The 72089-nt window shown below is 37.6% G+C and overlaps 1 protein-coding gene across 1 annotated transcript; it reads right to left on the bottom strand.

Moving 5' to 3' along the window:
- Window positions 1-34406: 34406 nt before the first annotated feature.
- TMEM212 (transmembrane protein 212) lies at window positions 34407-68231 on the bottom strand. The gene is made up of 4 exons (XM_051983181.1): window positions 68031-68231; window positions 56038-56097; window positions 52179-52502; window positions 34407-34757 (listed from the first exon to the last, which is right to left on the bottom strand). The coding sequence occupies exons 1-4, from the start codon at window positions 68187-68189 to the stop codon at window positions 34737-34739; spliced, it is 564 nt and encodes a 187-aa protein (XP_051839141.1). The 5' UTR covers window positions 68190-68231; the 3' UTR covers window positions 34407-34736.
- Window positions 68232-72089: the final 3858 nt, after the last annotated feature.

Genomic DNA, 72089 nt, shown 5'->3' with positions numbered 1-72089 from the left:
ACTGAGGACACAGAAGAGTAATGGCATAGTTATAGCAAAGTACTTTTTTCACTTTTTTATTTTCAAAATATATGCATAGTTTTCAATATTCACCCTTGTAAAATTTTGTATTCCAATTTTTTTCTTTCTCCCTTTCCCCCGCCTCCTTATACAGCAAGGAATCCAATATATGTTAAACATATGCAATTCTTCTATGCATATGTCCACAGTTACACCTCTCAAGAAAAACAAAGACAAAAATGAGAAAGAAAACAAAAAGCAAGCAAACAACAAAAAGGTGAAAATATTATGTTGTGATACACACTCAGTTCCCATTGTCCTCTCTCTGCATCTAGATGGCTCTCTCCATCACAAGACCTTTGGAACTGCCCTGAATCACCTCATTGTTGAAAAGAGTCACATCAGAATCGATCATCACATAATCTTCTTCTTGCCATGTACAATGTTTTCTTGGTTCTGCTCACTTCACTCAGTATCAATTCAAGCAAATCTCTTCAGGCCTTTCTGAAATTATCCTGCTGATCATTTCTTATAGAACAATAATATTCCATAACATTTTTATACCATAACTTATTTAATCATTTTCCAACTGATGGGCATCAATTCAGTTGCCAGTAAGGTTCAAAGAAGTGGAGCTTCCAGTGGCAATTTCCTACTGGAAAATTTTGAGGGTAGCATTGAAATGCTGATGTGAGGGTTCTTGCTCAGTTGTGATTAATATAAATAATGGATTTCCTGAAATATCCACATGTATTCAAATTCACAGGATTTGGAATTTTAATCATGGAAAATAAAATCATTGGTTCTAGCCTAATGGAAAAATGCAGCAAATATAAATAATGCTGTCATCTTAGGAGATTCTTTATTCACAATAGGGATCTAGCTATATTAAAAGATAGAGTATGCCTATGATTATTTAGGAAATCACCTCTGAGAGGTTACCCATCTCTTGTTCTTTGGTAGATTTTGGAGTCATTGTAAAGAACAGGCAAGTTTTGACCTTGACAGTATTTTCTTCATTCACTCCAGCTACTTTCAAGAGATAACCAAAAGCCATTTATATACAATAGTAAACAGAGGTCTATGGACTTGCAGATGGGTATCCCTAACCTCAATGACCCCATAGGATGTCTCAGTTGCTGGGACTGTGCTATGAGTCCAGAAAGGCTTGGAATTCCATTCCACACATTCAGTTGCAAGATTTGCTGCAGTTTTTCAGTGTTGCCCTAAGATAACTGAGAATGACCTACACTCCAGTTCCTGAGTAGAGACTATAGGTTTTATTTTTTCCTTTTAAAATCGAAAACAGTGACTTGAGGATATAACTATTTTTAAAGGCTCTTGGATACATTTTGCCAGCTCATGCTTAGGATGTTTGATGTCTTCACAACCATTTTTATTTTCTATTTATACATATACTCTCTCTATCTCTGCCTCTGTCTCTATTTGTGTGTTTTTGTCTCTCTGTCTCTCTGTCTGTGTATATGTCTAAATGTAATATTAGGGCTCAGCATTGAAAAGATCATCTAATCATATCTTACACCTTAAAAAAGCCCAGCTTGCTATGCTTATGGACCTCTCCACTTTCCCATCTTCGATTTGGAAGACTTTCAAATTGTAATGAAGGCATGGAATGGAGTATGAAGCGGGACAATAATGTCTCTCTCTATGCAGAAACTGAGAGGCTGCTTCAAGGAGAATCATGAAAAAGTACATTGGAGAGACAATTCTATGGAATATGTATAAATATTCTGTAACTGGCTTTGGTCAGCTAATCATTCATTGAAGATGAGATATTTTGATTGGTTGTAGAGACATTAAAAAAAAATCCCTACTAACCTCATTTGACTTTAGAGAGACTTGAAGATTTTTTTGTATAAGGAGCTTGGTGAAATGGGGTTTCTGATCTTGGGAGTTTCATAAGATCAAGACAGTAAACCCTGAGAAGATAGGAGTTGAAATCTAGTCCAAATGTTATAACCAGTCCAGCACTAAATCCCTGGGGAGCAAGCAGGTATCTTCAGGAAATCCTTCAGGTGCCCAGTGAAAGCTGAACCAAAGAGCTATTGAGTAGAAATACCATCTTTGGATGTGGACTTGGTAGGACCAATGCTCTATAGAAATTGAGTTCAGCTGAGCTTTCTTTTCTTCACTTCCCCGGAGAATGAAGAGAATATTCCATGGTAGTTGATGCTGGAGAAAATGTTTGTAGTTTTAATATTAATATCCTTTTGTAAAAGTTCATCGGTAAAATGACTAATATGGAAGTGTTTTACACAATTGCTCATGTATAACCTATGTCAGAGAGCGGGGAGGAAGAGTAGAATATGAAATTCAAAGCTTAAAAACAACAAGAACAAATGTTAAAATTGTTTTAACATGTTATTTGGAAGAAATAAAACATTATCTAAAAAGTTAATTAATGTTAAATGTTTGAAAGGAGTACTAGTACCCCTAATAATGGGGCTGATACCATTGGTGGGAGCTTGAACTTAACATGAAAGAAAAAGCCCCTCAAAGCCCTTGGAACTGTGAGGGAGATGTAGCTTGTCTGCCCTTGAGAAAATGAGCAAGTCTACATTTTATACTATTATCATGGTTTTAGGGTTGTAAGGAATCTCAGAAATATTCTCTTCAAACTTCCTGTTTCTATAGATGTGAGCTGAAATGACTCCCTGAGAACAGAAATTTCTCTGTTCCTTGCATTTGCATCTCAATGTCCAGGTCAGAGCCTTCATACAGTAAGGGCTTAATAGATGCTTGTGGATTGATTGCTCAAAGTCACTCAGGTAGTATAAGAGCTAAGATTTGAACCTAGATCTTTGGGCCCCAGATCCATCATTTTCATGACTGCACCAGGCTTCTTCTACTTCTACTAAGAGGTAGTTTCTTTCTTTCTTTCTTTTTCTTAAGTTTTGCCTTTTGTGAAGTCTTCTTCCCCCCAGTTCTTTTAGCTTTAAAGGGAATCTCTTTTAGGGACCTTGTGGAGATGATATTCTATACCCATCATCCTCCACGTTTGCCAAGAAGAGAGAGAGGTATATTTCTTCCTCTTGACCTCCTCTGAACTCTCTATCTCTCTCTCTCTCTCTCTCTCTCTCTCTCTCTCTCTCTCTCTCTATATATATATATATATATATATACATATATACATATATATGTATATATATATATATATATATTTCCATAATATTCAGTTCCATACTTGCGTATTTTTCTTATACAAATTTTATTTATTCTATTGTCTATTATGTATATGGTTTTCCTTGAATTTCTTGTCTAGTCTGCATCAGTTCATCTCTCTTTCTTAATTCCTTTATAGTTTTCATATTTATTGTTTCTTAGTGCATAATGATACTTCATTATAAAGGCAATGAAGTTCCATTTTGTAATGACCACATTTTGTTTCATTCCTCAGTTAATGTCCAGTTCTTTGCCACTATAAAAAGTATCCTTACAAATTTGTTTGTCTTTCTTTAGGTCTCAAATGGGCTCTCTACTTAGCTTACACTATTATCTCTGGATAAAACCATTTGATTAATCATTTTTAATGGAAAAATTCCAAATTGAGGAGAGCCTTTTTAATTTCTAACTAATACTAATGATGGCAATTCAAAGTGGGTCTCACTTTGGACTCTGGGTAATTTTACCTTAGGATGTGGGAACCTGTTGTTTCAAAGTATTATTCAAACATCTAAGAATGGAAAAAAAAAAGCATTTAGCCAAATTCCATTTTCTACTTCAGTAAATTGTATTTTTAATGATAGAGTATTCTTGAGTAGGTTTAGATTGAAATGTTCAGACAAGAAGAAAGGAAATAAGTCATTCCCGTTTTTGCCTTCCCCATCAACATGTTAACAACTGGTCCTTCAGATTTCTTCAATAAAGCTCAAGGCTCTTGAGACCACCTTCAATTGCTGCTGCATTTTTGTCCAAATAACATTATTTTACTTAGATTAGAAGTCAAAGGATGTATTTTTGGGATCCTGCATGAGAGTGAATACAGAGTTGGTAATTATGGAGTCCTTAATAACTGTAAAGTGCTTTCTAATCTCTTAGGAGTCTATCTTTGAAATAGTACGGGTGAGCTAGGCCACTTATCTGCTGAATTTACACATGGAGAAAGACAGAGAGGTTAAGTAGCTTCCCTGTAATCTAATGGTATGTTGCCTATGGAGCTCCAGTGATCAACTTCCAGGGGTCCTGCATGAAAAGTGTCAGCCAGGTTTCCTTTCTAACTAGGAAGGTAAATATATTCCTAAAACCATCCATTAACTGCTGAATTATGGGACAGTATAAGCATTTCATCTGTTTTTTTTTCTTCCTTAAGAGATTAAAAGGTGCATTTTTTAAAGGACCTAGTATAAAAAAAGGTTTAAAAATAACTCACTGAATAAAGAAAATTATTTTGTGGAGGAGAGGCTTATGGGAGATTTCATAATGACCTTTCATCACAATGGCCATATATTCAAACCTCAATTTCAAGAACAAAGACCTCTACCATGAAAAAAAATTCTCTTTCTTCATTGTTTTTGGTAATAGGCTTTTTCTTTGACTTGGGTTGATTTAGCACATTTGGAAAATAGCCCTCTCTAAAAAAGAAACATGTGCATACCAAATCTTAATCTGGCTTCGACCCAGTGTTCCACCCACAGCTCTTGAGATAATCCTCTGGACATCTTCTGTTTGACCTGGGACTGTCCTAGAAAGGTCTTGCTGATGAATAGACCCAGCTCAATGAGGACAGGTTTGAGATAAAAAAGAGGGGGACTCTTAGGGAACATCTGAGGGATGGAGGGGAGAAGTTAGCTGTCTTTCCAAAAGGTTTCTCAATCTCAACTACTAAGCCCTAAAACCCAGTTGCAGCCTTTGCTTTACTGAGGGACAGATTATGATTTATCTTGTGATCCTAATTCATGTTCTCAGCTTCATTCTGGGAGAAGAACAGATGCTTTCTTAAGTCCTAATTCTGGTGAACCCATTTCTAGACCCAGCCTCACCCTGGGAGGAGAGGATTATTGCTATTATTGTTTATCCTTTGTTCCAGCAGTGGTGTCCTGACTTGCAAGTGAATGGGATTTCAGTGAGGAGGACTGTGCAAAATCAACAGTCTCATTCTTTCCTCCAGAATCATCTGGAAGGGAGGGAGGGAGGAAGGAAGGAAGGAAGGAAGGAAGGAAGGAAGGAAGGAAGGAAGGAAGGAAAGAAGGAAGGAAGGAAGGAAGGAAGGAAGGAAGGAAGGAAGGAAGGAAGGAAGGAAGGAAGGAAGGAAGGAAGGAAGGAAGGAAGGAAGGAAGGAAAGAAGAAAGAAAGAATCTATGTTGCCTAAATGGAACAAGCCAAGCTCCCAATGGAGCAGCTGCTACTACTCACAGTTTGTTGATTGGTCCTTTTGTTCTCCATGGGGCCTATGACATGAGGAAGGTGACATCATCTCTTGCAAGTGAATTACATTTAAGTGAGACAGGACTGCAGGACAGCTTCAGAAAGGAACACGGGGAAGGGACTGGGTTGAAATGATATAAATTAGACTGCTACCATAGTTAACTCCTCACCATAGCACAAACTAAAGTCTGTTAATGTCCACTTACGCCTCATCATTTATGTTCCCATGAAGGAAGGTAATGAGAAGTAATATGGTAGGATGGATTAAGAGCTGGTCTCATGAGTCACAAAGAGTCATGGTTCAAATCTTGTCTTTGACACTTAGTAATTAAATTGCTTGGTAGGTGGAGTTTCCTCTCTTGGAAGATCCCTACTCCCATAAGATCATAAGATCCCAATTCTTTTTCCTGTAGAATAGTTATCTATCTACTTCTAACTTTAAAGACAATATAAGTTAGAAGGAAGATCATTCTTTGGTTACCCATCATCTCTAGAGATGAGGCCTTTGGATTCCCAAGCAAAAATATCACCAAAAAAAATTCCTTTGAGGAGTTCTCTTTCTTGGTAAAACTTGGTAGCACATTCTAAAGGCATTTTCCTTTTACTGGTAGGCAGGAAAGTGATTTGGGTTGCTGGTAGGAAACAGGGTAAAGGACAGAGACCATTTCGAATACTCTCCTTATGGCTCAGATACTGTATTTTACAAGGAACAAATGGGGCATGATGAGAGATGGAGGAACTTTTTGAGAAGGTCCATGACCCCCATAGTATCACCCGATTTCTTTGAAGTTTTCTTAAATGGAACTCCTAGAAATGTTTTACCCATACCAGGAATATAATAGGAATTAAAATTTCTGACTATCATTTAAACAAAAGTTGAACTCAAGTCCAAAGTTGAGGGAGGTACATGTAAGGGAGGGAGTCTGAGTTTGACTGGTAGAGGGGCTTGTGTCACTAAGAGGATGTTTTTTGGAATTGTAAAGCAAAGCAGGTGGCAGATCCCTTTCTTTGCAATGTAGAAAAAGGTGATATAGTAGCTAATGATCTATGGTGTCAAAGGATCTGAGCTCAGTGGGGAGAGCAGCTCTTCAAGGACACTGCCAGAGGGCAATGGTGGCTCTGTAGCATCAGACTCTTACATTGAGATTATAATTCTAGAGTTGTAGAGGTCATCAAAGACCAATTGCTAGAGTGTCTACTTGACACTAGACAGCTAGGTGGTGCTGCAGTGGATAAGGTGCTCAGCCTGAGTCCAGGAGGACTCATCTTGGTGAATTCAAATGTAGTCTCAGACATTTATTGGTTGTGTGACTTTGATCAAGTCACTTAATGCTGCCTTAGTTTCCTCATCTGTCAAATGAGCTGGAGAAAGAAATAACAAATCACTCCAATATCTTTGATCAGAAAACCCCAAATGGGATCATGAAGAATTGGATATGATTAAAAATTACCTCTTGACACTGATTAAATATGTGACATTGAGCAAATCATTTTCTCTCTTAGGCTACCTTACCCAGAACAAATGGGAAATGGATGAGTTGTTACCAAACTCCTTTCTAGTTTTTTTTTTTTTCCTTTTCTGTGATGTCCTTTTTTCCTATTATTGCAACTCCAAACCACCTATATATTGGCCTCCTATAAAATCAAGAGATTCTCATACTAATTAGATCCTTATTACTATTAACTTTACAATTCTTAATCTGAGTCCATTCCTCAGGCAAATGATCTTTAGATGGCCTAGAATCATAAAAAGAGGATGATCCAATCAGAGCACAGATCCCCTGTAGGCATTGGTTAGTGTGGACCAGTTAAGATGTATTGGCCATTTTCTGAACTCCCCAGTTCTGTTGCAAGAAGACTTCCTGACCACAACCTTCACATGAGTACACAGTTAACAAGCTTACTTAGGAGAACAAAAAAGTAAAATGGATTTATATCATTAGCTTCTATAATAACCACCTTGGAATCTAGTATCTGTGGAAAAAAAGTCATGACTGCAGAAGTATGGCCTTTGTTAATATGTATCAATTATAGCCCAAATGACTTTATAGTCTTAATATTGACTTGTTTTTGATGAGCTATAATTATCTTACTTTCCCAGGACACCATTAAAGGACTATTAAATTAGCAAGTCCTGTCCTGCCTCAGGAAAGATTTAGATTTGAATGAAAAAAATCACCCTGGAAATGACCCCAAAGCAATGTTACTTGGATATTCCAGGAGGGGCTCCATCAGTTGAGTTCAGTTTTATGACTGGGACTGGCATCTTTACAACTTACATATGTCATTTTATATTCATCTTTGACAAAGACCTTGAATTAAAAAAGAGAAGAGGGAGGCAGTACAGAAGGGAAGGAAAGAGGAAGGAAGCATGGAGAAAGGAATAATGGAAAGAGAAAGGAGAGAAAGAAGAGCTAGAAACAGAGAAATGAGTTGAAAATAAAGGAAAATGGAAAGAGAGGAAAATAAAGGAAACAAAGAGAAAGAAAGAAAGGAATGGAAGAAAGAAGTTAGGAAATGAGGAAAGGAAAAAGGAAGGAAGAGATAAGGGTAGGTAAAAAGGTAGAAGGAAGGATAGAAAGAAAAAGGAAAAAGAAGTAGAGAAGGAAGGAGGAAATAGGAGAAAAAGAGAAAAGAGAGCAAGCAAAAGAGAGAAGAATGGAAAAGATAGAAATCAATGATAATGAAAGGAAAGGGGAAAATATAGGCAGGAAAGAAAGAATGGAAGAAAGAAAGTTGGGAGGAAGGAAGGATGAAAGAAGGGAAAGATGAGAAAAAAGGTGAAAAAAGAGACAAAGAAAAGAGATTCTTTTAATAATTGGATGTAATATTGGATTTTTTATCTAGGGGAGGAGTGAGGTAGAAGGAAGGGAAAATTTGGAACACCAGGTTTTGCAAGAGTGGCTGTTGTAAATTATCCATGCATATGTTTTGAAAATAAAAAATCTTTACTAAAACAAAATAATTGGATGTAAAGCCCTTGAGGGCAGGGACTGTTTCCTTTTTATCTCTGAATCCTCAGAACTAAGCTGAGTATACAGTAGATACTTAATAAAAAGAAAAAAAGTAAAGAATTGCATATGTTTAACATATATTGGATTACTATCTAGGTGAAGAGGTGGGGGGAAAGGAGGGAGAAAAAATTTGGAACACAAGATTTTGCAAGGGTGAATGTTGAAAACTATCTTTGCACATATTTTGAAAATAAAAGCAAAAAAAAAAAGAAAAGCTAATTTTTAAGTGAAAAGAGAAAGAATGTAACAAAGAAAGGAAGGAAGGAAAGATAAGAGGGAAAATGTGACTTAGAATTGTTATGGGAGACTATTACAGCTAACTTCAGCTTTGGGGGGATTTGTATAGACTGTAGAATTCAACCCATTTCTTGCCAATTCTCCATTTCTCTTAATATTTGTTGGTAAATGCTTTTCATTTAGGATTCCTTCGTTCTGTTACTGAAGTCATGGAACCAATCACAGACTGTTAAAATATATCCTTTTTTTTTTTTTCAAAAAGGAGAGAGATTTGGTGCCCAAGAAGAAATTAAACATGTTGGGAGTGAGAAATCATGAGTAAAAGTAAACTAATATCCTAGGATCTGAGCTGGAATATGAAAATCAAGAATGATGGGAAATTAATCTTTGAAGCAGGGAGGTAATGATTATTGTAAGTAATCCCCACTAAGTGCCCCTTCCCCTGTCTAGGATGCTCAGTCCAGATCAAGCAGAGTAACCTGGGTTTCTGGACCAGAGTATAATCTGGTCCTCAGGCAGCAAAGCCATGGCACAGTCAGGAGGGAGGACAGGACCTCCAGAGCTTTCCAGAGGAGGATGAGCCTCTGCAGGTGTTTGTGCTATGTGTGTCCTTGGGAATCTTTCCATGCTGTTCAGTGTTGTACACTGAAGGACTTGGGCAGTGCTGATGTTATAGGACAAGGTCAGGCCTGACTTCATGCCTGGAGGGAACGTGGTTTGAGCAAGGCTTGGCTCAATCCCAAGGATGTTAAAGAGAGGGCCCCTCAAAGATACTCACAGAAAACTTTGTTAGCTTTATTTTAATAATATATGATTATTAACACACTATTGCAAAGATGCAGGGGAGACAGGATGGAGGAGGGAAGGACTTAGGGTCCTGGGGCCGGCACGTGGGATTCACCCTACACCAACAGGAAGAGGAGATGACCACAGGAATGCAGAATGAGTAGAAAACAGGTCAAGAGCCAGAGGCTGCCCCAAGTAACGGAAACACAAGTGCGGAACAAATATTCCGAGTCCAACCGAGAGCCTCCTCCAGATGGAGCCGGAATGGAGAATGCATTTCGGCTATGCTAATGCATGACAATTTTATTGTAATGAGAACAAACAACAGCAGAGGATCATGGGAGATTGGTACATTTTAAGAGCATAGAATCCGGGAGCTGGAAGAGACTGTAGAGACCCAGTCCAGTTATTCTCAAACTTTTTAGTCTCAAGACCCCTTTATGCTAAAAATTTAGTTGTATTTTTGTTTAGAATAACTGCTTTATTCTGTCAGTCTGTCTATTGATCTATCTATCTATGTATCTATCTTTCCATTTCCCACTTTAGGCAGATTTTGTTTAGGGGTATACACACATGTGTATATATTCTAAACAAAAAATTTCTATATATATACATATGTATATATATTTGATTGAGAGACAGAGCAGAGAGAGAGAGACAGAAATAGAGACTGAGATATAGGAGAGAGAGAGAGAGAGAAAGAGAGAGAGAGAGAGAGAGAGAGAGAGAGAGAGAGAGAGAGAGAGAGAGAAGGAGTGATAGAGAGGGAGAGAGAGGAGGGGAAGACGGGAGGGAAGGAGAAAGACAGAGAGAGGCAGAGACAGAAACAGATCTAGAGACAGATTCAGACAGATAGACAGGCAGACAGAGACAGAGAGAGGCAGAGACAGAGAAAGAGAAAGACACAGACAAGAGAAAGACAGAGACAGACAGGGAAACAGAGACAGAGAAACAGACAAAAAGAGAGACGAGACAGACAGATGTGCACACACACAGATAGACAAACAGATCATGTATAAGGAGAGGATGTATACATATATTGACAACTATTTACTGAATTAGAAATTAAAAATATAGTATTATTGAGAAAATAGACTATATATTATTTTATTATATTAGTAATTATTTATTATATTAGTAAAGAACATTGGTAAGATTATAAAAATAGTTTTGACCTGACAAGCCCCTTGAAAGGAACCCTAAGGGCATCCAGACCATACTTTCAGAATCACCGTTCTAGTCCTATCACAACATTTTAAAGAAGAAACATGGAAAAGTAAAATGACTTATTTAATGTGGAGAGATAGTAGCAAAAACAAGCTTTGAACACAAGTGTTTGATCCCAAAGCAAGCATTCTCCACTCTGTATCATATTGCCTACAGTATGGAGGTATTGGAGCATCAAGGGAGAAGGTTGTATAGGATGGTGAATATGAAGTCCTGTGTCCAAGTAGAAAATTGATCTCAAGTTATGAATGTCTAGTATTCCTCATACTTTTTAAAAGCCATGATGCTTTTACTTTTATTCAGTCATTTATAAATATATTTCTAGATATGGATCACTGCCATTTCCTCCATTTTCTATATAATGAGCCCTCCTTTGGAACAAAGAACAATCAACAAAACTTAACTGACACCGTAAATGTGACTGACTGTCAGGACTCCACCCCTGTAGCCTCTTACCTCTCTGGAAAATGAGGGGAGGCACTTTTCCTTATTTATTCTCTTGGATGAAAAATTCATTAGAATTATACATCATTCAGCTTCATTGTAAAGGTTTTCCCCTGTACATGATTGAAGTCATTCTGTTCATTGTTCTCCTGGTTCTGCCTGATTCTCTCTATTAGTTCATGCACATTTTCTCATATTCCCCTAAATCCTTCTTCGTTATTTCGTTCAGCACAATAAATATTTCATGATCTGGGTTCAAATTCTTCTCCACTTAAAAAAATTAGGTGACCTTTGGTATTTTCTTTCCTTTTTGTTATAGGAAAGTAGTTCATCATATTTATATGTCACAATTTGTCTATCCAATCTCTAATTGATGTCCACCCATTTTATTTTTACTCTGTGTTATTACTACTACTACTATTACTATTACTACTACTACTACTACCACCACCACCACCACCACCACCATGACTACTACTACTACTACTACTCCTCCTAGATAACATTTATATAACATTTAAGGTATGCAAAGTACTTTTTGAATGTTAACTTATTTAATTTTCACAACAACCCTGGCAGGTATATGCTATGTTTTCAGATGAGTAAACTGAAGCAGGAAGAGAGTAAGTGACTAGCCCAGGTCACACAGTAGGTAAATATCTGGGTCTGGATTTCAGCTCAGGTCTTTCCAATTCCAGGTCTGATTCTCTATCTCTACATCATGCTATGAGTGAGAGAAATACATTTAGGAATATATATAGGCTTATTTTAGCTATATCAGGGAAAAGAGGCAGAACTACTGGTGACATAAGCAGAGAAAGCAGAATTCTTCCAATTCTTTATTAGTTTTTCTCTTTTCTCAAAAAGAGAATGAATTCACTACTGGAAAAGTCAGAATAAAAATGGAGAATTGGATCCAGGCTAAGGTAATAGTAAGAGATTACTCGTCTGTCCTTGATAAGCATAAGTCATCTGACTCAAACAATCCACTTCCTGACATCCTGATGGAAGCAGTAGATGTGACTGAAATTCACCTTCCCCGGGAAGCCTTCCCTGACAATCCCTGTTTATCAACTTCTATTTATTCTGCATAGACCTTACTTTGTATATATTTGTTTGCATGTTATCTCCTGCATTAGATTGTAAGCTTCTTGAGGATAGGGGCTGTCAGGCTAGTGCTTAGCACAGTGCCTGACACATTGTAGACACTTAATTTATTGATTATGTAGGTGATCATGGTGTTTGGAACTAAAAGCCACAGAAATGAAGAACAAAAATCTTCTTGATATTCATTTCTCAATCATAGGGTAGGAAGCTTGGCTTTCATCTCTGGCAAAATTCTCAAGCATCTATTACAGAAATAGAGTAAATATCTACATAAGGAAGCTGTGATCCTAAGGAATCATTAGTTTGACACGAGCAAGTCAAACCAGACTAGGCTCGATTTTCTTTTCTTATTAGATTAGGAAATTGCTTTAGATATTATTTACCTAAATTTTATCAAAGAATTCAATAAAATATCTCTAGCTGTTTTTATGGAAAGGAATGGATATTTGTAGACTAGATCAATTAAAGAGATTCAAGAGGGATTGAATGGATATATCAGAACAATAGAGTGCCCACCCTTAAAGACTCTTTAATCCCCTGAAAGCAACATTGTCTGTATTAACAGAGAAATAAGCAATATATTTGTGTGCATATATGCATATATATTATGTACATTATATATATGTATATGTGTGTATCTATCTATCAGTGTATATGAGTGTGTGTGTGTGGGGGGGGGAGGATACAGTGTCACATTTGGAGTCAGGAAGGCCTGAGTTCAAATCTGACCTCAGACACTTAGTAGTTGTGTGACCCTGGGCAAAGCACTTAATCCTGTTTGCCTCAGTTTTCTCATCTGTAAAATGAACTAGAGAAGGAAATGGCAAAAACCACTCAAGTTGGAATTGCCTTGAATAATCTCATTGTTGAAGGGAGTCAAATGCATCATAGTTGATCATCATGTAATCTTATTGTTTCTGTGTACAATGTTCTCTTAGTACTCACTTCACTTAGCATCCACTTCATGCAAGTCTTTCTAGGCTTTTTGGAAATCACCCTGTTCATCATTTCTTATAGAACAATAAAATTCCATTATATTTATATACCATAAATTATTCAGCCATTCCCCAACCGATGCACAGCCATTTGGTTTCCAATTCCTTGCCACTACAGAAAGAGCTGCTACAAACATTTTTGCACACAACATTCATTTTTGTAAGATCATGAGTTTCATTTTTCCTTCTCCCTTCATTCTTTCTCCTTTTCCCAAAACAGCAAGTAATCTGAGCAGTATAATTTCTTGAGCTAGATGGTGACTTGGCCAGCCTTAGATTATAGAGTTGGAAATATTGTTTTGGAAGCTGTGGGAAGCATGCAGAAGAGAGGAAGCCCTTTTAAGAAGGTTGTCTTAATTATCAGCTACCAATTACTGTTAATCAAGTCAATACTTTTTCTTTGACTAATACTGAAATCTGTCCAGAAATGGATTAGACTTGCTAGTAGGTAATAGACTTTTCCCTTAAAGTCCAAGGCAGAGTAGGCTCAATGGATATGTTGTGGAAAATTTTCTTTCTTTCTTTCTTTTTTTTTATTGAAGCTTTTTATTTACAAAGTATATGCATGGATAATTTTTCCAACATTGACCCTTGCAAAACCTTTTGTTCCAAATTTCCCCCCATTTTTCCCCACTCCCTCCCCTAGCTGGCAGATAGTCCAATACATGTTAGATAAATTGAAATACATATTAAATCTAATATATGTATACATATTTATATAGTTATGTTGCTGCATAAGAAAAAATCAGATCAAGGAGGAAGAAAAAGAAAAACTGAGAAAGAAAACAAAATGCAAGCAAATAACAGAGAAGGTGAGAATGCTATGTTGTGGACTACACTCTGTTCACATGGTCCTCTCTCTGGGTGTAGATGGCTCTCTTCATCACTGAACAAGTGGAACTAGTTAGAATCATCTCATTGTTGAAGAGAGTCACAGATTGATCATTGTGTAGTCTTGTTGCTGTGTATGATTACCTCCTGGGTCTGCTCATTTCACTCAGTATCAGTTCATGTAGGCCTCTCCAAGCCTCTTTGAAATCATTGTTACAGAACAATAGTATTCCATAGCATTCATATACCATAATTTATTCAGCTGTTCTCCAACTGATAGGTATCCATTCAGTTTCCAGTTTCTTGCTGCTACAAAGAGGGCTGCCACAAACATTTTTGCACATATGGGTCCCTTTTCATCCTTTAAGATCTCTTTGGAATATAATCCCAGTAGAAACACTGCTGGATCAAAGGGTATTCACAGTTTGATAACTTTTTGAGCATAGTTCCAAATTGCTCTCCAGAATGGTTGGATCCATCCACAGTTCCACTAACAATGTGTCAGTGTCCTAGTTTTCCCACATCCTCTCCAATATTCATCATTGTCTTTTCCTGTCATCTTAGCCAATCTGACAGGTGTGCAGTGTTATCTCAGAGTTGTCTTAATTTGCATGTCTGATCAATAGTGATTCAGAGCACCTTGTCATGTGACTACAGATAGTTTCAATTTCTTCATCTGAAAATTGTCTATTCATATGCTTTGACTATTCATTATAATGTTCTGGTTAGCTTTTTGGAAGTCTTTGGTCCAGCCTTCATTTCAGCAGAGGAATCACCATGAGAATAGCCAGAGATAAAGTCCAAAAGTCTTTATTTCTCCTTCACAGTCTATCTCCTTGCCTGGGGCCTGGCTAGCATTCTGGAGGCCCTTCAAATGGGCCTTGATCTCAGTGGGGGAAGCAGGAGGACAGGCCAGCCACCACAGTGGCGGCAGATGATGGAGTGAATGTCTCTCATCCAGTTGTTGTTGGCTCTTATATACTATATTATAATTACATCATCATGGGTGTCAATCTTGTATAATAGGTGTCAATCTTGCAGAACTATATTAAGTATTGAGTACATGGACTGAACTAGAGGACTATTGATCATCATGCTAAACTAGATAACCATTGTCTTATCAATTCCTCTGAATTAATACCTTGTTTCAAGTATGTTTCTCCAGAGTTCTGGCTCTCTACTATTTATCAATTGGAGAATGGTTGAACTATTATAAATTTAAGTCAATTCTTTATGTATTTTAGAAATGTGGCCTTTATCAGATCATTTGGATGTAAAAATGTCTTCCCAGTTTATTGCTTCCCTTCTAATCTTGTCTGCATTAGCTTTGTTTGTACAAAAACTTTTTAACTTAATATATTCAAAATTATCTACTTTATGATCAACAATGATGTCTATTTCTTCTTTAATCACAAATTCCTTCTTCCTCCACAAATCTGAGAGGTAAACTATCCTTTCTCTCCTATTTTGCTTATAAAATCATTCTTTATGTCTAGATCATGATCCTATTTCAACCTTATCATGATAAATGGTGTTAGGTGTGGGTCTGTGCCTACTTTCTGCCATACTAATTTCCAATTTTCCTAGCAGTTTTTGTCAAATAGTGAATTCTTATCCCCAAAGCTGAGGTCTTTGGGTTTGAATTCTAGTGCTCAAATTCAATTACAGTGTAGCAAAACACAGTCAGCTTCAGTTGAGTGCCAGACATACACAAGACTGATTTGAACCCACCCTATATCCAAGAATGACACCCCAAATTCAGAGAAGGCAGTGGAAAATGGAAAGTCAGCAGATGGACTGGGAGAAAGCAGGCCTTGAAGCGGGGGAGAGTCTTAGGGGTGACAATCAGGGAAAGGAACTTGAAAATCAATTATCCACAGGGAGAGACTGTTCCCTCCCCGCAGAAGTCCAGGTTGTTCTGCCCTAGCTATGTTTTTGAGTAGAAATACAAGATATAACCATCATGCTCTAAGAACTTGTAATCTAGAAGGGGAAATAATACACCCATGTAAAAATGGGTTTCATATGAAATCTTTTACTTGAATACCCATGTGTGTTCATCATCAACAGGAATTTAGGACCCTGGTATAGGAATACTCTACTTTTGTGTATTGCAGCCAGAAGGCCAGGAAGGTTAAGTGAATTGCCCAGAATCACAGAACTAGTAATTGTCAAAGGCTGGATTTGAATCCAGCTCCTCCTGACTGCCAAGCATTCTATCTATATACCATTCTACAATTTGCATGGTCTAGGTAATCAGTCTTATAAGAATAAATGAAGAGAAATCTGAAAGCCTGCAATAATCTGGACATACTTCATGGTAGAGAAGGGGCTTTAAAACTGGGGCAAAATTTAGATAAGGGAGTGACAATAGCACAGCTTATGATTAAGACTGGGAATCAAATCTCATCTCTGAAACATATTGGCTGTGAGATTGTAACTGAGTCTCTTAATCTATCAGAGTCCCCAGGCAATTTTCTGAGACCACAAATTGCATAAGGAGGTGTCCATTTGCATTTGTCAAAGAAGTTCTTGGCTGGAAATCACTATACCAATGAAATCACAAGATGACAGTATGAAGTAAAGAACATTTTGCAATAAAGAAACTGTAAAACTGATATTCCTAAATCATAGGTCTGATGATGTCTCTCTATATAATCTCATACTTAGCAGTGAAAGCCTTTTACCATTTGGCTTTAAATTCTCTACACTCTATATGGAGGGGACATAAAGTAAAATAGGGTGGGGATCTATTTTGGAGAAGGGAATGGCAAACCACTCCAGCATCTTTGACAAGAAAACCCCAAATGTGGTCATAGAGAGTCGGATATGATGAAAACAAATGAATAACAAGATTGAGGGCCAATGCAAGGGTCTGGTTAAAGTAAGCCAAAGGCCAACAGTCAGCTGTCTCCCAAATGCTGGACATCAGTCATAAAAGGGAGGGAAGAGCATAAGAGACCCCGAACCGCAACCTAAAAAAAGAAAGGCTCGAAACATCTGTCCTTCTGATTATTAGTAACATTTCTGCATAAATATTACAGAATTTTGAAATCGTTTTGATTTTTAAAAATTGAATCCAAAAAGCCTTTAAAATCTTGGTCTAGAAATAACACCCTTCATAATTACTTGAGATAATCAGGATGAATTTTATTTAAGGTAACAGGGAGAATGGATTCTTACTGTACAATTTGCATTTTTTAAAAATAACTACTGATGGGCAATGTCCTCAGTTGGCAACCTGCAGAAAGTAGTTCTCTCCCTGAGGTGACCTTCCTTCAGACTCCTGAAATCTTCATGGTAAATTTGAACAGACAGCCTCAGTTTCTTTTGATTATCCAACCCTATAAGACTGCTTACTTGTTCACAATCAGCCTCCTATCTCTGTTCCTGCAACACACTTCCTCTCCATCTCTGACTTAGTGAAGATTCACTTCATAGTCCACATTTCGCAGCACCTCTGGCCCTTTACTCCCTTCCTTCTTGCCAAAGCTAAGCCTTCCACTGCTATCTATTTTGTCTACACCATTTATATAGCTACTTTGTTTACATCATTCATATAACTACTTTGTATCATTTATATGGTTTCTTTGTCTACACCATTTATATAGCTACTTTGTCTACATCATTTATATAACTATTTTGTCTACATTATTTATATAGCTACTTTGTATACATCATTATATGGCTACTTTGTCTATATTATTCATATAGCTACTTTGTCCATCTCAGGTATATATATCCAGTCATTTTCATGTTTCCTCCTCCAGTAGAATGGAAGCTCCTTAAGGGCAAGAACAGTTTTTTTAATTTATCTCTCCTAGTGCTTATTTAGCACACTGATTTTTTTTTTTTTTTGCTTTTGTTTTTGTGAGGCAATTAGAGTTAAGTAATAGTTGTAATTAGTAATGGTTGAGTATCTGCAACTAGATTTAAACTCAGATCCTCCTGACTCCAAGGCTGGTTCTCTGTCCTCTGTACCACCTGGTATTTGTTGACTGGCTGATTGTAAAATGCAGCTAAATCATATCTGGGTAATCACACACACCAGATGGCATCATAGTGCATAGAACACTGAGTCTAGATTTGGGAAGACTATTATCTTCCTGAGTTCAAATCCAGCCTTAGACATTTCCTAGTTGTGTCATCCTTAGCAAGTCACTTCTCCCTGTTTGCCTCATTTCCTCACCATAAAATGAGTTGGAGAAGGAAATGGTAAGCCACTCCAATATTTCTGCTAAGAAAACTCCAAAATAACTGGACATGGCTGAAAGGATTGAGCAACACTCACTCTGGAGGGCTACTCTCAAATTTAAATGAGATAATGTATGTAAAATGTTTGGAAAATCTTAAAATGTGATGTAAGAGTTAGTTATTATTGTTTTTTTTTTCTTGAAGCATTCAGCACCCAGGTGAATGACGGAGGAGAGAAGAATTCCTGCCAACTCTGGGGCCAAGGATGGGCTGGCAACATCTGGTGTACTTTTAAATATATCATAAAATTAAGATAAAATGTATGATATTATGTAACTAAAGAAATCACCAACTCCAGTTAGGGCAAGTGAAAGTTTTGCTGATGGTTAGTGTGGTTCTGAAATTGTTTTAGTTGCATAACGATCCACATAACATAGAGAAAGCTGTGATATGTATTTATGCTGAATTAATTAAATTATGTTTTAGCATGCCATTTTTTTTTTTTTGGTCTGATGTAAGCAACCTTTTTTTCACTTAATCTGTCCTCATATCACTTGCAATCATCTATGTTACTTAGCATGTACCTGAAATAAAGAACTTAATAAAAATGTTTATCGACTACCTTGCCATCTAGCTTGTCCAAAATAATATTGTAACAGAAGTAAGGTGATATGTGTGTATTGCAAAGGGCAGTGAGATGGGCTGCTAAACAGCAGGACTTGTTTGTAGTCACTAAGGACCTGTGTTCAAATTCTGATGTTGAATACCACTATCTGTGGGGCTATGGGCCTTAGAGCTAGAAGGATTTTTGAGATCATTAAAAAATAATAATAATAATCCAAGCAGCTTTTCCCAAACCTCTCAAGAAACCATGTCCCAGAGAAAGAAAGGGACTTGCTAAGGATCACACAGATAGCAATCCACAAAGCTGTGATTTGACCTGGGATCCAGGGCAGCTAGGTAGTGCCATAGTACAGAGCGCCAGGTCTGGAGTCAGAAAGATGAATCTTCCTGAATTCAAATCTGGCCTCAGATACTTATTAGCTATGTGATCCTAAGTAAGTCACTTAACCCTACTTACTTCTGTTTCCTTATTTATAAAATGATCTACAAAAGGAAATGGCAAACCACTCTGGTATCTTTGCCAAGAAAATCCCATCTGGAAGCACAGAGAGTCTAAAAGAATTGAAAAACAATTGAACAACAACCACTGCTTGTCAAGTCATTTTTCAAACTTCAGTTTCCTTATATGAACAAGATTAATAATCATATAATAATAATGTTGTTAATAATAGTACCTCTTTCATAGAATTGTCAATCTGAAACAAAATAGGTAAAATGTGTTTTATAAGTACACAGTAGATGTTTAATAAATGCATATAAGAGGATTAGCATTACATGGTGGATTACATGCTGGCCCCAGAACCAGGAAGTCATGAGGTGGAGTCCCTTCAATGACAGCCATTGGCTGTATAACCCTGGACAACAACATTTGTCAATGCTCTAGGAAATTTTCCAATTCTGTCAGTTGCATTGATCAAGGGAGTTCCTTAAAAAATAAAATCACAGGATTATTCCCTAGTTGTATCCTAAAGCACTTTGCAAGCTTCCAAGTGATAGATCAATGTCCTGCCTTTCTAGTCTTCATACACTTTCCTTGTTTCCATGTCCTTTATAATCCAGTGGAATTTATATTGGTCTGATCAGCCATAGTTGGACACATGGTAACTTCATTCTAACATAGTGATATCATCTTGGCCCTCTTCAAGAATAAAGAATAACCAACCAACTAATCCATTGACATCACCTTCATTGCTTCATCTCCTACCTTTTCACCTTGTTACTAGCTGGTCCCCTCACCAGAAATTCATCTTTTTATTAACTCCTATTTTTCTTGGTTTCCTCCAAGTCTTTATCTAAGAAGCCTTTCCCAATTCTCCTTAACCCTGATGCCTTCCCTCTCTTGATTCTTCCTATTCATTCTGTCTATGGCTTCTTTATCATTTGTATGTTCTTCCCCATAAGATCTGTGAGCTTCTTGAGAACAGGAAGTGTCTTATTAGCTTTGTATCTCCAGCATTTCACCTAGGTGCTTAGTAAATAATAGACTAGATTGACTGATACAAGGAGCCTGAGTCACATTCTGAAGATGTACTTTCCCTTTTCTGGAAAGATTTTGCTCCCCTATCTCCCTGGCCATTAATGCTTTTGGCCTTTTGAACGTTTTTTCTATAGGAATTGTATATATGTTTCTGTGTTTATATAGATTAACACATTTTGAGAGCCATCATTCCTAACTGATAACTCCAAGGCAATATACATAGCCATAGACATGACACAGTTTTCTCTATTCAAGCTGACAATAAGTCCTAATGAGAATCATACTTTGGGAAGCCAAGACAAATGAGTTCGTAAAAGCTCTGTAAGAATTCTTATATGATCAAAACTACTAATAAAAACAAACATTTATCTAGAATATTGGGTAGAGGAGCATTTTTTTTATCTCTTATTTCATTTGATCTCTATAATATTCCCCAAGAGATTGACAATGGGAGATATCTGATTTTTCTCTTACAATCAGTCAACTGAAGCTAGAAGGGTAATATGTCTGGTTTATGGTCACATTGCTAGTGGAGATCTAGACTTGAATTCAGATCCCTGAATCTGAGACAGGTTTTCTTTCCATTCTAGCATACCTGAATGGATCAAAGCCAATAAAAGAAGACAATCCTCTGTTTGCCTTCAGAATTACACCTTCACCTATAAGGCACAAAATACTTTGCTAAGCACTGGAGGTAAAACAAAATAAAACAAAACAAACAAACAAACAAACAAACAAAACAAGAAATAATCCCTAATCTCAAGGAGTTCACAATCTATGCTGTAAATCAGAGGTAAAAAGAAAACAAGAAATAATCCCTGATCTCAAGGAGTTCACAATCTATGCTGTAAATCATTTCTGTAGCTTTTTAGTTCTGTGACCCTGGGCATATCATTTACCCTTTCCAGGTCTTAGTTTGCTCACCCATAAAATGAAGGGTTTGGTTAGATGGTCTCCAAGGTCCTTTGCAATTCTGGTTTTATGATGATATGGAGCCAATATTTTCCTTGTATAGTCACTGCCTATGTCAAGGGCAGAGATACTGAGAGGGGGGAAAAAACCTTGTCTCTGGAAAGTACGCACAAATGCACTATTTATTAGCACATACTGCCTTGTTGGCAACTTTGGGGGAGATTATCTGGCTGACTGTTTCAAAGAGCCTTGAAGCTGTAAGAGTGGGAAAGCCAAAATGTAATTGATTATGGAGAAGTCCATGTTTGCCTTCTTCCTTACTGCTCATGGATCTCATTGCAGGAATTGGGGGGAAGGGGGAATGGGAATGTTGCAATTTACTACAATTGGGAAAATGTCGCAATCAGATAAATATTAACTTTCAAGTCATCAGTGTACATATTTTTAGAGTTACAAAACCATATGTATCCCATATTGTCAGAGGCGGGTCACTGGGTCAGTTGTTTTTGCTTAAGTGTTTTTCTTTTTACTAGGAAGGGTTTCTTTGAATGGGGAGAGGGAGCTATAGCGAGAAATAATTGTGATAGCAATAAAAAGCAAAAGGCACCAATGAAACTTATTTTTAAAAGAAATTAAATATTTTTTAAAAGCTCACATGTATGTGATTATTCTGTTACTGTTTCCTTCAAAGGGAATTAAAAAAAAATAACATTATCATTAACAAAAGGATTCATGCCTTTGATCTTGTCAAAAGAAAACTCTTCGTAGCTGTGCTACCATTGCATTATTCTGCAGTCTGAAAAAAGGTCTTTCTGCAAACATGATATTTTCTTTTTTGTTCCTGGATTAGATCTGAAGTAATGATCATGTGCAGTAACAAAACCTTGTTTTATTAACTCATGTCAACCAGCAACATTTCTCAGGTGTTGTCGATATCTATATCTTTTTCACATAGATAAAGCTTAATTTTAGGTAAGAGATAGAAACAACTATATTCAAAACAACTCTTTTTATGATAGCAAAAAAAAAAAAAAAACAACAACAACTGGTGAAGGGTGGGGTGGAGAGGGAAGGGAAAAAATTGGGCCCCGTTGATTGGGGGCTCAAAAATTATGTAATATAAATATTCTAGAACATTACTGAGTTGTAAGGAATGATGAATACAAGTAATTTAGAGACACATGGGAATATTTCCAAGAACTGCTACAGAATGAAGTAGAACCAAGAAAACAGTATACATGATGATGACAATAATACATATAAAAAGAAGAGTAAAATGAAGATGAATAGTGAGAAATTCCTAAGTCCAGTCAGGTCTTCATAAACAAATGATGAAATAGATCTTCTTTCTTTTCTTTTTTTTTTTTTAAGACAGAGGACAAAGGTGCAAAATGTTACATATGTGGTTAGTTATAGTCACTGTTTTTATTTATTATAAGTTCAGTTTGAATGGAAGTTATATCTAAAAATTACTGCTGAACACAAATGGCATTTCTAAAAAATAGTGCTAAAACATCTTTTGCATAACAATTTATTATTGAAATTGAGCGTGAAGTCATTTGTCCATTGGAAATGATTAGTAGAAGGCAAAGTTTGAAATTCACATCGGTTATGATTTCTCTTTAGTGACAAATGACTTTTAGAAGCTTGGTATTGGCAGTTTTCAAGATTTAGGATCCAAGAAGTACATTTAGAGAACCTTGATGACATTTTATGTGTTTGAAAATGTTCCCTTCTCTAATTGGCAGGTGGTAGAATTTCAGCATCTAACTCATCAACAAAACCTGTGAGCACCCACATCTAGAAACTGCAGTTGTCTTTTTCTCCACAAATGCCAAGAAATGTGTCTGTTCTTGGGTAGGTGAACTATTTTAGGGGAATAAAACTCTTTAACAAAATAGTAACTGTTCTTTCTTTTTTAAATCACATCATTCTACAAACAATTCTATGCCTTAAATACCACCATTAGACAATGTTTAGAGCTATAGAATATATTAGATTGCAGGTTGGTTATAATTTTTAGTGCAATATGAGACAGAGCAAAAAAAAATTAAATGTTTCTGTTTAGTTTTTTTTTTTTTTTTTTTTTTGGGGGGGGAGGTTACATTTTTGTGTGTCTTGGACCTCATTGGCAATCTAGGGAAACCTGAGGAGCCCTTTCCAGAATCATATTTTTGAGCACATAAAATAAAATACATGGGATCACACAAAAAGCAATTAAAAATACAATTATCAAAGAAATTACTTAAAACTAAGTTCATGGACTCCAAGTTAAGAATCTCTTGTTGAGAGCTTCCTCCGGAACTGGAAAATCCAAGCAATGCTTTTTGAAATCCCTGAAATGAAGGTTGAAGCTGTCATGTTGATATGCTCAATAAAAGTGCCAAGGAAGGATTTAAATATCAAGATTAAAGTATTCCCTTTTGTCCTTGAGTCTTCCTCTCTGAGTAGAATTGAGTTGTTCTATAGGAATAGACATGAAGAGAACAGTAGAAAGTGACTTCATCTTTCTCCTTGACTCTTTTCCTTTATGGTCAAGGGATACTCTATTTAGATTTAGTTTTGGGTCAGTCGTTGCCAAGAAGTTTTGCAAATGAGATTGAAAGGTTTTTTTTTATTATTATTTTTGCTTTATAACACTAATATTTTGCTCAGTGGAAATTTAATAAGAGAGATTTGTTGTTTTTCAATGACCTAGTTCAGGCTTATCTTTCTAGGATATCAATAACTCATTCCTCTTGCCCAAGCTGACAAAGCTTTCTACTGATAATTCTATCTGGCTACCAGGATAAAAATTCTAGAGAGTGAAGAATTTATCCTTCTGAGGCAAATACCCTATTCCAAGGTGCCAAGTGGGCATGGAGTTTCCGATTGATAAAAGTAGATTTACTGAGACACAATCTGTTTCTGAAAACAGGAGAGGTGGGAAGTCTTTATTCCCAGAACGAACCAAAAAAAAGTGCCCAGAGGAAGTTTATGAAGCTTTGATCCACCCTTTTTGCCTTGGGGAAAGGCTAAGGGGTCACATCAGACCTGTGTATTAAAGCTCAACTATACTTTCAACATGTAAGGACAAGAAGACTAATAGAACCACACCAAACACAGGCTTGGAATTTAGTAGCTATTTATTTACACTGACCCTATCATACAGTCCTAGCTCTTAGAAGATTAAATGTGAACAAAGGGGAAAAAAATTGATCTTAAAAAAAAAAAGATGCATCTAGATACCTAGCAATGAAGAGCAGCAGTAGCAGCAGCAATGCAGTAGTAAGAATCCTTCCTTTTCTTCTTCTTCTTCTTCCTCCTCCTCCTCTTCTTTCTCTTCCTCCTCTTCCTCTCTCTCCTCCATCCTTCTCCTTATCTTCCTCCTCTACCTCCTCCTCTTTCTCTTTGTCCTCCTCTTCCTCCCCCTCCTCCATCCTTCTTCTCTTCTCCTTATCTTCTTCCTCTATCTCTTCCTCTTTCTCCTCTTCTTTCTCCTCCTCCTCTTCCTCCTTATTCCCATATATGGATGAAGAATCCTCTTTGACTACTTCTGCTTATAGATTGTTTAAAATGCTACATTACAGTCTCTGCTAGCACCTCTTGTCTCACAATCTCTGATCCTTTGATGCATCTTAGACTTAGGGAATGGCTCACTAAAGAAGGCTTGTAACACTGAGGAAGATACCACTTGGCAAGTGTGGAAACAAACTTTCTGCTTCTACTCACCTCCAAGGGAAATTGACATGGGCTTTGGAAAGTTGCTCACTTCCAGAGACACAGACCGATCTTCTTCCCACTGCCCTCGATTCCTTTGTCTTTTCGATTTCAGCAGCTTTAAGAATTCCATCTAGCTAGCAAATGATGGATTGTTGGTGATGGGATTTATTGATCACAGGAAGAATAAATGATTGAGTTAATTAAAAAGCACTTATGTACTTACTATGTGCAAAGTGCTGTGCTAACTGCCAGGGATACGAATAGATTAACAAATAGTCCCTGTTCTTAAGAAGCTCTTCTTTAAGGGAGGAAATATCATATATAAGCTGCAAATCAGGGGTCTTTAGGCTGTGAAGGCAGAACAGTAAATAATAGATTTTAAAAGGTGATTTACTTTATAAAACCATAGGATGAAAGATTTAGAGCTAGAAGATAACTTCTAGGTCATCCAATCCTTCATGTCACATAAGCAGTGAGCCATGGAGACAGAATTTAAACGTGAGGCATCCAGAGCTCTCTGCCAGGATGCCCCTATTATCTTGTCAAACCTCTAATTTTGTAGTGCACAAAAAACAGCAAGAGAGAAATGGTGACAACTCTGAGATCTTACAGGTGGGTGTTCATGGCTAGACGGTGTGGTGCACAGAGCTCTACACATGGAATCAGGAAGACCTAAATTGAAATCTACTTCAGATATTTCATCAATGGGTGGCCAGGGGCCAATCACTGAAATCCTTTTTGATTCCATCTCTTCATCTGTAAAATGGGTATAATAATAGTACCTACTTGCCAATTCTGTTGTGAGGAGCCAGTGAGATTCAAAGCAGATAAAGGCATGAAAAGTCGTTAGAAATTATCGCTATTGTTATTGGGCATTATATTTTGGGTTTGAAAGTAGAAATCATAAAGTAACACAAGCACTTATCAGATAATACAGAGATGCCTAATAACATTGAACACTAATATGAACAAATTGGGTCTTTCTAGTGCCATCATAACCACTGAGTTTTGCAGTGAATAACTCTGACCCCAATAAGCTCCTGCTCCATTCTTCCACAGCCTGTATGGTTTATCTCTTCCTTTTGAAGTCAATGAATGAGCACAATTGTCTTTGGAGAATTTCACTGTTTCAGCCACCTTGATATACTCTGAGGTATCATAAAACCACAGCTCTCTGAATGCAAGTCAGGACATATAGGATGTAAGATTCTCAGAAGGGAGACCAGTTTCTTTCCTGTCTTCCTTTTCCCAGCACCTAAACCTAAACCTGGCACATCATTGCCACTTACTAGATGTTTGTCTATTGATTGATTGTCAGTGAGGTGAGGTAAGATTTGCTCTGGATCTGGACTCAGGTTCTGGGTTTGAATCCTGCTCATACTACTGACTTGTAGTCATCTACCAACACCAGAAAAATATGGGTATTTAAAAGATAGGCCTTTGATCAGGAGTTTTGGGGTCATTCAAAGAACTTTGCCATTTCACAAAGGCAATGCAGTCCATTGTGTTCTTTCTGACTAGTTTTGAGCCTAATTCATTGTACATTTGCTATATTTTCATAATAATTATATATAAAATATCATAACACACCTATAATATATTAATATATACACATATATAAAATGTTACAATATATAATATGATATGCAATATTATAATATATAATAGAGCAGCTAGGTGGCACAGTGAACAGAGCAACAAACCTAGAGTAAGTAGGACCTGAATTCAAATCTGACCTCAGATACTTACTAGCTATGTGATTGTGGGGAAATCACTTAACCCCATTTATCTCAGTTTCCTCTGAAACTCCAAAATGAGCTGAAACAGGTTGTCCATTTAACTGCACTGACATTTTTCATCTACTTGATTTTTACTGCATGGATTGTTAGACTAAATGTTTTCAAGTTATCATGGATCTCCTTTAGAAGGCTTTGTAAAGCTCTGGGACATTGTAAAATCAAGCTCATATCATATACAAGCAGGATCATCTGGGGGGGGCTTCAACATTTATATAGAATTTCTCTTGGCTCAGACGATATTATAATATGTGTTTGAAAAAGGCACCTTGATGATGTTACTAAAAGGTTTTTTTTTAAACAAATAACATTTCACAGAGCAAAGCCTAAGAAAATATGAAATGTCAGTTGCAACTATTGCAGCCCTCACATAAAAAAATCTTTATCTTTTGGAAGAGTGTAATATAGGTGGTAAGTTATGGGTTTTTAAAATGTATTTGTTAATGTGTGCATTGAGTTATTTGTGTTTTAAGTACTTTCTGTGGTAGAGAAAATAAGCATTAATCTATAGCTGATATTTTTTCTAGAATGTTCAGTCAAATTTATATTGAATATTTTTTTTTTCTAAAAAGGACATTGTTGCTCACATTTGGGGGAGATCCTATACTGAGCCATGTATAATCAGGATACTCTACAACTTTCAGTGAATTTTGTTATGGAAAATATAGGTTCTCTTGTCTGAGCAAATTAAAAAGTTAGTATCTCCCAGCTTATAAAGGAGTTCCTCTGGAGGGATGACTTCCCTGGGTTCAAAGTACCCTCAAACTATAGTTCATAAGCCCTCACAGGTATTATGTGCCTTTCAGCAATCAGAGGATATAATTAGTTCAATATAAGGGCATTTAGTGAGATGGTATAGCAAAGTTAGTAGCAATCAAAAAATTTCCCCTTTTTACCTGGGGCATCACTTCCCTGTACATCTGGTAACAATGAGGAGGATGGAACCAAATAGAAACACACAAAAAAATAGGGCACATGTGTTGTCAGGATGTACCCAGAGAGGGTTGTTCGTGAAGAAAACATATATGGACAAGGTATTTATTATTACAATATCTCCTGTGATCAACAGATGATATGGGCATAATGGGAAGTTGACTTATTTATTTATAATAGTCCAACATCAAAATACTAGTTATGGTGAACAGTTTTTTTTTTTCAGTGAATATAACATTATTATGGTGCTAGGCTATAAACGTCTTCACCCAATTCCCAGTGAGTGGTCTTGGCATCAGGCTCCAGCAGATGCTTTTCTCATTTTCTGTTTCTTCAGTGCCATTTCTACTTCATCTCTAACCTTATCTGGGATGGGACAACAATTTAGAGTCTCAATGTAATGGCTCTACTCTCCTTGAAAGTGAAAGAGTTTGTTATGAAAATATTTATAGATTTTCTTCATTTTTTATCTGTTTGTTTTCATTCCATTTTTTATCCTTAAACATCACTTGAAAACATTTTATCTTGTTTGAACTAGACTTTCTTTGGACTGTTTTTTCCTTTATTGTTTCTCTCTCTTTTTTAATGGGGAGATTCTGATCATAAACTTCTACCACACTTCTCCAAAAACTTTTTACAAATGAATTTCTATGCTAAGCCAGCATTGCCCTTGGCAGCCATGTCTCTGCATCCTTTATAAAATAATCCCAAATCATTTCCCATCTAGTAGATAAACAAGATCAGTCTTTCTGTACCTATCTGTGGGTGTTCATTCTCTTTCCTATAATTTCTATACCCAGTAGAAAATGGTAGATTTTATCTCAAAGAAAAGAGGTAGGTGGAATAAACAGCCAGAAATCTGTACTAGCCCACCTGTGGAATCAAATCTTTCCCCAATCATAACAATGACTGACATTTATAGAAACATTTTACATGTATCTCATTTGTACATCATAACAAAAAACTCTGTGATTTGGGCATTATTATGAAACTGCCTCTTTCCTGCCTGCTGGGTTCTGTGTTTACAATTTTCTTACTTGCCCAGCCAGCCAGGGCAGCTTAGGTTTGATGCACAGCATCAACAACCATGCTAGGCCAGGTGTAAGTGACTGGGGGAAACAAGAGAAGGGTAGAGTGAAAACATCCTGATCTAACCTTGAGTTCCACGATTTCACTGAATTAGGAAATTCCCAAACATAGAAACAGTGTTGGACAGACCTCGACCAGCTTAAGAAAAAAGATTAGCATAGGAACACAAATTTGGACTGCAACTTTAAACAAATTAGTATTGTTGGCCCTATAGTATAGTTAACTCAATTATCTACATCAGTGAGGAATATTTTTGGAGGACAAGTTCAGATTGATTAGGTCTATAACTATACTCATCAACTCAACCTTTTATCAGATGCCTAATACCTTTTGTGATTAACAAATGGTGTGGTCATAGTAAAATAAATGACTATTTATAATAGTCCATCACAAAAATACTAATTATGGTAAATAGTTTTTTTGTTTGTTTGTTTTTTAAGAAAGTGAGTATAACATTTGGAACAAATTTTGGCTGAATAGTTACCCAGAACAGTGTTTCTTAAAATGTGATCTGGGGATCACAAACTATGCACTGATGTTCAAGTGCTATAATAAATCATGATTATTTCTTATAGATGAGAAAACTGAGGCTCAGTGCTTTGCCCATGGCCACATAGCTGTCCATGTGGGAGGCAGTATTTGCACCTCAGTCTACTGATCCTTTGTTTAATATCACTTTAATTTTAATTTTAATTAAAATTGCTTCCGTTTATCAGCTTCCCCTTCAAGATATAACCTAAGTGCTACATCCTAAAAGAGAACTCTGATTAGTCTCTCTTTGCCCCAAATATTTGCATTAACAGCAACTATCTAGTTTTTATCCTTGTATATCCAGTATCTCATAAAATGTTTGGCGTACAGTGAGCACTTAATAAGTGCTTGGTGATTAGGATCGAAATGCACTCCTTGGTTTCTCAAACACCAGAGCTCAGGTCCATTGTCGTCTCGGGCGATCTTTACTATATAAGATGACATTATCTGTAGGCAATTCTTGTTTATTTCCAAGCCCTGAACTTGTGGCTCAGCATGCACAGAATCACTCTATCTTCCCTGCAGTGATTACAGATAAAATGAAAAGCAGAACTGAAAGACCAGGGACTCCCATAAAGATCTGTATGTGATTTGGATCCAGTACCTAAGAAAATAAGGAGGTGGGGGGATGGCGCTACACAGGATGTGCTTGCCAACTCCTTGGCAGAAACCCATCCTTTCTGTATCAGGTTTAATCAATAGTGACACTGTTCAATTGAGTTCGGATGCCTTACCTATATTAAAAAAAAAGAAAAACAAAACTAACCCAGTCTTGTATGAAGGATACAGGATGGTTCCCTGTTCTGATTTTTTTTTTTTTTTTTTTTTAGGCTCTGTATTTTTTGTGCAGCCTCTCCCTGAGTTTGGGTATGACTTTGGCCTGAATGACATTAGTAAACTATTTCCTGGAATGTCAAGGGCCTCAATTGCCCTGTCAAGAGATTCTCTTCTTTCAGGGGCTGTGGAGAGAGAGCTCACATTGCATTCCTGCTCTGTTATTATAAGTTGTGCATTGGCAGAAGCTCAGTGCATCTGAGATAATTTGCATATGTCCAATGAGAGTGATCTACAGCTCTAGGGAGGATTTCAAGATCGGATGATGGCACTGTATAAGAATCTCCTTTGGGGTGGGGGGGAGAGGGAAGAGATTTTCTTTCTTTTTTGCTGTTGTTTTCTTCCCTCTTCCCCAGCCTCATTTCTGAGCAGTTTGCCATGTAGGCTAACGTGTCCACACGCTGAGAGCCCAAAACTGACCATTGTGCTTCTGTGGCTGCCGATCTCATTAGTCAAGAGTATCAGCAGTCTGCATTGGTAGAAACAGGTTATTTCAAAGCAAGGTAGGGCCTCAGACCTTCCTGTTGGAAAAAAAGTACACTCCTTTTTCCCCCTCTTGGCTTTACTGAAGGAACAGCCGGGGGGAATCAACTATTTGGCTCTAACTTGTGGTCAAAGGCAGGGCTGAATTTCTGCTTTCTAGTTTGCGAGTGCCAGGGGTGAGAGGCTTTATTTAATTCTCTCTCTGGATGCCTGACTATAGTTTTAGCTGTCCATATCAGACATTTAAAGTTAACCCAATCTATGGACTACTGCTATTGATGTCTCTTGTCCCACCACAGTGGGGCAGACTGGGAAGAATGCTGGGCTCTGAACCAAGATGGAGCTTGGGTGTGAATTCTGGCTCTGCTATTTTGTGGCTGCCTGACTTTGAGCAAGCTCTTTTATTTTTTTGAGAATGAAGATAATGGCATTTATTCCTATTTCCTTACAGAGTTATCAGGAGGAATATGTACCCTGAATCTCAGTGCACTAGATAAATATTTGTTATTAATAATAATAATGATAGTAATTTTACTATAAAATTTACTAACAAGAGTAATTTTACTATTTGATTTTTACTATAAAGTTTACTACTAAAAGTAAGTTTACTGTAAAAATTTACTACCATCAATAGTACTTTAACAATAAAAATTTGCTGAGATCAATTTTATTATACTTACTACTAACAATAATAATTTTGTTACTTAATTTTACAATAAAATGTACTACTAATAATAGTATTTTTACCATTAAGATTTACTATTAAAATAATAATTTTGCCATAACATTTACTAATAATAACAGTAATTTTACTATAAAATTTGCTACTAACAATAGCAAATTTACTATAAAATGTACTATTGATAATAGTAATTTTACTATAAAATTTGCTACTAATAATAATAATTTTGCTGTAGAAAGTTACTACTAATAACAGTCATATTAACATAGCACTTATATGCTGGCACTGTATTAAGTACTTAATATAATGATTTATTACTGTTTACATATATTTATTGTTATTTTATATTGGTATTATTACATACAATAATTTACTATTATTTCATTTCATCCTCCTAGCAATTCTGGAAGATAAGTGCTATTATTATTCCCATTTTACAGATAAGATAACTAAAGCAGAACACAGTTAAGTGACTTGCCCAGGCTCACTCACACAGCTAGGAACCATCTGACTTTATATTTGAGGTCTTCTTGACTTCAGATCTAGTAGCATCCTTTGTATAGTGTCTTATTATCTTACACATCACTGATTTGAAAAAAGAAAAGAGAAAGCTGAGAACTAGTTCAACATTAGTACTATGCCCCATTTTACAGATTAGGGAATCTGAGGCACAAAGCTGAAGTGCATCCCTGAAGTTTCCATAGGAATGAAGTGGCAAAGCTTGGCTTTGGTCCCATTTTCAGGTTCACTTCTAATTCTCTGTTTGAGTTAAGGACTCACATAATTGACACTCCTCTTGGCTGCTTGTATTACCTCTAGTCTCTTTCTTTCTCTTTCTCTTCTTTCTCCATGTGCAAATGTGGAAGTTTCAGGCTCTTTGATTCAGAGCCGGCAGGGATCTTAGAGGCCCGAGGTCCTCTTCTTTCCTTACAGTTTTGCTTAAGAATCTTACCTATTACTGGTGAACACTTAATTATCCTGACACATTAGAACCTGGAATGCGTGAGAAGGTGGGGGGGAGGCAAGTTGGGGGAGACCTTAAATGCTAGGGCAAGGGAATTGATATTTTGTACTGTAGACAAAGAAGAGCTGATAAAGACTTCAAGCAGGGGAAAGAAGGGAAGGGGAGTTGAATAAGTGTTTATATAGCATTCACTATATGTTGGGAAGCTACATGGTTCAATGGATAGAGTGCTGGATCTGGAGTCATGAAGATTCATTTTCCTGAGTTCAAATCCAGTCGCAGACACCTATTATCTATGTGATCCTGGGCTAATCACTTCACCCTGCTTGCCTCAGTTTTTTCATCTATAAAATGAGTTTGAGAAAGAAATGGCAAACCACTACAGTATCCTTGTCAAGGAAACCCCACTACAATGATGAAGAGTCAGACATGACTGAACAACATGTGCTGGGCATTTTTGCTAAACACTTTCAAATATTGTTCCATTTGAGTGGAGAGTGACATGATCAGATGTGTACATTAAGAAGATTATTCTGGTAGGGATGTGAAGGATGCATGGAAAAGGGAGGGAAGGAAGGAGGGATGGAGGGAGAAAAACAGACAGACACAGAGACACAGATATAAACAGACAGAGACAGAGACAGATAGACAGAAAAACAGAGACAAGGTTGAAGAGGAGGAGGAAGAAGAAGAGGAAGAGAAGGAGGAAGAGGAAGAAAAGAAAGAGGAGGAAGAAGAGAAGAAGAAGAGGAGGAGGAGGAGGAGGAAGAAAAGAAAGAGGAGGAAGAGAAGAAGAAGAGGAGGAGGAGGAGGAGGAGGAAGAGGAAGAGAAGGAAGAGGAGGAGGAGGAGGAGGAGGAGAGGAAGAAGAAGAAGAAGAAGAAGAAGAGAAGAAGAAGAAGAAGAAGAAGAAGAAGAGAATGATTTTACAGAATGACCTCAATAAAGGAAAATCTATCTTTCTTCCTTGTTTTCTTTTCCTTTATAGATGCAATGCCCAGTCATAATTTTAAAAGATTTGACATTGAAATATACCTCCTTTTCTTCAGTAGAGAGGTTAATCAGTCAGTCAGTCAATAAGCAGTGATCAAGTACCTACTCTGTGCAGTGATGGAAGATAGGAAACCATAACCTCAGAGGCAGTTCTAAATTTTTAGCTGTGGCCAATGTTTGGTTATTCCATCAGATCACATCTTTGGAGCGGAAAGGAATCCCTATGGCATTTAGTTCAAAGTCCTCATTTTATGAATAATAAAATGAGATTCAGGAAGGTAAGTTCAAGGTCACATAGATGGCTAATATCAGAGGTGAGTTTTGAACCCAAGGCCTCTGGCTCTGAAGTTTACTATGACTTCTTTCTGTTCCTCCCACATGTTATTTTTTGATCCCAACTCCATGATAGACTTTGAACAGGCTGCCTTGCATCCCTAGAATATGATCCTTCTTCATTTTCACCTTTTAGAATTCTTAGTTTCCATGTTAACTATGCACATAAATTTGCTTAATTACACAACCGAATACACACACACACACACAGACACAGAGGCATATTTCAGGGAAGGATTCAAAGGGAGGGGAGGGTAATGTCCTTGGAAAGTGACAAGAATGAATCTCAAAGCATCCTTAAACCCATGTCAACATTTACAGTTTAACATTCCAGCATGAACAATTATACATTTGTTTAAAAATATTTTTTAAAAATATAGCAGGAGAAGGGAGAAGACATGCAAACTAATTAAGAGATTATTGTAACAGTCTAGCAGGCAACAAGTAGGAGTCCTTGAGTTAGGGTAGAAGGTAAGGGAGTGGAGAGAAAGGGATGGATGTGAGGGATGGAGAGAAGGGAAAATCAATCGTTCTTGGGAATTGGCCAGATATGAGCAAAAGGAAAGAATCAAAAAATGAAATATATCAAACTTGAAAAATACATCTAGAAAGTATCTTTTAGCTTTTTGTGATCTATAATTTTATGATGAAACTATCCTGGAACCCTAAGGATCTGACCCCTTAATAACAGGCTAAAAGCAGATGTGACAGAGTGGGTGGGAGCAGTGATAGAGGGCCAGCTGCAGAGTGGAATTCTCCCAGTCAACAGGGTCGAATTAACAAAACCTCAGATTACTACTCTTGTTTGACTTCTGAGATATAATAATGAAAGGAGACGGAGAAAATGTTGCTTTAATTCGATTGCAAGAGGGCACAGGGAACTTGTATTGGTGGTGTGATCATAGGGATGACCCCCACGGTCAATAAAATCTTCCATCACAGAGAGAGAGAGAATCATTTAGGCTGGGGCAGTCCAGATCTCCAATTTCCTGCTGGCAAAGAAATTATGCAAGAATTTCAGCTGTGACATCACATTGACATAGCCCACCGAGGAAGGTTTTTCCAGGCTTGGAAAAAAATTAGCTGGGGATCAAAACACACAAATCACAGATGTTTTCAGATGCCAGGGAATAAGAGGGATTTCCACTGAGCACTATCTCCAGTTCACCATCCATTCCTTTGACCCTAGAAATAAAAGGGAAAAAAATGCTGTTTACATCGAAGCTTTCCACGATCTGTGAAAGGAAACCCCTGTGTCACTCTTGATGTGAAATTCAGCCTTTGTTTAGGTCAGTGGGGAACTAGTGAAGGAGAGAGGATGACTCAGTGTAATGGTATTCTGGTGCCCCTGAAGAATTTAGAAAGCTGGAGAAAAGGGAGAGATGGAGAGAGAGCTCACATTTAAAATGAGGTAGCTACTGCTCTGGCAGCCCCTGTTCTGTGGGGAGAGGATGGGGTTGGGAAGAAGGAGGGAGGGTCAATGTCTGGGAGAGGGAAGAATTCTCCTTCCTGCTGGAGGATCTGTTGTAATGAACAAACTCAGAAATCTTTCCTGGGGAAAATCAGAACTTTAATTTATGGGAGTAACATCTGCCTTGTTGCCTGAACTAACAGTGCCTTGAAAATTATCTTCTGGCAGGGAAAAATGATCCCTTCACGTGATAGCTTTTCAGAGCATTTTATTTTATTTTTCCAACTTTTAAAAATTATCCTCCCCCCAATTTAAAAATATTTGTTTCTGAGTATTTTAGGTCCTACTTTAAGGAGACAAGAGATTTGATTTATGTTTCTGGGGCATTGTGGCTATAAGTCTCATGTCCTGCTTTCCACTTTCAAATTCTCCATCCCCGCATGTTACAGATCTGGATTTCAAGACCAGGATTGTTACAGCACTGGGTTCTAAGCATCAGTCAAATGGACCACCTGGCTATCTCTCGAACATCCTCCCATCCTGTGCCCAGGCCATCCTTCTAGACTACAATACACTCTCTCCTCACCTCTGCATTTTAGAATCCTCCTATATAAGGCCTTTCCCTATATTCCCAGTTACTAGTATTTTCTCCTAATTGGCTATTTATTTTTAATATAGTTATATATATATGGTCATCCACCTTTTCCACCATATAGAATGTAAGCTGAGGTCAGGAATTGGATTATTTTTGTCTAAGGTAAGCCTGGAACAGTGCTTGACTTAAAGTAGATGCTTAATAAATGCTTGTTGGTTTATCATCTGAGGGGAAGGAAAAGAAATAAACATTTATTGAGTGCCTACTATGTGCTAGACACTGTGCTAAGTGCTTTAAATTAATCTCATTTGAGCCTCACAAAATTCCTGGGAAATGGGTCTTGTTGTTATTATCCCTATTTTACAGATAAGGGAACTGAGGCAGAGTTAAGGAACTTGTCCAAGTTTATAGCATTAATGTCTTGAGACAGGATTTGAACTATGCTCTTGATTCTGGGCGCACCCAAGTATTATGTCACTGACTCTCACAACAATCCTGGATGCTATTATTATTCCCGTTTTACAAATGGGGAATGGAGTCAGAAAACACTTAAGTGACCTGCTCAGAATCATTCAGCTAAAAAGTGTCTGAGGCAAGATTCAAATTTCAATTCAAGTATTTTATCTATTGTTCCACCTGCTGATATAATATATGGAAAACATTTTGCATTTCTTAAATGCATATAAATGCTAGTTGCCATTATTATAATCCTCCTTTTAAAATAAAGCAACAGATTCACAAAGAAGTGACTGATAGGTTACAGAGATACTAAATGCAGAGCTAGAATGTAAGCTTCTTGAAGGTAGAAATTTATTTTTGTAACCTTGGCAACTAACTTAAATGCTTATATCATACTAAGGATTTAGTCAATGTTGGTTGATCAGGTAAATAAGGACTAGAAATCAGTGTTTTTTCCCAATTAACTAAACTAGGATGTCCCTTACACTTTTAATAGGGAAGGCTTTCTTTTCCTAATTCAATTTTCCTACAGTGACTCCCATTTTCTTCCCTAAATTCTTTTATTATCTCTTAGAGGTGAAACTGATTATTAAACTGAAATGACAAGATGATAAAACCTGACCTAATCACTTCTCCCTCTCCTCTCTGATTTGGTATACAGCTTGAAATGGCTTCATTATTCCTGACAGGTGACTTTGGGAAAGCCTCCGGTTAAAGACAAATGGATGTGACAGGGAGATCATGCTTTGTTACTCTGGATTATATTAACTAGTGGTTCCTCCCACCCCCACCCCTATCCCACTCCCTGATCTCAAATTCTAGGACTATTTTTACATCACATAAAGTAGGAAAAATTGTGTTGATTCAGCCTTTTAAAATTAGGCAATATGAAATTATCATTTACCTGAGTCTCATGTAAAGGAGATTTTAAAAATTTTAATATAAGATAATTTATTTTTTTAAGAAGACATTCCTAAAATTCAATAAAACCCAGAGGAAATTCATATCTGGACCCCAGTGGGATTCTTAAGTGTGGAAGGGAACCCTAAGACATTTTAGGTTAATAGTGATAATCCCAAAACACATATCTGACCATGTCCCTCCTCTACTTAGAAATCTTCAGTGGTTCTCTATTAGGGTAAAATGTGAAATTATCAGCCTGGCATCTAACGTCCTCCACATTCTGACCTCTAGCTATCTTTCCAGCCTCATTTTGACTTAACTCCCCTTAAGGCCTTCTCCATTCCAGTCAAGTTGACAGCTAGCTTTTCTTGACACCTGAATTTCCATCTCTCATTTCTGTACCTTTATAAAGGTGGTTGCCTTATATTTGGAACCTGCTCCTTCTTCCCCATTGCCTCTCACTCCCTAGACTCCTTAGGGTATTCAAAGCATTGTACAAGGGATCACTTCCTACTTGAAACTTTTCTTAAGATCTTCCATTTATTTTTTTTTCCTTTTATGTACTTATCTGTCTACATGCTGCATTCTCCCACATCTCCTTCCCTATTTGAAGGCAAGCTTCTTGAGGGAAGATACACAATGCTTTGCAAATATTAGATATTTAAAAAAAAAAACATTTGTCCAATGGGATTGAATTGATAGAATATTTATAGCTGTCCAATATAACTGGCTATTTTATTATCCTTGTAAATAGTGTGTAAATAGAAAAGGTAAATACAAAGTCTTCTAGAACTACCTTCCTTTGGATGATATAATAGACTTATTTTTATTTTGTATAAGTTCTGATGTGGACTATGTTAGATGAAGCTTCAATGAAGTCATATGTGTGGCAGCAGGTGACCCTGGGCTGCATTGTTACACATACACTGAGCCAGAGGACTTTTATGAACGTGTTCTGACAACTTGCCTGTTCTACACTGTCCCTCCTTCCTCATCCCATTCCCCCATCCCATTCATGTGAAAGAGCTTCTCTAGAAATTCACTTCTCAAACCTCTTCAGGACCTCAGCTTTCTCTTTCCAAACAACTCACTTTCCCTTCATTCATGGGAACTCGCTTTCATTGAACCCCTAGTGTAAGCAATATGTGATGGCTGCCTATATTTTCCCATCCAAGCCTAGCACTCATTAGTGCTCCCTTGGAGTGTATGATTTTTAATTATTTTCTAGGTTTTAAAAGCATGATATGATCACATGTCTTTACCCTAGCACATTGCAACAATGAAAAGCCTAGTATCTTATTGTCCCCACAGGAGAATTCACTCTTCTCCCCCTATAACATAAACATTAAATGATAGAACTTGGAATTTCTGTTTATTGCCTTCCAAAACCAGAGAAAAGCTGAAGTTTTGAAGTGATTAAATAACCCCAAATACCTTTTGCATATGGAACCCAGCTTTAGGAGATTCAGCAAATGCATAGAGATGTAGCAAGGGGAGGTAGAAGCTCCTGCATATGGACAGTCTTTTTTGGTAGTATCCCTTCCACATCATGTCTTTCCTACTCACAGGATGTGCTATCTTGTGGGTCAGCACAAGAAATTAAATGGGATTGGGGGGTACGTTTTTGAAAGATCATTCCCCTATATTTGGAATCTGCTCTTGCCCCCCAGTCTCCCTAGAGTCTTCAAAGCATTGTTCAGGGCCACTTCCTACTTGAAGCTTTTATTGAGTCCTTCCAATTATTCATTTCTACCTTTTAAATTTACTTTGAACTTACTTATCTATCTACATACCACTACAAGCAATTCAACGACACACAAAGACCAGCAGATGACAAGAAAAAGTTTAGAAACTGAGAAACACATAAAATACATGTATAATATCGCATAATACTTTATCTTTTAATATGATATTAATTCAGATTTTTCAGGTACTATAGAGAGGGTGAAAAAATTTTATATGCATTTTCTAATTCATGGGGGCACCATGCTCCTAACCCCAACAACGTGGAAGAAATAACTTGAATATTCTCTTAGCTTTGGAAGGGATTTTAAACTTTATCTGCAGATTGGCTGCTGGAATTTCAAAGTTCAGGTTCCCTAGGGAATCCTTAAGGGTTTCCTTAGTTAAGTATCAAATATCCTACCCTCTTTATAGAGAGACAAAGGAAAGGGGAGAGAAACACTACTGATTCTTCTCCAGCCTCAGCTGAGGCAGCAATATGAGATTCATTCATCGGGACATAATTTGTGCTTGAAACACCTGCGTCTCCCTGCTTCTGAACTCTCTCAGCCACTCCTGACCACTGAACAATCTCCATAGTGCCATATTTGTATCTCCTGCTGGTAACGCTGCCCTTTGCTCTGTCCTCTTCCTTGCTTTGTATTCTGATTGGTTAGATTCCATCTCTCTTACTCATAAGCCCCATTCCCGAAAGTCAGAGATTGCTCTCTGGGCAATGTGCCTTCACATAAAGTCTTAAATCCCATGAGCTTGTTCAAATCCTCTCTGCTTTGTGACCATATGCAAATCCATTCCCATCTTTAGGCTTCATTTCATTCATGAGTAAAATGGAAAGGTTGACCCACATGATCTCTAAGGTTTCTTCCAGTTCTGATTCTATGGTGTTAAGTCACCTGACAAATGTGTGATTATCAGTGTAATTTTAAAAGCCAACCAATAATTCAACAGGGCAGTAGCATATACTTCTTAACCTGTCATTTACTGTGGCCCTTCAATGTCTTCTTGAGTTCATCAATGTGGATCAAAGGAGCAAATCTTCCTTTGATGATACTTAGCATCATTTCCCCATGCATTCTCAGTTACTCTATATACATCGTCCATTGGGAGCTCTCTCAATATATGGTGGGAGGTTCCTGGAGTTCTTTTGACATTTCTAAGATATCTACCTACCAGTCGAGCTCACAAGTTTTGTATCAGTTATTTTTTTATTCTTGCCCCATTAGCTATTGCCTTTTTTTCCATTCCCTTGAATAATTCTTGGTGGATAATGTGTAGTCATCCACTCACACCCACCATTTCCCTTTCAACTACCCTTGGAGTGTGCTGATGCTTTAATTTTCTTCTTTATTAGGCAACTGATGACATCTAGAGCTAAGCCAAGAAAACAGCTTTGTCCTTTAGACAATAATTTGAGTGAATAATCTAAATACACATTTTAAAATTTTGATTACATTAGGAAAAATAATTCCTTCTCTCTTCTTTGCAAATTCTACCTCTTGGATGTTTCTGATTAAACACAGTTTTTCTTAAATAGGAATTCTAAATTAATCTCTCCTCACATGACTATCATGAGAAATCTCAGGAGGGAAGTGACTCCCATTTTTCCTAGTTAGTTTTCTTATTTCTTTATTCATTCTCTCTGTGTTTCTTGGGAAATAATTTTGAGCGGCAATATGTTCAGAGCTCTGGAATTAGTCAGGAAGGGGATTTCAATCCTGCCTCCAGACTAGCTGGGGGACAATGAGGAAGTTTCTTTATACCAAGATCTTTTTTAACTTAGGTGACAAGTTTTTGTGCTTCTGTGGAAAGGACAATGGATTTGAAATTAGAATATCTAAATATGAAAGGAGGGAGCATTTATGAAATGTCCACTATTGTATCAGGCACGTTGCTAAGAGTTTTATAGATATTATCTCAACAACTCTGGATGGAAGGTGCTATTATGATTCATTGAGGCAGATGCAGTTGTGACTTACTCAAGTTCACACAGATAGTAAGTGTCAGAGAAATTGGATTTAAATTCAGGTTTTCCTGACTTCAGACCCAGCCCTCTGTACACTGTACCACTGTACCCTGTGGCTGTTTCCATAAATCTTGGATTTATTCTTTTATAATCTATCGAACTTTGAAGAAATCATTTTTGCTTCCTCCAGGCCTCAGTTTCTCCTCCTTTAAAATAAAAGATGGGATCAGTTTATCACTAAGGTGAGATCAAAGAGCTCAAACTCTATGATTTTATAATCATGGCACTTTATAAATTCCATACGAATCAGTTGTTATTTCAGAAACGCCCACATTTTTCCAATAGTGTTATTTCAATCATTTTCCACTTTTTAAAATAACTATAGGAAAAAAAATCATTTAGCCAATATTGTGCTATTAAAGCACATTTGGAATATCATTTACTAAGACAAATGAGGGTCCCTGCATAAGTTAATGATGATAACAGAGGAGCTAGATTTCTGGGTTCTATCTAAGACTACCTATCCTCTTAAGTAATTACATTTCAGTTTTAGGATAAAAGTTTTGTTTTCTTTTCAAAACCATTTTAATGTTAACATTTTAGATGAAAATGGGAGTTTTGCCTAATTTGTTGCCAATGGGGATGGGTGTGGTTGGAAGGAGAGAAGTATAAACCCCTTTGAAAATAAAATTAGACTTTCTTGGAAAATGATTTTTTAAAAAAGAAATATTTTCTACCACTAATGAAGTTTGAAAAAATCATTTTCATAAAAATGTACAGCTGGGGAACTGTCAACAATGCCCATTCAACAAAACCTCAACTCACTTCAACACACCGCAACAAATACTTCAGTCTCATTTTTTCCCTCAGAAAGTTACTACCACCTTGAGTTTGTCTCTACTGGATACATGAAATGCAACTACACTTGGAAAGTAGTTGTCCCATTCTGACATCGAAATGTAATATCAATGGGGAAAGAAGAAAGAAGATAGTAAATGAGAAATATGTAATTCTGGGGGCACCTCAAGGTGGGCATGACTCATTCTTCACGGGGTATCTGAACACTCCCTTTGGATCTCAGAAAGCAGACTCATCTAACAGGAATGGGGAAAGCTCTGAACTCTTGATACTTGTGGTTTCTATCACTAATAAACATGGAGGAGTGGGAGTGGGGATGATGAGAGTGGATAAAAGTACTGGCATTGCAGTCAGAGAAACTGGGTTCATATTCTGCCCCTAGTGGTTATTGCATTAGTGAACATAAGCAAGTCATTTACTCAGTTTCCCCACATGTAAAATTCAGAAGTAAAATGGCCTCTGAGGTCTCTTCCAATTTTCTCTCTGTGATGCTAAATCAAATCATATGTAGTATCTGAGGAGGAATTCCAAGATAGCCAGCCTGTAAATCTTTCTGACTCTCTCTGAAGAGAGCCCCACCCCTATTTTGGGATTACACTGATAATTCAAAGATTTCTCCCACATTGAGTATGACTTTGCTTTTGTTCACTCCCTGAATTGTTCTTGATTCTGCCGTAGGGGAGCAATTAGATGACCAATGGATGGAGAGTTGGATTTGAAGTTAGGAAGAGTCCCAATCCTATATCAGACAATAAGTAGTGATGTGACCATGGGAAAGTCAATTAAATTTCTGCTTCAGTTTCCTCATCAGTAAAATGTAAGTAAAAATTATCTCCCAGGGTTTTTGTAAAGCTCAAATGAAATAATATTGACTTATCAATATGAAAAATACTTTTTTATTTTATTAAAGCATAAATGCTACAAATGATAGTGATTATTGTTAGAGGGGAAGGGAATTAGCATTTATATAAAGAGTATATTGTCAGATAGCTTTAACAAATACAATTTCATTTGTTCCTTACAAAAGAGGGAGGTACCATGATTATCCCCATTTTACAATTGAAGAAAATGGAGCAAATAGAGGTTAAATGATTTGCCTACAATAATACAGATAGTCTGAGGACAAATTTGAACTCAGGTTTTTTTTCACTCCAGGCCAACCACATTATCCACTGTACTACCAACTACCTACTGATTATTAAGCAGAATAAATCTGCCCCTTTCCCCCGATGGATCTAGAAATACTTTTGAATGAGATGAGGTGAGATCTTTCAAGACAGTTGTGAAAATCGAGTAAGGCTTCATCTATGTGAGAGTTTGAATAGGCCTGAAGGACTTTAAGCATTGAGTCAAGGGCATACCTAAGTCCCCTTCCTGTTATCCTCCCATGACATCAACGTCTCCCTATTTCTGTCAAATATGGGCAACTATGTACTTATTGGTCAAGTTCAATTTCTTGGGTAGTTCCCGCATTTAGAATGTAAGATCCTCAGCCAATAAGGATGAGGGTCAGTGGTGGGAAGGGGTATTTGCGTTAGGGATTAAAAGTCCTCCCTTTGATTGTCTGCTCCATGAGTGGGACGCCCTTCTCCCAGAATGTATAATAAACTTTGCTTTGCTTCTAGAGATCTCTCCAGCTTTTTTATTAAATGGTGTCTGAACCACACACTTTTAAACCATCTTTTTGTTCCTTCCTAAACCTTCTTTCCTCTAAATTACAAATCTCTATTCCCTTCAAGTGATCCCCAAACCTCATGAATAAGGCTTTCCACCATCTTGGTCCATGATCCCTGCTGGAAAATCAAGTTAAAGTGCACATAGCCCTAATTGAGTAATATGATAAGCACTTTTTGCTCATAATAATCTTGGATGATTGTAGTAAACTCCTAAACAATCTCCCCTCTCTCCTGTTCCAAGTCATCTTCCACATGGCTGTCAAATGAATATTCTTTAAGGCCAGCTTTAACCATATCAGTTTCATAGAATAAAACAGGGTCATAGGTTTAGAGCTAGAAGATATCATAGAGAACATAGAGTTCAACTGCCTTATTTGATATGTGGGTCAATTGAATTTCAAAGAGGTTAAGTGAGGAGCTCAGGGCCATACAGTTAGTAAGTTTCTTGAGATAGAATTTGGAGTCAGGTATTCATTACTCAAAATTCAACACCCTATCCACAGAGTTACACTGCCTTTCATTTTTATAGTTCTCCATAATTTTCTGCCTCTCTTGACAATGTTTTTCCTTATTACTCCCTTTCTAATATACTTTATTCCAAATTATACATGCAATTCAATCTCCCACCTCCAGGCTTTTGCATAGTGAATATTCCCATCTAAACTATCTTTCCTCTTCACTTCCTTAGAATCAGAATTAGAGCTCCTTTGAAACTCATTTTAGAAACTTTCTCATAAACAGAAAAGTTATTTGGGATATCACCTCCCCCTAAATATTAGCACTCTCTCCAACTTGAGATAAATTTTTGCATATTTTCTATTTAACTTTGTTACTGGTTTCCATGCAGTAGAAAATCAATTCATTGAAGGTAGGAATTCCTAATTGTGGTTAGTTTTGTCTTTATATTCTCAGCTAGATGGTACCATAGTGCCTGAAGCCCTGGGTTTGGAATCAGAAATTTATCTTTCTGAGTTCAAATCTGGCTTCACACTTACTAGCTGTTTGAACTTGAGACAATCACTTCACTCTGTTTGCCTCAGTTTCCTCATCTGTTAAAATGAGCTGAAGAAAGAAATGACAAACCACTCTAGCATCTTTACCAAGAAAACCCCAAATGGGGTCATGAAGAATCAAATATTACTGAACCACAGCAACGATTCTGAATACTTTGCACAACAGTGTCATGCATGTATGTAATAGTGCTCCTTAAGTATTTGTTTTGAATTGACTTCTTTGGATCATATAGATCTAGGGATGGTATGATACTTTGTTGAATATTTTTAATGGAAAAATTGAAAGGATTGGTTGAAAGAAGAGAGTAGATTATATAGATGTTGTGGAGGAAGATTTGATAAAACTTGGTAATTGATCACATATGAGCAGGAAAGGAAGGTAGGGAGAGAGAGAGAGAGAGAGAGAGAGAGAGAGAGAGAGAGAGAAGAGAGAGAGAGAGAGAGAGAGAAGAGAGACAGAAACAAAGAGAGAGAGAGAGAAGAGAGACAGAGACAGAGAGAGACAGAGAGAGAGAGAAGAGAGAGACAGAGACAAGAGACAGAGAGAGAGAGAAGAGAGAGACAGACAGAGACAGAGAGACACACACACAGAGAGAGACACAGAGAGAGAGAGAGACAGAGAGAGAGAGAGGAGAGAAGAGACAGAGATGATCTATTATGTCTGTCTTCCTTTTGGTCTCAATCTATGATTTCAATGTGTAGGAAATTCTGGGTAAGAAATCTCTCCTACCAAAGCAGATCAATGATTGTTCTGAAAATTATAGGCTTAGAAAATAGGTTAAAGCACTCCAGCTCATTATATAGATAAAGATACTGAGTCAAATAGGGTTAAGTGACTTTTCCAGAGTCACACGAGTTAGTGTCTGAGACCAGATTTGAACTCAGGAAGATGAGACTTCCTGATTCCAAGCCCTGCGCTCTATCTACTGCACTACCTATAATAGTAGTTACAAAGATAATAATAATAATAATAATAATTTTATAGAAAGAAACATCCGAGACTGGTATATTTCCTTTGACATAACTTGTTTCTTGTTTCTTTTGACGTAACTTTTATATACCTCCAGGCAACTCTCTCTAAAGCTTTAAATTATAGAGAAGTTAAACTGTATCAGTAGAGGGAGTGTTCACACTGTCATTCCCTCTACCAATAAAATCACAAGACTGGAAAAAATCATTTCTGGGCAGAATTCAAAGGTGCTACCTGTATCTTTTATAGAAAGGAAACAGATTTCTCAGCTCATTTAAAAAAAAACAAACCCATATGCCATACTAAGAAAAAATATTTTCTTTCTCCTTTTTCATTAAAAAAAATAACAGTTGCTAATGAAATAAAAATAAATGAAACCATTCTACCTCATACAGGAGGAGGAGGAGGAGGAGGCTTTGTGGAACTATCCAGGACAGCTGCAATTTGTCTAGCACCCCCATCCTTTTTCCTCTGAACTGGTTGTTAATGACTGGTCCAAGAATGAGGACATTTTGTCCTTTTTATTACATTGTATTCCTCATTTTAAGTTGTGTGCTTTTCAAATGGAGGTCCCTTGATATAATGTCCCTATTTTTCTTGTGATGGATAGAGTGCTGGACCTGAATTCAGGAAAACCTGAATTCAGTTCCAGGTTCAGACACTTACTAGCTGTGTGACTCTGGGAAATTTCCTTCACCTCCTGAAAGGGACATGAGTACACTTGTCATATCTCCCTTGAAAATAGGTGGAGTGAGGTTTTACAAACCCAGTCACTGTGTCAAAGGGAAAATTTGAACCCTGGTCTTCTAGCACACTCTTATGTCAAACTGCCCCTCTAAGGCAGGAGATAGTCAATCTGAATGTCTATGTTTCTCTGGCTCTAAATTCTCTTTCCACTACAGCACAGCTGCTTTCAGATGTGTTTCCTTCTGAACCTTGCTTCCTGAGAAGCCATTTGTTACATTTTCATTTTCCATCAAGTTTTTACAAGCAGGTGACTCCCTTGTTTCTTTTAATTGCATCTTCTGTCTTTCCACATCCCAAACATGTTAGCCCATTCCCTAACATTTTCCATGCCTTTCACCCGCACCCCTCCACAGATCTACCCTGGGACCTTGTCAACACTAAAGCACCCTCTCCCTGAATAAAAAGCTTTCAAGTCATTTACTGCTGTGATCCAGTTCATAGTGTCCTCTTCATTGGAGATTTTTCAACTTTTTGAACTTTTCATAGTCCAATTTTGTTTTGGTCCAAATGTGTCTTCATCTTTTGGCTTCAGAAAGGAAACTTCCATTCTGGTACATTGTAAGGACATGGGTGCCCAGAGGACAGGAACCTTTTGGAGATAGGAAAGTGTGAACTACTCCAGAGGAAATCTGTTGGCAATAATTCATCCTCAGCATCTGGAGGAGTTCACATTTTCTTCAGAACAACCCCGCTCTCTTAGGATTTGAGGGAGAAAAATGTACCGATAGCATTCTCCCTCCCTCTCACTTTTCTAAAGCCCTGCCCTGTCATCTCCTTTTCAATCTGCCCACCTCCGTGTTTGTGTGTATGTGTGTATGTGTGTGTGTTTTGTGTACACACAGACAGCTTTCCAAAAATGTGCAGTAAATTAGAGAGGGGAACTTGATGTTCCAGACGTAGAAAGGAAGGGATGTGGTCGAGCTTGATCAGCATTCTGCTTATGCATAGAAGGAGGAAGCATGAAGCAACAGAATGTGGATTACTTTCGAGCATTACTATTTTTAATGCTGTACTCATTTAAGCTATCCCTGTCAGTGAGCTGGGAATAGACCATAACTGGTGTGTATGTGTGTGCATTTTGGGGGGGTGTTGAATGCAGTCAGATTTAGGACAGATTTTACAAGTAACCCAGCTTGCCTTTTGAGGAAATGCCATATTTTCTGAAGTTTTCTGAAGAGGGGAGAAGCAAAACAAACATATGCACTTTTATTTTCCCCTGCCAAGAGAAAAAAGTCATGGGAGTGATGGTGATTAAGAATATAAGTTCCGAGTTTTGCATTCAGTAGGTACCAACTAAATGCTCCATGAGCTGAATTATTTTTTGGCTCAGGAATTACAAAATCTCAGAACTGGAAAAGCTTCCAGAGGGATAAGACCTAATTAAGAATCTCCTCCATGTGATTATAACCTAACAAGTTTTCACTCAATCTTTGCTTACTTTACAAAGAAGACTAGATAGGCTCTGGGGTCCCATTAACTATATTTTTAAGTCCCGTGATCCTAAAATTTACACCTTTTGCCCCTAGTCCTATCCTCTGGGATCCAATCCAATCCTAGTAGATAGTTATGATATCTCCAGGCTAAAAGTCTCCACTTTTTTTTTCAATTCTTTGATCTCATGAACTCAAACTGTTTCCATCATACTATCACCAGCTTTGGGATGTGTTCCAGCTAACCAATGATTTTTCTCAAAGTTGGCTCCAAGAACCAGTCCCATCATTCTAGATATAGTCATATTATTGCCTCCCTAGTTCTGGCCATTATTCTTCTCCCAATGTTTTTATTCTTTTTCTTATATGACATCACACTGTTGACTCATTTTGAACTTGCAGCCCATGATAAATCTGTACTCTTTAGCAGATATGTTGCTATTCAGTCATACTTTTCCCCTCTCCATGACTATTTCCACCTTGGACTTATTTACTTTGGAGGCAGTTTGGTAGCTCAATGGATAGAACACTGATGCTGGGGCCAGGAAAAGTTGAGCTCAAATATAGCCTCAGATAGTTACTAGATAAAGGTAGTGAAAGTTACCTTTGAGAAAGTCAATTCTGTTTGCCTCAATTTCCTCAATGTCAAATAAGATATTTGAAAAGCAATTAGCATAGTGCCTGGTTCAGGATAGGTGCTTATTCTTTCCCTTCCTACCCTACTTTTGTTTGTTTGTTTGTTTTTTGCTGAAGCAATTTGGGTTAAGTGACTTGCCCAGGGTTACATAACTAGGATGTGTAAAGTGTTTGAAGTCACATTTGAACTCAGGTCTTCCTAATTTCAGGGCTGGTGCTCTATCTCCTGCATCACCTAGCTGCCCCCCTCCCACTTTTAAAGCTGATTTTTTTGAACCCAAGTGTAAGATTTTATATTCATCCCTTTTAAATTTCATCTCCTTTGGTTTAGTCCAGTATTCTAGCCTGTCAAAATCTTTTTGGATACTGACTCTGAACATTCTCAGATTCTGCACAGTTGCCCTGGACTCAAAACCTTGCTATCTTTATTAACACAAAATGTCATAATTCATTTCTATCAGCAGCTCAGCTTTGCTAATGTAACATGATGCACTGCCATTATGGATTATTCTGGGCTGTCTCATCCTAAAAATGCACGTACACTGAGGGCATGCTGCTTGCTAAGAGATGCTGAGATTTGTCACCCCAAACTAGGCCTGTGCTAGCTGTCCTTCAGTAGTTCTTAGAGGAGCCTGGGTTAGGAGAAAGCATCATTCCTCCCAAGCAAATGTGCTATCCCAGCATTCCCTCGGGCAGGATCAGCAGAGATACCTGCCTGAGAATCATTCTGAACCTAGTTCTCATCGACCCCAACAGAGAAAGGAAACCTTAAAGCTGTCCCTGAGGAAAAAAATGTCAATTTGCTCAATTTTAATTCATTCTTCTCTATTTCCTCCTCCCTTTAAACATATTTTTATTGATATCTTTTTTGACCTCATCTCAGTTTTTCCTGTATCCCTTTCCCTCTTGCCCTCTAGAAGTAGGTAAATAGGTGCTTCCAGAGTCATTATACCATAGGATTTTTTTCTAATTAAAAAAAATATGTGAAAATAAATTCTGCAAAACCAATCAACACACAGAAAAAATCTGGAATTATGTGCAATACTCCTTACTTGTAGATCCTCCAGCTTCACAAAGAATTGTCCTCTCTTTTCCATCTTTCTCTTTTTTCTAGCTTTCCTCATATCTCACTCCAGGTAACTGACTGGGAACAGGGATAGACTGTGAAAAGGACATCTGTTCTGGAGACAGAGAATAAAGATTCAACTACTACCTCTGATAGACTTTGGTCAAGAAGCAGCATGTGCTGTAGGATCCTAGACTGGCAATCAGAGAACGTGGACTTAAATCCCAGCTCTTTCACTGAGAGCCCATGTGACCTTAGGCAAAGGCAGCTCTGCTCTCTGGCCTCATCTGTAACATGAGGGCTTTAGAGCTAACGATTCCCCTGGCTCCTCTCAGCTTTAGAGCTAAGATCTAGCTGTAAGTTTAGTATTAGGAGCAACCTTGGCAGCAAGGACCATACTTGGAACTGACCAATTAGAGCTTTGCCAAGGATGCAACACACTCAGGAATCTAAAAAATAGTACCTGGTTAGCAAATATAATTGCTTAAAAATAGGAAGTTATCGGTGAACCCACTTCTTCATTTTGGCCATTGAACTCCACATGAACTTTCCTCTCCCTAGGAGGACTCCTGGTGAGATTTTGCCTACTGGTCTACTTGAGCCCAGTTCAAAGGACCTGGATATACTCAGCTTGGAGAAGAAAGAGAAAACTTTGATAGGTGGAAGGAGTATAAATGGTGGTCAAGCCTCAGATCCATTAGCTTTGCTCTGCTTGGAGACAATCCAGAACAACGAATAGATTTTACAGACTGTAAGATTAAGCTCAATTTTACATGACAAAAAAACTCCATGATCAAAAACCATATGGGCAATGTCAAGAGACCTGGATTCTTTTTCTCTTTTGGTCTTCAAGGAAAGGTTGAACTTGTCTTAGATGTTACAGAGAAGAGACTCTTTAAGTGAGAGTGAGCTGCCGGTCCCTTCTAAATTGGATTCTGGGATTCTAAATTAGATTCCTGAGCAAGCATGAATCCCAAATCCCCACAGATTAGGAAGAAAATTTCTGTCAGAACTTTACCTCTCTTTCAAGTATTCTTCCTCCCACAACTCCAATTTCATGGTATTCCCATAAATTAAATGTCAGAATGAATCAAAGGCTCTCCAATCTTTCCTGACTTTGCTTTATGCATTGCCTTATCTGTTTGAAAGGGCTGTTGGGAGAATCAAATGAGATAATGGATTGTCTAGGAGAAGGGGAGGGGTAGGCAGAGAAGGCTGGCCAGAAAGACAGAAATGAGAGTTTTGAATTGTAACCTTCCAAAAGAGTCTAGCGCAACTAAGTAAAGGACAAACCAGATGGATAAGTTCCATCAGTTTGCTCAAAGAGCAAGACTTTTGATTTTCTAAAAGTCAGGACTCAAAGATGGATGGTACAATCACCTATCACTGAATGATATTGACATGCTGTCTGATCAATGGCGGGCATATAAGTAAAAAAGTGAGATGATTCCTACATTCAGGATGCTTACAGTTTAAAGCAATGGGGGATATTGTTTTAGTTCTCTTTGGGAGAGGTTTGAATTTTCTTAGATTAAAATTTCATCATTGTATCTCAAACTTCTTTTTTAATACAAAAATTTTACCATTGCTTCTGAAATTCTGTTCTTTTAGCCTCCCATTACCCCTTCTTTCCATTAGCTAGGGGAGTGAGAAGTCCTCAGAGAAGGGATATGAGTCACAGGATGAGGAAGAAGGTAGTGGGAAAGAAAAGAGGGAGTCATTCTTCCTGTTCCTTTCATACCTCCTTCCATCTCAAAACTTGTTTGAAGTGGGAATATCCAAGCTCCTCTACTATGATTCCTCCCCTCCGACCCACCATGTGTCACATATCGTAGGAGGTCAGGGAATGTTGACTGAATTGCTTGATGGTTTGTGGGGTATTTTGGTGGCTGAGTACCTTTTGTCATCTTCATCATCTATGGAGAGAAAAGTCTGGGAGCATTTCTTTTACTCTTCAGCCAAAAAGCATACACTGTTTATACTCTCCTGAGTTCCAAGGGGGTGGATCTGAATGAAGATGTCTTCATTTGACTAATGTTGGCAATATTTCCATTAGGAAGGCCAAACTTTTGGAGCAATCTGGTGGCAGTCAGCCCACCCATCCTTCTAACTTTTACAGAACTTTGGATTTCCCTTCATTGGTTGGTTTCTGAGACCAACGAGTTTGGACATAATCAGGAATTGAGTCATGATAATTATGGTTGTACCTTTAGCCATCATGTCAACTTATGTCACTGGATGTGTGATCTATTCATAGTGGCCAGGCATTCATTAAAAAAATGAAACAGGAAAGAAAGTCAGGTTACCAAAATGGAAGGAACCTCTGGGTCTAAATTATCCAAATCATATTCTCTAAAGTATCCCAGCAATAGTATGGTTTTCAAGTAGTTATCTCGACTTTTGGAGACCAGTGAAGAGTCATATAATCAGATCAATGTATTAGGGAAATTAACTTATTAGGCAGGAATATGCTCTTTAGAGGACCTCCAGTGAAGAGAGACCCATTCCCAGACTAGCCCATTCCAATGTTAGATAGCTCTAATTTTGAGGAATTTTTTTTTCTTCTGACATAAAATGTATATTTCTCTCTTTGTGACTTCCAGCTTTTCTCTTTGTTTCTCCTTTCTAGGACCAAGCAGAGCAAATCAAATCCCCCTTTCTTTTCTAATTCTTAAAGAGGCCTATTGTGTCCCATTGAGGCTTCTCTCCTCCAGGAAGAACATGCCCAATTCCACCAACATATTTTAATGCCTTCCCCTCTCTCTAAATTATTTATATCTGTTTATTTCTACATGCTTATATATGTCCATTCTTTCTTTCCCCAAAGAAATAAGCTTTCTGAAGCTAGAATCTGTTTTTTTTTGGGGGGGGGGGAGTTGGTCTTTGTATTCCCAATACCTGGACCCAGATAGTTGCTTAATAAATATTTGATTTCTTGGTTGATATAGCATAAACTTGAGATCCTTCACCATTGTTGTTGTACTCCTCTGGATACTGTCCAACTAACTCATCGATATCTTTTCTACTCTGATTCCCAGAACTGACTATGGCCATCTAGTTGGGAACTGACTAGACAGAAGAGAATACGTCTATCATCTCCTTATTCCTAAATAGGATCATTGTTTCTGAGACTTACATTTAAGTCTTCAAATTGGAAGAGCCTGGAAGAAAGCTTGACCAGAATAGCCAGAGATGTGCAGAGCATGACCAAACCAGAAGTTAGGTCAAAGGTTTGTAGAATCAGGTGGTACTCTTCATAGTGGGATGGATCCACACATATTGATGAGTATCTCATATAAGGAAAAGGAAATGTCACTGCATAACCCAGATAATTGGTTCCAGCAAATCCTGAGAATGAGTAGTAGCAATATGGCCCCAAAAGGGCAGATTTTATGGCAATTGTCATTTGAAGTGGACATCCGATGACACTCAAGATGGCAAAGGTGAAACTAGCTTCCCACTGAAAAGAAGAAAAAGGAATTGTTATTTTGGTGGGGATTTTTTCCAAGTTATCCTAGTAACATGAAATAAAACATCCTGCTTTCTCTTCTTCCTCTTAGGTATGGGAGGGCAAGAAATTCATTCTCTTTTCCTAGACTTTTGTATTCTCCCATCTAATTGGATGGCAATTAGACCTCCAGTATAGATTGGCAGCTTGCAAAGACAAGAGAGAAAAGCTACCTTAAGTTAATGATCAGGATGGATCCTGATTTAAAAAAAAAAATATTACCCCCACCCCATTCTGGGAGTTCTCACTATAGTATCTGAATGGTAGTATTTCTGCTTTTGGGGTGCAAAGGAGACTATGGAAGGAGTCATTTCACTGAACAACAGGCCTTGAAGATGCACTAATATTACTATGGGAATGATACGGGTAGAGACTAGACCTTTGATTTCACTGGAATGAGAAAAGTCCCCTAATTAGAATAGTTCAGCATCTCCTCTTCAAGTTATAGTAGTAAGGAGTTGCCTGGGATACCTAGAGGTGAGCTGACTTACTCACCCAGGGTCACACAGACAATATGAGTCAGACGTAAGCATTGAATTCAGGTTTTCCTGGCTCCAAGGCTAGCTCTCTCTAATAGATATGGAAACAAAAAAAAATGCTACTCTTCCTCCCTTGTGCCCTTACAAGAGAAGAAGAGGTAGTGTGATTTGGTGAAAGAAGAAATAGTGTGATTTGGTGGGAAAAGACTGGCCTTGGAGTTAGAAATATCGCTCTAGCTTCAAGCAATTCTCTAAGACTTATTGAGTAAGTTATAAATGGGTGGCAGCCTTGAATCAACATTAGTAGAAAAGGTTTTCATGCTTATGAAGTATTGCCTCAATAACAGTGAATAAAGTCATTTGACCTCTGTGGGTCCCAGTTTCCTCATCCATTAAAATAAGGGATTAGACTAGATAATTTCTAATATTCATTCCAACTGAAAATCCCTGATGACATGATAGGAAACTGTGAGGAAGAGATATGAAGTCCAAAAGTCATTTCGAAGAGTTATTTTCTTGTATCTATTCTAATACTATTATATAATTGATTAATTTTCTACACATATGGATCTAGTTATCTGCCCCCCCCCTTGTTCACTATCCTCTAGTGGCTATCTGTTGCCTACTGGATGAAGGGCAAGTTTCTTAACCTCTCTCATCTGGCTTCTTTACATGCTGAACTTTGTTGCTTTCTCACTCTTTACATGGTGTACTCTCTCTTCCAGCTCAGATGGACCATTCCCTGTTCCCAGAGCAAACTTTGTATTTTACCACTTCCATATCTTTGCATACCTGATCCTTAAAATGATCTCTAACTACATGGTCCTCCAACTATAGGCATCCTGCTCATTCTTTGAAACTCAGCTCTGATACAACCTATACCGCTATACCTTGCTTGCAACACCCAGTTAGGAGTTTCTGTATTTACTTTGAACTTTTCTAGTTTTTTTAAATAGATTTCTCATATGTACTTAGAACATTCCTTGATATTTGGTTGTAGTCATATACAGGATCATAATTGGAAGGGTTCTTAGTGATTTAATCTAGTCTCTTCACTCCACCATGCTGTGTTTAATGTCTTATCCCATTTATTAGATTACAGACAATTTAAAAAGGACTATGTCTCATTTACATTGGATCTCTTTTAAAACTTAAAACAGTAGGCATTTAATGTCTTTTTAAACTGGATTTAATTGAGTTTTGATTTTATCATTTCCTTATTCTGTGAACTTGGGGAAAGGAAAAGGAAAAGAAACATGCTTTTATATAGTATTTATTATATGCCAGGAACTCTTGTAAGCTCTTTGCAAATATTATTTGATCCTCACAACAATCCTGTTATTATTCCAATTTTACAGTTGAAGAAACTGAGGCAAACAGAGAGTCGCCCAGAGTCAGACAGCTAGTAACTGTCCAAAGCTTTATTTTGAAGGAATTAAGGGGATTAGAACAGCAAGTGATAGTGGGAATTGGGTAAACCATACTGACTCCATCTTCAGACTCAATTCTGGAGCTATCTTGGTTCCCTTTCTACTCAATTATAATTCTAGTTTAATTTCTGTCATGTGAGAAAATGATATAATTGTGGAAATTATGAGAAAACTTTATTGTATTGCTTGAACCTCCCTTGTGTGGCTGGGAAGTCTTAAAGGGGTCTTATATTATGATGATCAGAATCCAGTCAGATCTGAAGACTGATAAAAAGACCTTTCTCACAATTATAAATCTTCAGAAGATGCACGTGTTTTACCTGAAGCCAGTCCTGTTCTAGACAATCAATTACTGTTTCCATGTTCTTTTGATTGAATACTGACACTTGGAAGAATGGACACTTTTTTTTTTATTTCAGGAAATATACCTATTTACTTTCCCCTCCCAACTTGGAAAATCTCTGAAATTTCCTCCTATTAGAAATCAGATTATCTAATTTTGTATCCCGGTTAATTGTTTTCTTTTCATTAATTGGTTTTATTGGATTAATTGCTTTTAATACATGAAAGTCTATCTTCCCCCATATTTGAAATCCTGATCTGTTGGGCAATTGACACACATTGCCTAATAAATCAATATGCTCAGGGGAAGCTAAACGGTACAGTGGATAGAGTACTAGTCCAGGAGTTAGGAGGACATGAATTCAAATCCAGCCTCCAGACACTTAATACTTACTAGCTGTGTGATCCTGAGCAACTGACTTAATCTCAATTACCTTACAAAAAACAAACAATTGAAAAACTTATAACATAAATCAATATGCCCAGAAGCTCAAACCTTTATTTCCTCAGTCATTTCATTTTTTATCTGTCATAATTTGAACTCAGATCTTCTTGACTTCAGGCCCAGTGCTCTATCCACTGTACCATCTAGCTGATTTTGGGCTCCTTTCTATCTCTAAATTTATGATCCCATTTATCTAAATTCACTGAGCTTAAAATGATGACATCAGGGATAGTCAATCCCCTCTAGGGTATAAATAAAGCAAAAAGGAGAGATTATTTTTATCCACATTTCCAATTTGGGGAAATTTCTATATCCTATCTCTATAATGCCAACTCATATGGTCCTATGAATTTTCTTTCTTTAACATTCCACTTTTTATGACAGAGGCAGTAATATAGGTTGATTCACTCAAGATTTTCAGAATCAGTAGTTAAAATAAATTTTTTTGGTTTAACTCTCAATTTATCAGAAGATTCAATGAATAGAATCCTTTTTCCCTTAAAGACTGGAGATTTATCTTTATGAGGGTAATTGAAAAAATGGACCGCCTTATATTTGAGTGAATACCAAAGATATAGCACAGAGTAGGGGTCAGAGAACCTAAGATTAAGTGTTGACTTTCCTATTAACTCTCCCAGGTCATGGGAAAGTCATTAACTTTGCCTGATCTTGATTTCTACATCTTTAAAGTGGAAGAAGGTTGGACCAGAGGAATACCAAGTTCTATTATAGCTCTATTATTTTGGCATCTTCAACCACTCCACCTCCATAATAAACACCTGGAAATTTACCAAAGATCTTTGTGTCTGCTTATTGTGAGCCCAGCGGACAAGAATGCCAACGGTAATTACCTGTAGAAGGAGAAAAACAGAGAAAAATATGAATGAATGAATTCATGATTAGGGAAGATTCAGTTCACTCATGGCAAGATAGGTCCATCATGAGCCAGAAAAGGCTATAAATGGCTAAGTTAGTTATTGACTGCACATCCCTCAGCCGAATAAGATCAGAATTTAAGGAACCTCTGGTGAGAATGAGCAAAATAAACCATCATTGTGGTAAAGGCATAGTTTCCACAAGGGACAGATTCCACTTCCTGTTTTACCAGGATCTTTAGATCACAAACACAGAGGCAGTGAGGGGATACTATGCATAGAGTGCCACAATTGGAGTCAGGAAGATATGAGTTCAAATCCTACCTCAAACATTTACTTAGCTGCATGATTGTGACTTGCCCACAATTATACAACTAAGTAAATGGTTGAGGCAGGCTCACTTGCAAGTCACCTAACTTTTAAGAGCAAGTCACCTAAACTGCTCATCTACAAAATGAAGACAATAATTCCTATCTCCTAGAGTTGTTGCATGGCTAAAATATACAAATATACAAAGAAAAATACATGCATATATGTATTTGCATACCTTAAAGAATTATATAAATGTTAACTTATTATTATTATTATTAGCTTTGAAAGTGATCCCAGAGGCCCTTTAGTACAAGTCTCTTATTTGTACAGATTGTGGAACTAAGAAAATCACCCAGAGAATAAACATCCCATGTAGGATGGTTACCTTCCCTAAGGCAATGAAGTAAGAAGATATATTTTTTACTTTATAACCTTTTACAGTAATATGTCAATATTATATTAATTTAATACAATATCATGGACATTCATATTTTTTGAGGTTCAGAACCATTATTCAGAAGCTCCTATTTATTATATCAATGTGTCTTTCTTAATTCTTTTTGCTTTGCAATATACATTGTACATATGATTTCATTTGATCTCTAACCTGTGGGCCTCAGTTTATCATCTGTAAAGAGATTGGAATAGATGTCCCCTACCTTAAGTCTATGATTCTATAATCTTCACAACAAGATATGTAGTTGTCGTTGTTATTAATTGATTTTTAAATGACGTCCAACCCTTTGTGACCTCACTTGTGATTTTCTTGGCAAAGATACTGCAGTGATTTCCTACCTTCTTCTGTTTTATGAAGTGAACAGGATTAAGTGACTTGTCCAGTGTCACACAGCTAATAAGTATCTGAGTTTAAATTTGAACTCAAGAAGATGAGCTCCTATCTATTGCAACACCTAGCTGCCCAAGATAAGTATTATACATGTCATTAGTCCCATTTTCCAGATTTAAAAAACTGAGACTCAGAGAGATCAATGGAGGGATCATGGTTGTATAGCTAGTAAAGATAGGGCGAAGGTTTTGATTTCATAACTCAGATCTTTCCTAATTTCAAAGTCCTGCATTCTTTCCCTGATATCCCATTGCCATTATGTTTTATATTGATTAGTATCATTATTTGCAGGAAAGAATAAAAAGTGAGTTTGTTAGAGAACACAGAGGAAGGAACAATGTTAGGATTTTTTTTTTCTATTTTTGTTATCTAAGAAAGTCTGTATCCTTGCAAGGATCCTCAAACTACCGCCCATGGGCCAGATGCGGCAGCTGAGGACATTTATCCCCCTCATCCAAGGGTATGAAGTTTCTTTATTTAAAGGTCCACAAAACAGAGGAGTTTTTGTTTTTACTATAGTCTGGCCCTCCACCAATCTGAGGGACAGTGAACCGGCCCCCTATTTAAAAAGTTTGAGGACCCCTGGCCATTAGGGTAATATAATAGATTGGGGAACTATTTCTTATGTAATCAAGATCTGCCATGTGACGCAATTCAAGATGGAGGCTTTATTAGTTTAAATTCAGTGATGCCATTGTCTTAGAAGGGGGAATCCATGTATTCTCTGACAGTGGGAAGGAAGAAGGACTGGTGTTCAGGATAGTGATCTTTGAACAAGTAAGTGAAGGATTGCATCAGAACTCAGCAGGGGAGAGTCCTTGACAAATCCTGCCAGGTCTTGCTTGGGTTGGGTACCAGGTATGAAGAGTCAGAACTCTGTGGTCAGTCATTTCTTCCCAACTTACAAATCATGTGTCGTGGAATGTTCTGTGGTTGAAAAATGACCCCAGGAAGAGTTGTGCCTGGAATAAGATTTAGAATGTGAGCAGGTCTAAAAATGGCACCACCAGGGCCTCCGTCGGACAGATTGACGTGGCGCTACGCATTGTATCAACAATTTTAAGGAAAAAGGAAATCCAGGACATTGACCAAGCTGGTTTTGTGGCTTGCTGCTTTTGTAGACTGACTCTTTCCAGGTCTGGCAGATTTATTGTTTTGAGACCTAGATTTTTATTTTCCTGGCACATTTCATTTTGAATTTTGGATTTAAAGAATTTGCAGAATTTTTTTAAAGCTTCCTCATGTAGCTGAGCCCGAAAATTCAATCTTGGCTTGGCCATCCTATAAAGAGCTCATGGATCAAAACTGAACCATCTGTAGTCGTGAGTGGTTACTGGCCGCTCTCATTCTGCAATTCGAAAGCTTCCAAGGGACCCTATATGATCTGGCCAGCATAAATAAAACAGCTTGAAAATCCAAGTACCATCAAAAGCCATTGTAATGCCGACGTTGGGGTGGAAGATGATGACCAAACTCCTTCACAATCGATATTTTCAAAGAGGGGCTTCAATTCACACTTGATGCATATGTAGCTAGTTGAACCAAGAAAAGCTGAAGCAGGATAGCAGCCGAGGAGGGTTTATTCCCCTCTGCTGGCTTCCCTCAGAGGAGAGAATTGAAAACTCTTGGATGATCAGTTTCCAGTTTCTTTTAAGTATTTTGGCATAAGTGTGGCCTTCTCTTCCCTTCCCAAGCTGGAGAACGCTGTCTGCTAACTGTGGCCTGGTATTTTTGTGAGGGTTGTCTCCAGCCTGAATTTTACTTTGTTTACACAGAACTGTGAAAAAGACTTTTGAGTGAGGAGGGCACAACAGGAATGCAGCTATGAGACGTGTAAAGTCGGCCTTGTGGAGGGCAGCGGGGTGACTTGGCACAGATGCCCACTGTCTTTAGTATCGGAGACTGGGAAGGGAGAACATGGATGGCCATTCACTTCCCACTTCACCGGGCATTTGAAATACCCCCCTTTTCCAATTATGTTTCTGTTTTGGATGTTGGAGGGAGAAGGAATATCAGATTGCAGAGAGACCCCCCAAAAAAAAAATCAGAGGAATTATATATCAGAAAGGTGTCTGTAAACACAGATGAAAACATAAGCTATTGAGTACTGGGTGATAAATAGGGGGAAACAGAACAAATGATCACAGAAGGGATCTTAGATATCTTCCCATTTTGCTGATGAGGAAACCAACACTCATATGGGTAGTAAGCATCTCAAGCAGGATTTGAACTTTGCTCTTCTGATTTCAGAGCCATTGATCTTTCCAGTATTCCACTGTCTCCCAGGGAATAAACATGAATGAGAAATAGAGACTATATAAAAATAACAATACATACTACTATTATCATTAATATTTATAATTATTTAAATTACTATAGATTTAATTACTACATATAGAAATAATACTGTAGATTTAAATACTATCAGTAGATTACTATAGATTTAAATTACTGTAGATTACTCATTTAATTACTATATGTTTGTAATTTGTAATTTCCAGGATTTGAATTAACAAACTTTTATTTCCTCAGCCTCCAATCTTCCTCCCCAATCAAAAGAAGAAGAAAAAAAAGCCAAACCCTTGTAATAAGTATGCACAGTTAAGCAAAATAAATTCCCTCATAAAAATCCCCAAATGTACTGCATGTCTTCCTGTGCACCATGAATCCATCACCTTTCTGTCAGGCAGTAAACAGCAGATTCATCACCAATTCTCTGAAATGGTGGCTGGCTTTGCAGTGATCTGAGTTCTTAAGGTTTTTTAAATTTGTCAGTCTACAGTATTGGCTATTTTCCTAGTTTTGCTCATTTCACTTGAATCAGTTTATAGATGTCTTCTCAGATTTTTCTGAAATCATATCGTTCAAAATTTCTTACGGCACAATAGTATTCGATTATTGTTACATATCATAATTTCTTTAGCCAGTGTGTCCTTCCAAATATGTCTCCTTACTCCTCTTCACTCTACATTCCAAATAAATGGTCTGCCTACTGTTCACCAATGGATCACATTTTAACTCCTGCCTTATTCACCTAGGCGAAAGGCAAGCTGATCCTAGGAGCATACAGAGCAGTGATTATGTGCTCTTGACTTGAGAAACTGTCAAAGATTCTATTGACCTGCCAGAAAATTTGACCCTTTTTTCTATTCTTTGGGTTTTAGCATTATTTCTCTAGGCAGCTCCCATTAAATGGCTAAAATAAATAAATAGCTAAACATGTTATGTAGAAGATACAGTAATGTATTAATCCATTGGTACCCATTGACCCAATAGCAGAAATCCCATTTTGGATTAGCTGTCAATTTGTTTAAAAAGGTGGACTTGAGATATGGGATGTTTTGCTATAGGTGTTTATGCTGGGAAAGGGCTCTCCTTTAGAGGCTCCTTGGGAAGCATTTTATGTGCAGCTCTGGATGTCCAGAAGGCAATATGAGAATATTGATAGTCCATCAGCAATGAATGTTTAAACACACTTACCATTTAAGTCTAGGACTGGACCTTGCAAGAAACTGGCATAAAGGGGGAAAGGACTAGGAAACATGATTCTTGGGAACAATGCATTTAGACAGGTCAGTTTAACCAGTTAGGGCCCTTTGTATTCACATTCAACTCTAAATCATCAGCCAATCAAAAAAGATCCCATTTTCAACTCATCATTCAATAAGTAAACAAAAAAACAATCATAGATTACCTGCACATACAGTGCACTATAGTGGGCTTTCCATCATGCATGCTTGGAAGCAACATCTAACATCCATAAAGAAGATGGCATCAGTCAAACTATATTCCCTGTGCTCCTAAGGCCTGGGATCCCACTGACTAATCCCTGTTACATTAGCTGCAAGACTATGATAATCAATCAACAAGCAGGATATCGTGGCAGGTAATTGTTATTGTTTGGAGAGGATCAGTGACAGCACCAAGATATCTTGACATGCTCAGTGAGCTGGATTTGTTAGGTGGAGCTGCACAAAGTCAGCCTCCTTCTCCTCCAGAAGTCCGGTGTTAAGACAAATGTCAAATGGCAATGGCCCCATGTAAGGCAGTGGGAGTTACACCTAAAAAGAGCTAAATGGAGGCAGCTAGAGCACCAGCCTGAAGTCAGGAGGACCTGAGTTTAAATTTGGCCTCAGACACTTAACACTTCTTAGATGTGTGACCCTGGGCATGTCACTTAACCTCAATTGCCTCAGCAACAAAATAAATAAATAAATAACAACAACAATAATAAAAAGAGCTTAAAAAAAAAAAAAAAACTATTCCCAGGGAACTTAAAACAGTATGAAGGCTGTAAATTATCTCACCCTCCAGAGTTTCTTTTAAAAAATGTTCCTATTTCTAGTCATCATCCATCTAGACCTAGAGTCTGGAAGACACTAGCTCCATAAATTTAATAGCTACATGACTCTAGGTAAGTCACTTCATTTCTCTGTACTTCCATTTCCTCAACTGTAAAATGAGGATGATGATAATGGGACCTCTCTTGCACGGTTATTTCCAGGATTAAATAAGACAACATTTGTAAAGTACTTAGTAGAGTGCCTACCAGTTAATAAATGCTTATTTGTTTCTTTTCTTCTTCCTAGAGATCTTTTAATATGTAAATATTCTTTACATTCTGCTGTCAGAAACACTGGAATGTTTATTCCAGTTTCTCATTTCTCCTAATTCTTCAAATGTTGATTAAAAAAAAAATAAGAATGCATTTTTAGCTTTACAAAAGCATTGAAATCAATGTTTTCTTTTGCTTTCCCATGGACCTTATGAAGTGTGGACAATTATTTTCCCTGTTTTATAAACAAAGCTCAGAGAAATTAAGGGGAATGCAGATAGTAATTAAGGTGGGGTTTCTACTCAAATGTTCTTGACTCCAAATCCAGTGCTTTAAGATTTTCTGAGTAATTTCTCTGTCTCATATTTATCCCTGGCCCCTTCCCCTTCTGTGGAAAAAAAACCAATCACTGAGAGGGGAGGGTTCTCTACTCACACTGTGACCAACAATCCTGGAAGATAGACTTAGTCCTCACCTACTGCCCTTTTGCCTCTCACCCATTTAATACATATATCATCTGCTTTCTGCCTCCCCTATGTTGTGACCAAAGGTATTGTCCCTTTAATATACCCCCAAAGCTATGGGGAAGGGAGGGAGAAGTTAATGAGTTGGGTCTATAGCAACTGCCCAGTCCTTGTTTCTTTGGGCTAAAGGCAGTTAAACTCTGAACTTGAAACTTGAAAGGAATGGAAAGCCAAAAAAAAAAAAAAAAAGAGTAAAACAAACACCAACTTGAAATCAGCTGTAAATCATCTCCTTCCCCTTCTTTCTCTCTCTCTCAGACACAAAAAGCCTCACTGAAAGCAATTTTCACATGAAACTAGGAGGAATTGCTGACAGGAAGGAAGGAATGGGAAGCATTGTTGAGTCCGATTCAGTTTGACACTCATTGCTGTGTAATTCTGAGGGAATTATTGTAGTGGGAAAAAAAAAGGCTAAGAATCCCAAAGATTCACTTAAAGAAGGTCACTGAGGGTGGGCACAGAACAAGATCCAAATGTTTGTTTAATCTCTGCCTCCTACCCACTACCCCATCATTGCTGTAGCTGGCAGGGGGAAAGTGGGCTGGTGGTGATGGGAAATTATCAGAGTAAATATGGTAACTCCGAGTTTGCTTGGCTGCAATACATCTAAAGAACTCAAAGCATTTTCCCAGAACAGTGTAATCAGTGTCCCAGGGTCTAAATTATAACTTGGGGAGAGGGCGCTTTTTCTAATGTAGATTAACTCTTTCTAAGGGCATCACAGTATCAAGGACAGGGAGCCAACTTTGGACTTAGGAAGACCTGGATGCAAATCTGATTTTGACACGAATGGGCTATGTGGTCCTGGACAAGTCACTTAATCTTTTTAATATCCCCAAGAGACTTTCCAAGATTATAAATTGCACAAAACTTTATAATCTGCATGGATATCAATAATTATCACCAAAAAATGTTTTATGCTAATGAACATAAGGATCTAAACTGTTTACCACTGTTTCTCCTTTCCTACCCCCTCAAATCAGTAACTCATTCAGGCCACTTGGTTACTAAGTTACAGCTTAAGCATCCTCAATAACAATGTGATAAAAATTAATGTAGCTTCTCAGTGCAATTTGAAAACCTGCCCCACTGCCTCATTAATTCTTACAATGTCCTGGTTCAATTGGCTAGATAGTGTACGAAGCATTTGGCACCTCAGTTTGTCTGTAAAGGAGATGGGGGGGGAGGAACAGAAAGGGGAGAAAGAGAGAAGGAAAGGGAAAGAGAGAGAGAGGGGAGAGAGGGAGGAAAGGAGGGAGACAGGAAGACACAGACAGAGAGAGACAGAGACAGAAATAGAGACAGGCAGAGAAAGAGCAAAAAGACAGAAAGGGGGAGACAGAGATAGAGACAGAAAGACACAGAGAGAGACAGAAAGAGAGACACAGAGAAAGACACAGAGACACACAGAGAGAGACAGAGAGACACATAGAGAGAAAAGTTCCACAGTGAGCCTGGACTAGCCCAGGTTTTCTCTGACCAGCCTAAAGTTCAGGTTTCAGGATTTTGCTCCCTGCTACTGTTTCTTAGTGACTGATATTTCCTATAGTCTAGTTCAAGGAGCATGGGAAAGGACCCTGATTTATAAGGAGATAGAACAAGGATATGAGAATATGATATTTGTGAAGCATTCATAGAACTTTGATCCTAACTAGGAATTCCATAGTGGGTAAGGCATTTAACCTCTCTGGATCTCATTTTTCTCTGCTGTAAAATGGGAATAATGATACCTGTACTGGGAGTAATGAAATGGATAACATGGAAAACACTTTGGGGTTACAGGAAAAAGACTACCAACTCCCCAGTCAGCAGAGTTTAGACTCAGTGCTGCCATTATTACCTTGTACAGAGTCATTTAACCTCCCCAGCCCTCAGTTTTCTCATCTGTAAAATGAAAGGATTGGATTGTACTTCAAAGATCCCTTCTAGCTCCAAACCTGATTCTATTACCTGAGAGCCTTATATAAATATCAGTTATTCTTACCTATCTGATAATTTGGTGATGGGAATTATCAAAATAAATTTGATTTTTTAAATGAGGACCGATAATTGTGATGTGGATTTGGACATTCTTATGCAAGAGATTTCAAAAGTTTGAAATACCAAGGCCACCTCTGTGGCTCCCTGAAAGTTGGTGATTCATTGGCAAAAATAAACAATCAACATAATTAAAATGCACATTCACCTTTAATGTCAATAAGGGCTTTTTGAAGGCTAGATCCCATTATCACCTAATGGGAAGCAGAAGCTGTCAAAATGGTGGGGTGTCTTTTAAAAGGGAGTTCCATTAGGGAAAAAGGTCAAACTGTTAAAAAAAATGAGACATCATTTCTCCCTCCTGACTTAAAAGTATTTAAAGAAATGATACATCATTGAAGGGGTAAGCATGCTAACTGATTTGGGGCGAGGGTCAGCTCCCATTCTCTGCCCTTTCCCCAATTTTGGTTTATTAGAAACCTAGCTTAGGCTCCAGTTTTTAGGCTTTATTTGCACTAAGGATAGGTAAGTCCTACCTATTTGAGGAAAGAAGAGAAAGTTTGTGTCCTCTTTGTGTGGGGGGAGAGGAAGCGTGTTTGGGCTTCACTTAAGTGATCCAGCAATAACAAGCAGGGTGCAAATTTCCTTAAGTAACAAGGAATTTGGGCAAAGGGTTCTGATAGGAGACAGGACAGAGCAGAAGAGATAAAGGTGGAGGTCACTTAGATGGTCCAGAAACAAAAGGGGGCAAAGTTTCATAAGTACTAAGGGACTTAGGCAATGGGTTCTAATAGGAGGCAGGATAGAGCAGAAGAGACAAGGATGGAGATCACATGGTGTGTAGATGGAATACTGTGCAAAGGGTACAGAGTAGAGAATCTAGTCCAGACTCTGGATACAAACTACCTGTATGACCTTGGACAAGTAATTCTTGCTTTTCCTCCAAGTAAAAGGAGGGGGCTAGATGTGATGACTAGAAGGTCATGATTGTGTTTTGGGGAATCAAAAACCTAGGATATGATTAGACAGATGGTAAAGGATAAGAGATCAAGAAGGAAAGGGGAGCTAGAAACTGCTGTGTTTTCTTATTGGCAGGTCTAGTCCTGGAGATTGTTTTCCCATCTCCTATTTCGGAGATAGTCCTGTCACTCCAATTTCTGGTCTGGGATATTGAGGTGGTAAATGGAAAAGGTTGGGGCTGGAGTCAGAAAGTTCAAATCCAACTTCAGAAACCTACTAGTTGGACCCTGGGCAAACCACTTAATCTCTCTTTGTCTCAATTTCCTTAACTGTAAAATGGGAATAATAATAACTAACTCCAAGGAGTGTAATGAAATCATTAAATTCAATCAGATAATATTTGTAAAGCCCAGTATGTGGGCATATAATAGGCACTGAATAAATAATTGTTCTCTTGCCTTTCCCCCTGCCTTTGCCCTGAATAGCAGCTCAAGAGAGACCTTCAGAGTTTTCAGTTCCATATATTTAATTTTACAATTATTTATTAAGTGCCAACTTATGGTGGCTATCATCCTTTTCAAGGTCCTAAGGATAATAAAAGCTAGCATTTATATAGGATTTTGAGGTTGGTAAAGTACTTTGCATACATTATCTCATTTGATCCTTACAATAACCCTTAGAAGTTGTTATCTTATACTTGGGGGAGGTGGGGGAAGCAGACAGAAATGAAGGTGACTTGCCCCAGAGTAACACAGCTTAGTAAGTATCTGAGAATGGATTTAAACTGAGGACTTCCTGACTGTAGCCCAGGTGCTCTATCCACTCCACCAATTGCTGTTGTTGGAACTTGTTCTTCATTCTGAAAGAAGACCATGACATCGAGGAAGGTGAGTGAGTTGGATTTAAGTGAGGAAGGGCAGGGCAAAGTCACCAGTCTCAGTCTCTCCTCCAGAACCATCTGGGTCCAGTAGCAAGATATAGAACAGGATGACCGGAGAAGGGCCTGGATGTAGTGGGAGGCATTGGACTTTTCAAAGTAAGATCTTTAACAGACCTCAGTTTGAGTGAGGCAATGCCCTCAGCGATTAAGGCTAGGTAAGAAATGAGGCAAAGAATGGTTTCTATTATTTAGTTTAAAAAAATCAATCTGGGAAGGGAAGCTCTTCAGGGTTTCTTGTCAAAATAGAAACAATTTCTATTTACTTTCACTCTGAGCCAACAGAGCCACAAAGAGCAATGAAGCTTGGGTTGGGACCTATTGTTGGCTAATCAGTTAGAGTCAGAATGGTTTGGGTTTAAGGCACAGTCCTTTAAAAAAGAAATCTACCCCTTAAGCCCCAAGATATCCTGTGAGGTTTTACTGATCAAAATTTATATTCCTTTGAGCAAAGCACCTGCAGTTATGATTCCCTGAGAGAGAGAGAAAGAGGAAGGAGGGAGAAAAAAAAGGAAAGGAAAAGAAAGAAGGAAGAAAGGAAGAAAGGAAAGAAAGGAGAGAAGGAAGGGGCAGCATTGCTCAACTGAAACTGGCTAATTTAATTCACAGTGGTGCAACAACCACTACTCACAGATCGTTTTTTGTCCTTTATTCTCAAAGAAGACCGTGATATCAGGAGGGTAATTTCAAATAAATTAGATTTAAGTGAGATGATTATAGACAATGTAATCCAACCTTTTCATTTTACAGATGAGGAAACTGAGGCAAATGGCAGTAAGTAACTTAACCAGGTTCACGCAGCTACTAAGCCATATTTGAATGCAGGATTTCCTGACTTCAGGCCAGGTGCTCTATCCACTGTATCCCCTAGCTGGTAGAAAAATGATTAGAGATCATGAAATTAGATGCTGTCTTATGGATAAAGGAGCTGAGGTCCAAAGAGGCAAAGGGACTTGGCCAAAAAGATAAAGCTAGTTAGAGTCGCAACTAGGACCGTGAACCAGGCTTCCTTCCTCCCAGCTAAGTGTTTCTGATATTATGACTCAGAAATACAATGAAACTTGATATGTGTCCTATTAGAATAACAGCATTACAGAGTTGGAAGGGACCAAACCAAGCCTGGAAAACAATCCCCACATCAACACTCCACAAATGGGATATCAAGCTGAAATTTTTCTCCTTTTAACTTTTCCACATTGTTCCCCATTCTCCTGTCTGGGGCTAGGTTAAACCATTTTTCAAAGCTCTTCAGATACTAAAAGACAATAATTATGATCCCCCAAAATTTCTCTTCTCCAGGTTAAACACCCCAATTCCTTCAACTCCTCATCACCCCTCAGATCATGGCAAAATCCCACAATGCCTTCAAAGTCAAGTCAAGTCATCCAGTCAAAAGGAAATTATGCTCAGTGGGACCATGCCAGTGTGCATTCCTCTCTTTTATTTTTATTACTTTTTCACATGGTTTATGCTTTATTTTCAAAATTAAAATATCAGGAAATAAATTCCAAGAATATCTTAGAGCATCTGTTTAGGGGAGAAAAAAAAAAGATGTAATAAATCAAACAGCTTTTCAGACTTACCGGAATAATCAGTCATTATTTACTGCATAAAATCAAATGGATTTATCCAATTAGGCCAGTAATTACAAGAATGATGTATTTCTATTTTAGCCAGTTTTAGCCAATGATTTCCAGTTGTGGCCCTCACTAAAATTTTATCCTATCGACATTATAGAGGATTTTAGGAGGTGGATATCTTTCTGTCTCATCACATTTAATGATATACGAGTCCTACCAGAGCTCCATTCCAGATGGGACAAGCGATCCGGGTACTCCATCCAGTGAACCAAGTCTTGTAGGAAAATACTGGGAAGAAAGCAAAAATCCCAGAGAATATGCTCAGTGTTCCAAACATGATAAGGACCAGGCTGGCACACTGAAATGGGCTCCTCATTTTCCCTTGGGTCTAGGAACTCAAAAATGTTTCACTGAAGCATGGCTTGAGTTGTGTCTTTAAACATATGTCTCTTAGTTGCTGTAGCCATGGCGCTCAGGCTGCTGCCTTCTTGGGCACTCTTTATAAAGACAAAAGGACTTGAACTGATTCTAATATGTTTTTGTCTTCTAGTATCTGAAGAGCTTTGAAAAATGGTTTAACTTAGTCCCAGACAGGAGAATGGGGAATTATGTGGAAAAGTTAAAAGGAGAGGAAGGCTGAGAGAGTGAAGAAAGACAGATGGAGATACAGGAGGAAAGAGAGATGGGTAGGGAGGAAGAGGAAGAGAAGACCTGGATAAAAAGGAGAGGGGAGAAAGAGACAGGAAGAGAAGGAGACAGATGACAAGAGACATAGAAGAAAACAGAGAGAGAGAGAGAGAGAGAGAGAGAGAAGCAGAGAAGTGATGAAAAGAAAGAGAGAATAGAAGAAGAGAGAAAAAAGACGAGGAGAAACTAGAGTGAGAGAAAAGAGAGAAATGAGAAAGAGAAGAGGAAAGAAGAAAGAGAAAGGAAGAAGAAGGGAAAAGAAAAAGGAAAGGTGGAAGGAGGAGAGAAGAAGAGGAGAATGGAGAGGAAGGAGAAAGGAGGATTTAGGGAAAGAGAGAAAGAAAACAGAGGTGGGGAACAGAGAGAGCAAAAAAAGGGCAGGGGAAAAGAAATTTTAAAAGTAGAAGAAAAGAGGGGAGTCGAGAGGAAGAGAAGAAAAAAGGAAATGAGAGGAAGAAGAAAGGGCAGAGAGAAAAAGAAAGGGAAAAGGAGAAAAGGGAAAAAAGAGGAGAGAAAAGTAGGAGAGAGAGAAAAGAGGTAGATGTACTAGTGGGTATTTTGAGAGATTCCTCCCTTACTTTGTCCTGTCCTAGTCTGGACATTGACCACTTTCTGGCTTAATCAGATGGGAAGATTTGCTGACTCCATTGTTTGTTTTTTTCCTCACAAAGCCCTACATCCCTTGTGCTTCATAAATCATCATTTCCAGTTTCCCACAAAACAGAATAAAATAGTCCAATTTTCTGCTCATTCATGTTTTGCAAACTACAGTCACTTGAAGCCAGGACAGTTTTCCTCCACTGTATTGGCTCTCCCCATTTTTGCATCATGAAAAACCTTTTTAAGGTGATTCATTAGAAGAAAATTCATTCTAAAAATGGATTTATTCTATAAAAAACCCTATGAGAGAGTTTCATCCTTGAGCACTAAATGTTATAAAATTCCCTTAATTTAACCAACTATAGTGATTCATTTAATGGGCCTCTCTTTAAGCCAGTTTTATTCCATGCCCAGTTATCAAGTGAAGGAAATAGAGATACAGGAGAAAGGAAGACACTGAGCCGTGATTTTATTGTTGAAGAAAATACGTCTGTTTTTATCTATTTTTGGATCAAAACTCCAGTTTTCTCTGCTGTAGCCTCTGAACATTTACATCATTATCTGTTAGCTTTTCAAGTAAGGTTCTACCTGTGTGGAGATGAAGACAAGGAAATGTGGTCTGAAATCATTCACTAGAGCTAGATGAGTGAAGTTTTGTTCCTGAGTGTCAACTTAAAGGTACTTATAACACATGAAGTCAAACAATGGAGCTTAGTCCTGGGTTTGGGAGAAGACTGCTAAAATAGGAAACTTGTTGTTTAATCATCTTCATTGTGTCTGTCTCCATTAAGAGTTTTCTTGACAAAGATACTGTGGGTGGTTTGCCATTTCCTTCTCCAGCTCATTTTACAGATGGAAAAAAAAATGAGAAAAACAGGATTAAATGACTTGCCCAGGGTCACAAGCTAGTTTGAATTTAGGAAGGTAAAGCCTGGCACTCTATCCACTGTGCCACCTGGTTGCCCCCCCCAATAAAAAGTTACCATATGGCTAACTGAGGAAGGGGAAGAGGGAGATCTTGTATTATTTGTTCTACTTCTCTCCAGCTCTCCAGAAACTTACATTTCTTCTTTCCATTCTCCCTATGAAAATAAAGATGTGCTTCATGCTTACTATTCCAGATACAATTAGTGGTCATCCACTGCTTCCTGCATTCTCAGATATGTCTTTATGCAAAGTCCTTTCTAAGTAACTGGTACCCTTTTTTGAATTGACTTTGTATTAATATACCTATGTACATGTATATGTATACATGCATACACAATGGACATGGACATGTGCAAATGCAGTGTGAGTATAGTATTGTATGTATATTTGTATTGACTTGTTTGTGTTCTCAAAAAATCCTTCTACCTCTTTTAGGATATAAACTCCTTGAAGTCAGGAATTGCTCAGTTGTTATTTGTCTTACTATTCCCAGAATCCAGAATAGTACCACATTGTTTTTTTTTTCTTAACTAGACCCATGATTTCATGAATACAATGAAATCCAAGTTAAGAATTTAATGGATCACAGAATCACATAGGGCCAGAAAAATCTTTCAAAAGTTATTTAGTCTGACCAGTACACATAAGGATTCTCCCACTTTAATATAACTGATCTGTGGGTTATATAGTCTCAGTTTGAAGACCTCTAAGGAGGAGAACCCTATCAACTTCCCTAAACATCCCATTCTAATTTTAGCAGCTCAAATTGTGAGGAAGTTTGTCCCGGCAACAAAGCCATGTTCCTTTGCCACTGTTTCAGCCCTCTAGGGCTAAAAAGGACAAACCTGATGCATCTTCAAATACTTGAATATAGGTATCATGCCTATGTAAGTCTCCTTTTACTCAGGCTGAACACACTTAGTTCCTTGCTTCTTGAAAGACTGAGTGAACAAATAGTTTCCTCGTTATTGGTAGTATAAAATATCCATCTTAAGAATGAAGTCCACTTTTAAAGAGATACTGGAGGGAATATGCTCCCCCTATTCTGTTAGTGTTCTTTTCACAAATCATCTCCATGATGAGTTCCCATCTTTGGTGTTCTTTGGGAGAAAGATAAGACGATAAGTATTTATTAAGTGCCTTCTATGTTCCAAGCAGTTTGGTAAATGATTTAAAATTGTTTATCTCATTTTGTCTTTTGGTACTCTTTGAGTAAAAAGATTGTGTATGTATCAATGCGCAGTTAGTTATTCAAGATGAGGTGGAAGACTTTCACCTGATATTGGAAAAATAATTTAAGCAGGCAAAAAGAAAACTCCAAGGGAATTTTTTTTAAAAACCTGTGATCAAGTTGATATTATCAAATAAGAAAAAAATAATAGTTTCAATATACATAAACTGCAAAAATAGGAACATGAGGGAGACTAACAAATTTCTTCTATGAGACAAACATGGAAATATAGATTCAGGAAATATAGCAGGGAGAAATAAAGTATAAAAAAACTGTGGACCAATATTTCCAATGAATATTGATGCCTAATAATGAATAACATATTAGGAAAGAGATTACAACAATATACTCTAAAGCTTGAATGATGTAACCAGATTGGTTTATAAAAGGAATGGTTTATAAGAAGAGTTGTTTCAATAGTAAAAAAGTTTAGACATAATAGACTACAAATAACAACAAAATCAGTAAGATCACATGATTATATCCATCGATACAGAAAAACCTTTTGAGAAAACACTACACTTATGTATTTTTTTAAAAAAGCAAAGAGCTTAGTAAACAATGGATTTTTACTTAAAAGGATAAATAACAGCTATGTAAAAGAGGAATTAGGATTATTTGTAATGAAGAAATTCCAGGGGGCTTTCCAGTAAAATAAGAGGACAAAGCAAGGATGTAATTTTTTGCCACTATTATTTCATACAGTTCTGTAAACGATAAGAAAAAATGAGGAAATAGATATAGCAAAGAAGAAGATAATGAGGGTCCAGGATGGCTTCTAGGCTATGAGCCTGAGAGACTGGGAGGCTGGTATTGCCTCTAAGGTAACAG

Source organism: Antechinus flavipes, chromosome 3, assembly GCF_016432865.1.
Source record: "Antechinus flavipes isolate AdamAnt ecotype Samford, QLD, Australia chromosome 3, AdamAnt_v2, whole genome shotgun sequence".
Taxonomy (NCBI): domain Eukaryota; kingdom Metazoa; phylum Chordata; class Mammalia; order Dasyuromorphia; family Dasyuridae; genus Antechinus; species Antechinus flavipes.
Note: the sequence above shows the minus strand (reverse complement) of the source record. Positions and strands in the feature narration are given on the sequence as shown.

Bases quoted from the DNA above. Each gene is read 5' to 3' on its own strand.
- TMEM212 (XM_051983181.1), bottom strand. From the start codon at position 68,189: ATGAGGAGCCCATTTCAGTGTGCCAGCCTGGTCCTTATCATGTTTGGA. The intron at 56,098-68,030 runs GTAGGACTCGTA...CTCCTTCTACAG, and splicing joins CCATCTGGAATGGAGCTCTG to GTAATTACCGTTGGCATTCT. The intron at 52,503-56,037 runs GTAAATTTCCAG...TCTTCTTTTCAG, and splicing joins AGCAGACACAAAGATCTTTG to TGGGAAGCTAGTTTCACCTT.